At 33.7% G+C, this 70,388-nt stretch overlaps 9 protein-coding genes and 2 pseudogenes across 9 annotated transcripts; 5 read left to right on the top strand and 6 right to left on the bottom strand.

Moving 5' to 3' along the window:
• Window positions 1-773: 773 nt before the first annotated feature.
• On the bottom strand, window positions 774-2,491 carry LOC145581599 (uncharacterized). The gene is made up of 2 exons (XM_081638611.1): window positions 2,037-2,491; window positions 774-1,699 (listed from the first exon to the last, which is right to left on the bottom strand). Exons 1-2 carry the CDS (start codon window positions 2,218-2,220, stop codon window positions 963-965), a joined length of 921 nt encoding a protein of 306 aa, XP_081494737.1. The 5' UTR covers window positions 2,221-2,491; the 3' UTR covers window positions 774-962.
• Window positions 2,492-5,925: 3,434 nt separating this feature from the next.
• Window positions 5,926-6,392, bottom strand: LOC145581597 (glutaredoxin-C1-like). Its single transcript, XM_081638610.1, has one exon. The coding sequence runs from the start codon at window positions 6,390-6,392 to the stop codon at window positions 5,934-5,936; it is 459 nt and encodes a 152-aa protein (XP_081494736.1). The 3' UTR covers window positions 5,926-5,933.
• A 9,554-nt stretch (window positions 6,393-15,946) lies between these two features.
• Window positions 15,947-18,130, bottom strand: LOC145581596 (exocyst complex component EXO70C1 pseudogene; annotated as a pseudogene).
• A 1,428-nt stretch (window positions 18,131-19,558) lies between these two features.
• LOC145581595 (uncharacterized) lies at window positions 19,559-22,807 on the bottom strand. Its single transcript, XM_081638609.1, has 4 exons — window positions 22,617-22,807; window positions 20,494-20,961; window positions 20,127-20,333; window positions 19,559-20,041 (listed from the first exon to the last, which is right to left on the bottom strand). The coding sequence occupies exons 2-4, from the start codon at window positions 20,749-20,751 to the stop codon at window positions 19,733-19,735; spliced, it is 774 nt and encodes a 257-aa protein (XP_081494735.1). The 5' UTR covers window positions 20,752-20,961; window positions 22,617-22,807; the 3' UTR covers window positions 19,559-19,732.
• Window positions 22,808-24,904: 2,097 nt separating this feature from the next.
• On the bottom strand, window positions 24,905-27,581 carry LOC145581594 (exocyst complex component EXO70C1 pseudogene; annotated as a pseudogene).
• Window positions 27,582-41,849: 14,268 nt separating this feature from the next.
• Window positions 41,850-46,530, top strand: LOC145582690 (serine/threonine-protein kinase PBS1-like). The gene is made up of 5 exons (XM_081639684.1): window positions 41,850-42,296; window positions 42,901-43,109; window positions 43,769-43,958; window positions 44,685-45,076; window positions 45,415-46,530. The coding sequence occupies exons 1-5, from the start codon at window positions 42,173-42,175 to the stop codon at window positions 46,000-46,002; spliced, it is 1,503 nt and encodes a 500-aa protein (XP_081495810.1). The 5' UTR covers window positions 41,850-42,172; the 3' UTR covers window positions 46,003-46,530.
• A 706-nt stretch (window positions 46,531-47,236) lies between these two features.
• Window positions 47,237-49,730, bottom strand: LOC145583476 (bidirectional sugar transporter SWEET15-like). The gene is made up of 6 exons (XM_081640707.1): window positions 49,682-49,730; window positions 48,354-48,390; window positions 48,049-48,259; window positions 47,732-47,896; window positions 47,532-47,651; window positions 47,237-47,446 (listed from the first exon to the last, which is right to left on the bottom strand). Exons 1-6 carry the CDS (start codon window positions 49,728-49,730, stop codon window positions 47,237-47,239), a joined length of 792 nt encoding a protein of 263 aa, XP_081496833.1.
• A 5,439-nt stretch (window positions 49,731-55,169) lies between these two features.
• On the top strand, window positions 55,170-57,090 carry LOC145581593 (delta(3,5)-Delta(2,4)-dienoyl-CoA isomerase, peroxisomal-like). The gene is made up of 2 exons (XM_081638608.1): window positions 55,170-55,858; window positions 56,604-57,090. The coding sequence occupies exons 1-2, from the start codon at window positions 55,231-55,233 to the stop codon at window positions 56,792-56,794; spliced, it is 819 nt and encodes a 272-aa protein (XP_081494734.1). The 5' UTR covers window positions 55,170-55,230; the 3' UTR covers window positions 56,795-57,090.
• Window positions 57,091-62,668: 5,578 nt separating this feature from the next.
• On the top strand, window positions 62,669-66,349 carry LOC145581592 (glycerophosphodiester phosphodiesterase GDPD1, chloroplastic-like). The gene is made up of 9 exons (XM_081638607.1): window positions 62,669-62,854; window positions 62,949-63,160; window positions 63,624-63,632; window positions 64,500-64,550; window positions 64,663-64,743; window positions 64,840-65,040; window positions 65,150-65,248; window positions 65,341-65,537; window positions 65,637-66,349. Exons 1-9 carry the CDS (start codon window positions 62,749-62,751, stop codon window positions 65,881-65,883), a joined length of 1,203 nt encoding a protein of 400 aa, XP_081494733.1. The 5' UTR covers window positions 62,669-62,748; the 3' UTR covers window positions 65,884-66,349.
• Window positions 66,350-68,033: 1,684 nt separating this feature from the next.
• Window positions 68,034-69,155, top strand: LOC145583475 (cysteine-rich receptor-like protein kinase 10). Its single transcript, XM_081640706.1, has 4 exons — window positions 68,034-68,049; window positions 68,177-68,301; window positions 68,601-68,811; window positions 68,917-69,155. The coding sequence occupies exons 1-4, from the start codon at window positions 68,034-68,036 to the stop codon at window positions 69,153-69,155; spliced, it is 591 nt and encodes a 196-aa protein (XP_081496832.1).
• Window positions 69,156-69,264: 109 nt separating this feature from the next.
• On the top strand, window positions 69,265-70,045 carry LOC145581591 (cysteine-rich receptor-like protein kinase 44). The gene is made up of 2 exons (XM_081638606.1): window positions 69,265-69,406; window positions 69,668-70,045. The coding sequence occupies exons 1-2, from the start codon at window positions 69,266-69,268 to the stop codon at window positions 69,980-69,982; spliced, it is 456 nt and encodes a 151-aa protein (XP_081494732.1). The 5' UTR covers window position 69,265; the 3' UTR covers window positions 69,983-70,045.
• The last annotated feature ends 343 nt before the right edge of the window (window positions 70,046-70,388 follow it).

Genomic DNA, 70,388 nt, shown 5'->3' with positions numbered 1-70,388 from the left:
TGGTCATAACTTTGTTTGATCTTCATTTTATGCTTCTTTGCATTCTTCATGGCTGCTATTCTGATTCAATCTCTTATAATCTGGTGGCTGTAAAATGCTGTGTAATTAGGATCCGATGCCTGTTTGTCTTCTATATTCACACAATATGCTGTTATGTTTGTTTGCTGGAAATAAGTCTTTACTAAATATTTAAAATCTCTATGTTTGATTTCAATGCTAGGTATCAAAATGTGATGTGTACATTCACCGCAGAATACTATGCATGTTTGTGAAGCATAACCTGTGTAATTAATAGGCTGGAATTCTGAGAGTATCCAAAATAACAATGTTTCCATGGTTTGTTTACTTTTGAAACTGTTCTGTTCAAGAAATCTTCTCAATGTGTTCATTGTTGGCCCAGCTTTATTTGATATCCAATTTCTGCTTCTTTGCTTTCTTCACAGCTGCTATGATGATTCAATTGCCTGTAATCTGCAATTCTGGTGCTAGTGAAATTCTGTGTAATTGGGATTTGATGCCTGTATGTCTTCTACTCTTTAATTTTCACAATAAGCTGGTTTGTTTGTTTGCTGGAAATAAGCCTTTACTCATTTGTCTTTAGAATCTCTATGTTCGAATTTAATGCTAGGTATTGAAATGTGCAGTTTACATTTTTTTAAAGCAGAGATCATACTTGATGCTGATAATTTGTTGATGTTAGTTGTAGTTCAGTGCCATAATATATTGCTTTTCTTCTCCTTGGTATCACTTTGCTAAAAGGTTGTGAATCAATGAATGTATGAGGCTATGAGCTATATTGACTGTAGTAATTTGACACAAATACATTACAATATTTATATGTAATTCCTGCTGTACATCATAGACTCATATTTTGAGTCACAATCTGTGTAACAAGGAACAATATAAAGCAATAATTTTTTGATAGCTGGAAAACAAAAATCCTACTTCATGGATTCTGTTTTCTAAGGTTTTGGTGGAGTGAGTGGAGGAATTATCGGTGTCCAAGTTCTTGGATCGCGTATATCAAATACAGGTGGTGGTGGAGATGTAAGTGGGATGTGAGGTATCCATGTTCTTGGGTCTCCTAGACTGAAGGATGGTGGAGGTGGCGGTTGAAAGAGGGAAGGAACTGGAGGGAATGGAAAGGGTAAAGATGGAGCTGGACTTGAAAATGGAAAGGGTAAAGATGGCGGACTTGAAAATGGGAATGGAAAAGGTAAAGAGGGAGGCGAAAATGGGAAAGGAAAAGATTGCAAGTTTGCAGCTTGTGATTTAGAAGTTCTTTGATTTGGTAAACGGAAATCATGTGGAAGCAAGGCCTTGGATGAACTACCAGAATTTGATGATTCCTTTACTTTTTCTGGTTTCCTGCACAATTTATCATTCTTTTTTCTCGGTTTGTAACTCAGAGAAGTGAAGCTGTAAACACAAAGATTCTCTTTTCTGGATTTGACTGATACTTCAGTTGTTGTAGTTTTCAGGGCTGGAACATTGCAGGCTGAAGATGGGCTTCCCAGCAAACTCGCCTGACAGAATGACTGGATCGGAGGACCATCTACGCAATCTATTCCATCAACATAAGGTATTTCCAACTTGTATACTCCATGTATGTCTGTTGTTCTGTTAACTGAGAAGTTTATCATCTCCGCGGTTTTTGGCGATTTTGCATTGAATTTGCATTGTATGTGTACATCGGCACCTATCATATCAACAAGAACCTATTATAATTTGGTTTTATGCAATAGAATGTCAGTGAACTGGCTGCCCTGTGTTTGGTTGGAAGGAAAATTCTTTTTCCAGGAAAACTAAGTTTCCTAATCCTTATCTCAAAGGAATGTCTACATTTTCCTCCTCAATCTTCCTTCATATACTTTTAAATTTTTGCAACCAATACGAAATGAAATTTGAAGGCTAATTTCCTGTAAAATGTACTTTCCACTGAAACTAAAAATTCCTTTTTAAAAATCATTTCCTCCAAACCAAACACAGCTTTATTCAAGATTTTTTTCTTTAGTAAGTTAGCTGTAAGTAATTACCTGGGATGAAGTAGCTGTGTTTTGAAAAACCGTCGTTGAGGCAAGTATCGCAGTAAACAGCACCTACCACAGTGATGCGAGAGCTGATGGGCGCCGTCGTGGATTGAGCCATAAGAACGAGAATGTGGCTGAAGAAAATCACAAAGAATAGAGAGCTAGACATTATATCCATGGGATGAGACATGGGGAGAGGGGTAGTAATGTAGTATAGAAGGTTCTAATGAGAGAACATCCCAGCAGTTAGAAATACAGAAACATTAAGTAGTCCATGATTTGAAGAATCAGAGGCATAACTTTTTATAACTTGTAGATAATCCTTTATATTTTCTGCAGTAATATGCCCGTGAGTTTATGTTGGTGGGGTCGATTGTTATCATAATAGATGATGCTCTTTTTTTTATGTTCAATTTTATTCACTACAAACAAAGTCATGTGAAGAGGCAATTTGGAAGATTATATGGCTTGAAATTCATCATTTCTTTGGTAATTTTGTTAAAGGGAATCACGGGTGTTTGGAAGGGAATTGTAACCTTTGTTTGGTAGTTAGATTGATTGTTTTGGATTTGTCTTTTTGTTTTCTATATAAATACCACTAAGTATATCATGCGTGGTTATTGAATTTGAGCCATTGAATATGCTCATCTATCTACTGCTGTTAAATGTTAAGTGTAGTTCATTAACGCACTTGTTTGCTTGGCAAAATTAGTTGTGGGAATAATGTGCAATGTCATTGTGCTGGTCTGCTTACGGCGTAATTCCTACAAGTAGCGGTTTATAATTTTTTTGGTAAGGAAGAAATATGCAAGTAATTGCTACGAAACTGTCTACTGCTGTGCGGAGGTCCTGCATTATAAGGAACTTGTCGTCAGCAAGGTTGACAAATTTAGCCAGCATAGCAGCACATGGGTATTTGCTTTAGGAAGAATTGCTAGCTGATTAATCATTAGGAAGAAATGCTAGTGAATTGCTGAGATTTGTGAATAGTAGGTGCATATTACATGAAATGCATGCGACACATCTCTAGTGGAACTGTGTTATTGGTTTGTCTATGTTGGCTAGCTTACCGACGTAAATTTGATGATGTAAATACCTTTTGGCGATGCTGTTGGTAGGGACAAGGTCACAAACTCACGACGTCTCACGTTGTGTTTCTAATCGACAAGTGCACTTGTTGAAACTTAGCCTGCATTGGTGAACTGTGGTATCTGCACAAGATTGAATCTGTTGGAAGAGGCTAGACATGCAGCATGGCAGCTAAGTATGTAATGATGTATATGTTTTTCCGGTTTTCCCCTTCTTTGTCATTCTCTAGTATCTAATCTATCAAGAGAATTTCAGCACAATTGATGATTAGTTCATCATGTTCCCATTTTCTTGCTTTGGAAGGATATCTCATCTTAGAAAATTTCATGAAAAATTCAAACTTGTAAATTACAGTTCTCATAACTTGGGTTATGTTTGGTTTGAGGAATACATTTTAAAACCAAATTCTATTTTCTGTGAAAAGGATTTTCAATAAAAATTACTTTTTATAAACTTCATTTATTTTTATTTAGTGGATAGAAACATTAGAGAGTATAGGAAAAGGAATTTTAGGGGAGGAGATGGAGATTGAGGCATGGAACCAACTAACCAAGAAGGGGAGGTGGGTTGAGTAATAAGCTTTGTTCTCTTCCATTAAAGATCTACTCACTCGTTCATAGTTCGTTCCATCCGTCACTTTTTGTTTTTTACACTTTGACTTTTTACAATCAACTTTCTAAATGTTTTACTATAAAAATTCACTATTACAAAAGTTAAAACTATATCGAGTGAGAATGTAGGATTTTGTTAGATTTAACTTAAAATGCATTTTATATATATTAATTTTTATAGAGTTTTTATTCATGTATACTGAAAATATATGCAGTCGAAAATTAGCATTGGAGATTATGACTAGTGATTGTGAATTTGTGAGTATTTTATTATGTAATTATCATTATTTAAAAATAAAAATTTACGAAGTATTTTTTATTTGCAATCTCATGCAACAAAACTCTTGTAAATCAATTAAACACTTCATACATTTTCTTAATATTGCGACAATTGGACTTTTACTCTATTCACCCACTCTTTTTTTACTAGATGGTGATTTATACGTAAATATTGTGTGGTTTTGTTAACTTTACTTTGATTAATACTTTCTCCGTTTTTTTTAGTTGATACCGTTTGACTTTTACACTATTCACACAACACGCTTTGCCTCGCTTTTGTGGTTTATAGATAAGATAAAACATATTCATGTGGGATCTTGTTTGAATCGTTTCAATGTAAATTTTATTAATATTTACTTTTTATAATTTTACAATGTCGATAATTAGAGATATTAATCGTTAAAAACATGCGTTGACAAGCGTGATGATAGAAAGGTGTCAACTAAAAAAAACAGAGGAAGTAATATTTAACTTTTTAGAAAGATATTAATGGTTTATGTTATGGGTTGAGAATGTGGCTCTCTAAACACCAAAATAAATAAATGTTATTGGTTGAGGAAGCGTAAAACTCAACCTATTGCAATATTAGGGGACTGAGAAAGTATAATTTTATTTGCTAAACAATCAATATATACCTTTCTTGTACAAGAATAATATTTTTCTTTCCTCAAGTACGTAAAACCCTTGTGTGAAAAAAAATACTCCGTTAAACCCAAAAAATTCAATTACATCTTTTTCTAAACCTGTATCTAAAGCTTAGTCATTTGTTCTTTTTGTTACTCGTTTTTATTCCTGTGTTGTACTGGTAGTAAATAAATAGAATTGACTAGATAAATCATCATATCCAAAATCATTTGTTACTCGTTTTTATTCATGTGCTGGTAAATGAATAGGATTGACTCTTACAGGATGTACTCTCATCACATTTGTTCTAAGAAGTAACTAGTCAAACAACACACCTAAGCTAATTGTGTGTAGTGTGTACTCTTAGCATAGGGTTTTGGTGCCTTAGATTAAAAACTAGTGAGCATTCCGCGCGATGTTTTAGGTTGTTACACTTAATTATTACTGCTCAGTGCTCATAATCTTTTATCAAATGAAAATAAAAAATACATTGCAATGAATTAATTACAATTTCGCAAGGATTTAAGAGGTGAGAAAAGAAACCTTCAATAGCCTCTGCATTCGTGAACTGTGGTATTTGCACAGTTTTGAATCCTACTATAACCTAGCCCAGAACTATCTACCCCTTGTTAATTTGTGCCTGTGAGTCTGTGACAATTGAATAAATGATGAGAGAGTTGGGCCATGACCCATGGGCTAAGTTAAGGCTTGACATGACCCATGGCCCTTGTTGGTCTAGGATAATACAAACCCATTGTTCATGATGCCTTTTTTTTTTTTTTAGTATTTAATCAATTTTTTTCTTCATTTTATTATACAATATAAGGGAAAAAGAACTTGTGAAAGCTGCACAATAGAAAAAGAGCTTGGAACCAAAAAAATAAATAAAAATGATAAAAGTGCGTATTCATTTTGACAATGTAAATTGCATAAAATCTTTCATTTAACCTTTTACTACAAATTACAAAAACCATCATGAGTTCAATTACAACTATAATCATAATTATATTAACACACACAAGACACACCCGTGTCATGCTTTCAAAATTGTGTGCGATGCAATTTCCCACCACTAGCTAGTCAAGTCATTAGATTTAAGTCATATTACTACAATTATTCATACTGAAATTTATGAATAGGCCGAGATGATAACGAGTTTAATTAGTCTATCCTTAAATTACGAGTTCTCAACTAATATAAAGAACTTAGCTTGCTCGTGAACTATTTGAGTTTGGCTTATAAAAAACCAACCCACAATCTAGCTTAATCAATTATTATTGATCAATCGATCGAATATAGTTCATAGCCAAAGAGCACCGGCTTCCTTAAGGAGAGGAACAAGGGAGCCATTAATATGGGAAGCCATAACTCTATCCATAGCACCAACAAGTTTACCACCAATAAAAACAACAGGAACAGGTGGTGAATAATTAGTACCAAGCAATCTAATCAAAGCCTTCTCCATTTCTCTTCCTCTTGGATCTTCGTCGAGTTCATACACCGTTGGATTAACACCCATACCACAAAACAGCCGCTTGACCGCATGACACATACAACAAGTGCTCACACTGAATATTACCACCGCACTCTCGGATGCTAGCCTCGCCACTTTCTCGAGCGGGTCGGCCGCTTCTCGAATGTTCATCATGTTCATGTTCATGTTCATGTTCATGTTCATGGATGGTACTCCTATGTAGTATGAGTATCCCCATGATGATGACGATGATGATGAGGATGGTTCTTGTAAATGGTATTGCATTTTTAAAAACTTCTTTTTGAAGGTTTAAGTAGTAGTGAAAAGTAGAGGTATTTGGAATGAGATGATCAATTAGAATTTTATGTGAATAAGGTTTGAAAGTAAGAACTTTGGGATAATGTTTCAAAGGAGAGAAAGAGAGAATGTATACTGAGAGAAGAAGTGTGTGATGAGGTTATGTTTTTGGAATGAGAGCATGCATGCCCTTTATATAGGCGTGGGAACATATACAAGGTTGATGACGTATGTAATTGATTATAATAGTGGAGTAATAGTGTATTTTTTTGTCCATACTTCATATGATGATCATATTATCTACTCCGTATCATTTATATTTTGTATAACGTAAAGTAATGATTAGTAAATTTAAAAACAATTCAATTGTGTACATCAAATAGACAATTCTTACAAAGAACAAGAAATGATAGATTGTCCACGTGTTTAAATTTCTATCAAAAAAAAACTTTCAAATGATGTATAGACGGGATTCAATTTCAAGTTTTAAGCAAGATTTAAACCAATTATGCTAGTTCATCATCTATATAAATAAAGCAATAATAAAAGTATAAAAAAAATAATTGTTCAACGTATAATTAGGTGAGTGATTGACAAAATTCTTTTGTCAATACTCCGGTGACATTATTCAAATGTGCTTCATATATGATCAAGCTTATACTCGTATTTGGTTATTTTTCTCATTCACATTCATGCACGCAATTCTTTCAACCAAATATCATTGGCTCATTGTATAGCTCACGCTATGGCTCACCTTAACCCACTCGAGTACTCGACCAGAGTGTGACTAGTTTAGGGGGTTGTCCAAGTGTGGTGGAGGGTTTTGATTTTTGCTTAGGTATGACCGTGAGAGTAATTTTTAGTCATCTTTGCGACTTCATACAAAATTAAGGCAATAATGCAACAATTATTGCGAGAAGAGCACAATGCACGAGTAATGTTAATTATGGGGTATGAAATTCTTTTTGAAGCCAAGGAGAGGATAACGAAGGGCATGTTAGTAATTAAAGAGGTTGTCTGTTAGTTGTCGCAACGCATGCCAAAAAGAAATACAGTGTCTTAAATTGGTTGTGACTTATGATAGGTATCTTTGTAGGTTTTAGGGGAGAGAAAACATGTGTAAGTAAAAGAGTGATTTAACCAAATTAACGTAACATAATTAAACAAATATAGTTAAAACTTTAAAAGACAATAATAGCTTTAAACGTAAAGTAGGTTATGTCAGTTTTTATCATATGTAGAAGGCGGCTAATGCCTTTAGCCTTTGTCTTCTATACCCAATTAGAATCCTTATGACTTTCAAGCTTTAGTCACATCTACGGATTATGTTTCAAACTTCTAAAAGATTAATATACTACGAAGTACTCGTACATATAACTTGATTATACAATTCAAATATAATACGTACTCAAATTAGTAATATTTTATTTAATCATCATTAGCATTATAATATTAATATTTATGTCATTATATTATATGTGTTGCTACATTACTCTTGCGAGTCATGGAGTATTTGTTTGAATTTGTATTGATAAGTTTACTACCTTTACAAAAACATGCATAAATAAGATGTAGTGCACTGGTGGTGTCTAATTTGACTAGTTGGATGGTAAATAACTAAAGGTGTCACTACTTCAGCCCTATTCGTACTCACAAAGTATTGGAAATGTAACCTTAGCTTAAGAAACAAAATTTTCATAAGCATGTATGAAAAACTCCTTATATATATGACTAAGTACTCAATACATACAAGTACCATAACAATGTACTCCGTACGAAATAGTTGCTTTTGTTAAAACACGGCCATGGTATATTTTATTAATTAACTTTCCCTGACTCGTATGAGTACTTTGTTTAAATTTCTTAGCTCAAATAAAACCAATTTACCTATAAATTTGGAAAGAGCCTATTAGTCAAATGCTTATGCATACTGATAAACTTAAGTAATAATTAATTAGGCTTAATTTTGTTATTACTAAATACAAGAACTAGTTTACTACATAGTTATGTAGTAGTACGAACTAGGGCACTAGGCTACCTTTAACAGGAGCATGGTTTGACAAGGGTATGTAAGCTAAGGCATGGAAGAAGGGTTTGTGAGAAACGACTTTAACCGTGTATTCGTTTATATATGTAAGATCATCTCAACTTTTTTTACTCCGTAAAACGTAAACGGCTGTTTATGTCCTTGTTGTCGCATTTACTGAGGCAAACATCAGCTTTCTTATTTATCCGAATTATTTGTGTGGTGATTTTAATGAAATATTTGGTGGTCAATGGTTTCTTTTTGGCATATATGTCGGATATACAGTTTCTAACATCTTGCTCTTTTTTTCTTTTTTCTTTTTTTTTTTTTCTATTTTTGCAGTACCAAGTTGACTACTTTATTTTAAGTCTTATTGAGAGATTCTTTTATGCTCATTATCACCTGATTATTTACACTTACTAAAAGTATAATTGCAAGTTTCAAAGTTGTAATTGTACTGTAACACCATTTCCTTAGCTTCTTCCAAATTATCAAAACTAATACTTGTTAAAAAATAAAAAATGAAAAAACCTTCATACTTGTATATTATGTTATTGGTACTCTGTATCTTCCTAGCTACTAATCTAATTGTATGAGTTGATTATAATTTTTCCTAATTTTGTTTTAAAAAAAAATAGAGGAAGTATTTTTTAAGTGACGAAGGGCATGTTCTTATTTACTGAATTGAATTGTTTATGAGAGAAGGAAATTAGAAAATGAACTGATATCAAGCTGAAGAGAACAGGCCCGAATATGTGAATTCAATTCAGGAAATGGAAATTATATACTCCGTATTAATTTACATTGACACCATGCATCAAAATTATCTAGGTAATATAAAAGCAATAAAGTTTTCTTCTGGTCTAAGATCTCAATTTAAACAATAAATTTAGGAATTAATAACTTAGGATTAAAGGGTTAGTTTTAAGGCAAAAGCTAACGAACGCCCTCGGGCGTTGGATAAGACAACTACAAGTAGAATTATGAAATTAAGTTGAGCATTAATTACACTGATCGACGCGTGATTTTGTCATGCATTCCCAAATTAATACACTTTAAGGAGTATTTTAAATGCGTAACTAATGCCTCGGAGGCGTTCGTTAGCAATATCCTAATTTTAATGTACATTGACAACAAATACTTACATAGTCATACATATACATGGACCATATAAAACCTACAGATACAAAAGTCAAAGGACTTACAAAAACAACAAAGTAATTAAATTGTTAGTATCACTTTTTTTTTTTTTTATTTTTTTGACGGGTAGTATCACATTTAAGTAATTTGCAAACTATCCATTGTTGTAAACTTGTAATTATTCATCACATTAATTAAAATCATAATTCTAATACGGATCATATACAAATTGCTATGCCCGATTGCCGGCCAAAAATCCACAACCTCTATTGTGTAATGTTGGTTCTTGTATGAACAAGATACAAGAACAATAATGGAGGAAGCATACTCATCGATTCAAGTGTTTTAGAAGCTACTAATAAGATAAGGGGTTAACCTATGAAACCAAAAGAAATTAGGGGGTGTTGTATTTGTATACCTAAAGTGATGACAGTTGAGGGAAAAAAAAAAAAAAAAAAAAAAAACCAAAGGATAAAAAAGTGAAAAACAAAATCTGAAATGTGGCGTGCAAAAAATGGCAGTCAATTTTACCGGGTTATGGGCCTCTCGGGTGCGGAGGCCCATTGGATCATCCCAAATCCCAATACTATGAGACATTATGACAGCAGCAGGATCTGTATTGACATTAACAGACCAATCACCTTTTTTTGTGCAACAATTCTTGTTTTTTTTTTTAATTATTTTATTCAATTTTTTTTGGAGTTGCTTTGCTCAGCAAATCCAGGGCGCATGCACAGCCTTTTTACTTTTCAATCCATATTATGGACGTCATGCAATGCTGCTCACTAATCCCACTTTTTATTTCTAATACCAGTATTATGCATAATATACTGGCCTTGTTTGGCAATTGACTGTTGGCTGTTGGCTGCTGGCTGTTTAACTTGGCTTGTTTGACTGGCTGTTAGTATTGGCTGTTTGTAGTGGTTATTTGACTATTTATTGTATGTAAACATGTTTGGTAAAATCAGCTGTTAGATATTGGCTGTAACTATGGAAAAACAACCTTAAAGGGCATTATTATGCATTCTTATACATTTATTATCAGTATTATTAATTATTAATTATTAAATACTAATACAAAATATTAACTACTAATTTATAATTACTTATTATTAATTATAAACTACTAGTTATTAAGTACTAATTACTAATTATTAAGCACTTATTATTAATTACATATTACTAACAATTGTTAATTACTAGTTATTTATAATTAAGTACTAATAATTACTAATTACGGAGTACTAACTATTAATTTTTAAGTACTTCTAACTACTAATTTACTAATAATTAAACAATAATTATTAATTACTAATAATAGATTATTAATTACTAATTATAAATTATTAATTACTAATTTTTTATTACTAATTACTAATTATAAATTATTAATTAATAAGTATTGATTATGAATTACTAATTATAAATTATTAACTATTGATTATTGATTATTAATTACTAATTATAAATTATTAATTACTAATTATTAATTACTGATTACTTATTATTAATTACTATTTACTAATTATTAATTATTAATAATTAATTATTAATTAATGATTATTAATTATTAATTATAGATTAATAATTATTAATTATTAATTACTGATTATTAATTATCAATTATCAATTATTAATTATTAATTATTAATTATTAATTATTAATTATTAATTATTAATTATTAATTATTAATTATTAATTATTAATTATTAATTATTAATTATTAATTAAGGATAAAAAAGTAATTTGTTTAATGAAAAGCCAAAAGCCAAAACCAAAAAGCTAGTAACACTAGCTTTTTGTTTTTGGCGGAAAAGCCGGCTTTTTCACTTAGCTGAAAAGCCATTTGCCAAACAAGTATTTTGGCTGTTTGACCAAAAGAAAAAGCCAAAAGCCAACCAAAAAGCCAACTAAAAGCCAATTACCAAACAAGGCCACTGTGTATTTATGTTTGTAATCTTTCCCTAAATGTAATGTTTGCAACAAGTACTTTTTCATTTCACATTAGTTTGAATTTTTAATACAGGAATACAAATATTTTATTCATCTTACATTTGAACATTTGTCAATGTATTAGAAATTGCAAGAAGTTTGAAATTTGGCATATTGAAGGTTATTATGATCATCAATTTGTGTGTCTTTTTAAAAAAAAAAAAAAAAAAAAAAAAAAAAAAAAAATCCATAAGGGAAGTTGTAATTGAAAATTCTTCGTGCCCGCGTGTCCACACGCACAGTATTGTGTCGTGTTTTTTTCGTGTCCGCGTGTCCACACGCATAGTATCATGTCGTGTCGTGCTTTTCTCGTGTCCGTGTGTTGTGCCGTGCTTTTTTCATGCTGGGTCGGTCCGATCTAGTTTCATCTTTAGTCTTGATTGATAGAGTATATAAATCAATTGGTATTACATGCACCATGGTGCACCAGGCCCAAATTGTTGCCCAGCCCTAATATATTTGCTCCCAGCAGAAGCCAGTGCCCAATAGAAAGAAGCCCAACCATTTTGTTTTCATCATTGAATTTTGATATTCTCTTTATTATTTGAAAATCTAAATTAAAACTTTAAACAACCTTTTCGATTTAAATCTCTCCTTTTTTTTTTTGGATATTATTTTTTGTTTCCCTCATTAACAATTTTGATTCTCTCTCTCTCTCTCCTTTTTTTTTTTTTTTTTTTTTTTTTTTTTTTTTTTTTTTTTTTTTTTTTTTTACTGGAAGCTCCAAAATTTTCAACAAAAAATGGGAAAAACTTTACTTTCTATGAATTATCCTGGATTTTGTTAAAAAAAATGGAAATTTGCTTCTTTTTTTTCTTTTGAGCTTTTTGACCAATTTTGGTGGATTGTGCAATAAAATTAGCAAATCTGATGTTACTTGTTCCATATCCCTCATATTTTTGTTCATATATTTCCTGTTTGATGTTCATATAAGTTGTCTTTTATGTCCATATATATGTGATGTATGAAGCAATAATTTGTGTATTAATTTTATAAAGTATTTTGGTATGAATAATAATTTATTTGGATGTTGTGTATTTCCTCTTTTGTTGTTTAATATTTATTTATAGACGAACTACTGAACACCTTAAAGAAACTTTTGAATATCCCCCAAAAGCCCCCATAAATTTATGATAAGCTTCCAAAATTTTTTGATAAGCCACTAGAAAACACTGAACCAACCTAAAAAACCTCTTAATTCCCTAGAAAAATTTCTGAACCCCTTACAAACCACTGAACACCCTTCAAAAACATTTAACCACCTTAAAAAACCTCTGAACTCCAACCACAAACCACTGAACACCTTACCAAAACCTATGAACCCCCTACAAAAACTTTTGAACCCCAAACACAAACAACTGAACAACCTACAAAAATTTCTGAACCCCAACTAAAAACCACTGAACACCCTACAAAAACCACTAAATCCCCTACAAACATTTTTGAGCCCCAACCACGAACCACTGAATACCCTACAAAAACTTCTGAACCTCAACCACAAACCACTGAACACCCTATAAAAACTTCTGAACCCTAACTACAAACCACTGAACACCCTATAAAACCTCTAAACCCCCTATAAAAACTTCTGAATCTCAATCACAAACCACTGAAACACCCTACAAAGACCTCTGAACCCCGTATAAAAACTTCTGAACCCCAACCATAAGCCATTGAATACCCTACAAAAATCTTTGAACCCCCCTACAAAAACTTTTGAACGCCAACCACAAATCACTGAACATCCTTCAAAAACTTCTGCACGTGAAAACACTACTCAGAATGCTGCTCGGCCTTTAGACTTTCCTTATAAACAACTTCATATGTCATAACTGCAATAAACAAACACAATTCATAATAACTATTACTGGAGTTCAAAAATAAAACAACAAAGTTCAAATACAGGAAAAAAAATGTTCATAATTACGTTTACAATTATTTTCTAAAAAGCATATATACATACTCAGATATTTGTGTAAAACGGAAAGGTTCATTAATGTAACCTAAATGTTCATAAAAATAGAAACAATGTTCATAATATGATACTGCTAATAACAATTTTGATAATATATACAATGGAAAGTGAGTTACTCGAATTATATGAACAAAATGTTCAAAAACATGATATGAACAAATTATATTCATAAAATACAAACTAAAACATCAATTCAACAATTAAAAAATAAATGAAACTGAAAATCATCAAAAAAAAAAAAAAAAAAAAAAAAAGCAATTAAAATCAACAATTAAATTCAACACACACTTTCAGTAGCTTAATTAACATTAGATCTCAAATTGATCAATAATTAATAAATATCAACTAAAATATATGATTACCTTTCAAATTGATCACATAATTTCTGCAGTAAGTAATCATATGAACCGAATTAATTATAAAATATGCAAAATTAATAAAACATGTATAATATCAATATTAATTGATGCAAAAGCAATAAAAACAGAAAAATTAAACTTATTATTATAAAGTATGAAAAAAAAGAGGAGAGAAAAAAAATAATACATATAATTCAAAACATATTAACAATTAATCAACATAATAAAATCAAATTTAATTGCAAAATCAACATCAATTAATCAAAACATAATATAATCAATTTCAGTTGCAAAATCAATCACAAGAGAAGATTTAAATATAAGAAGAACGAAATATAACCTAATTTCAAAGCAAAAATAATAAAGAAAATCAATAATCTAACCTAAAATATCAAGTTCATCATTTAATTCAATAATCTCCATTGATGATGACCAAAACAGAGTGAAAAAAATCAAAAACACAGAGAAGAGGAGAGAGAAAAAGAGGAGAGAGAAATAAATGAAAGAGAAAAGGAGGAGAGAGAAATTAAGGAAATACTTTGATCAAAGAATAAGGAAAAAAGGAGAGTGGAAATATCTCCTGCAAGAAATAGTATAGTGACGTTAAAAAAGAAATTAAAAACAGATGAAACACCGTCGTTTTGGGAGTGGTGCATGTATCTTCTATGCACAATGGTGCATCTTATAAATTGCGTATATAAATCAATCATGGGCTTCAACCATCAGTTTAAGTTTTTAATTGAAATAGACCTTTAATATGATATTAGAACCAGCATGATACAAAGGTCACAGATTCGAATCTCTTCCACCCCTTCATATTCTACTCCATCTGTCCCAGTTTACTTGCAACATTTTGACTGAACACGCTTGTCGATGCACAAGATTAACCATCAATATCTTTTATTATATACATATATAAGCTATAAAAAGCTTATATTAAGAAACTATACATTAAAATAGATCCAACAACATCTTACATGATTACATTGAGTTTCATATAATAGCTAAAAAAGATGGTCAAAGTGAGATGTGTAAATAGTACAAAAAGTCAAAACGTTGCAAGTAATTTGGGACGGATGGAGTATCATTGATCACGAAATCCTAGTGAGCACAACTGCCAATCACAAGGATTAGCAATTGGGTACGTATTTGTGCTGACTTTATGACCAAGTATGGTACCACACTTATGGGCTTAGAACTTTTTCTTTCGTATTCTTTTTGACAAAATTGGCTAAAAGCCTACAACCTGCATACTAGAGCAAATTGCCATAAAACATAAGCCCAATACATCTTTTTTTTTTTTCTTCTGAGAACCAATATACGTAGTATCATTTATTTAGTGAAGTACAAAACCACTACTCTTTTAACTAAATTGTATCTCTAAAATCAAAATGTATTTTATATGATTAGGTATGGGTTCGATTTCTATTAGTTGCGGTTCTTGTGGGTGAAACTGTGGAATACTGGAAATTCCCTTATCCCAAATTCCCCGAAGAATGGGTCGTTCTCCTTGCCCGCCAAAAAAATAAAATAAAATAAAATAAAATTATTTTACATAGTTTTTAATATTTGGTTGAGTGTAGTCAACAACAAAAGAGTAAAGTAAATGAAATAAAGCATAATATAAGAGATTAAGAGAATATAAATAAACTAATGTAATTAAAAAGATTAGTAATCTAAAATTCACAGTATTCCATGTTTAGCACTAAATTAAGCAAGCTTTGTACAACACCTACTTATTCACTATGCCAATGACATGGCATCTTTCATATCAAATTGCAGTTTATTGCACAATTAGAGAGTTTTAGACTAGATTATCTCACACTAATATAATCAGTTAATCAAAGACATGAAAAGTTACTTTAAAATACTATATTGTGAGTTGAAACGTTCTAATTTCAAACCAAATTATTACCAAGATTGCAATCATAATGCTATAAGATATTGTTAAAGTTGCATACTTCGTATATAATATGAAACAAGAAATCTCTATACATATAGTAGGATACTCAAAAAGCTTTATTTGAAGCCTGTCTTGAGCAAAATTGCATTTCATAGTACACCAAAATGAATGTTTACAAACTTAGTAATGACAAAAAACTTAGTTTGAAAAACAATAATACAAGAAAACAAACCATTTCTCTCCTTAATCTCCCTCCTTATCAAGATGAGGTGCTAGTTTTTCCTTCTAGCCATGGACAAGTTTTGGTTCCCATCAAACAACTCTTCGATAGTACTCTCGATATCTTCCGGTTGATACTTGATATACTTCTCGCGCTGCCTTCCGTGGGTAAAATGTTGTCCGAACCTTGCTAAGAACGACCTATAAGCTGGAATCATTACAGCCGAGATGGACACTCGAAGCTCTGATTGAAGTTGCTCATCACTCACCACCCAAGCACTTTGTGTCTTGTGAATATCATCAAACATTTGGTTAAATGCCTTGAACCTCTCTTTTAGTACCGGCTTTTGAACCTTATTATTAACCTGCAATCCTTCTTGATTTAAGCATTGTAGTACTCTACTCCATGTCTCCCTTTGATAACTCTTATGATATCCTCTTAACTCAGATGATCTTTTCCTACAAAAATTATTCCCAACCAAATCGTGGATTTCGGCTGATTCCTTGATCTTTTGCAGAATGTATCTCCCGTTGTTCATCAAGAAGATGTATCTTAATGAAGGATCTTTGTATAGCTTAGACTTTGCCTCTAAGTTTGCATCTAAAAGGCTCATGATTGTCAATAGCTCGGCAGCAAATGGTGTTTGTTTCGGGCCTTGGTTCTTGTTGTTGTGGTTATCCTCCTCATCCTGATGCTCTCTTCTTGGCTCTAGGGCTTCCAAATTCAGTCCGGTGATGTGGTGAAGAGAAAAGACTTGCTCGAGGCTGTCTTTGAAATCACAAGCATACCACAAGTAGTTCATTGTGTATCGAGTCAGCGGGTGGACAGCCCCTCCAGAAACCGGGTTCCTTGCAACGTCATTTTTTATGGAGTTCTCTAAATCACAGAAGATGCAAACAACAGCTTCTCCTAAACGCCGTCTTACAGAAGATAACTCAGACCTTAGCTCATTAGCGCACTCCTTAGAGCACATTTTATCAAGGGCGGTAATAAGGTCAGTTAGAGTATCATAAATGTCAATCACCTTAAACAACCTCTCAGCCGAACGCTTTGTCAAGGAAATTGCCTCAGCAAAGTTAAGGAAGAGGATGACTGCAGACCGAGCAAGGTTAGAGAACATGGCATCACTGATCGAGGGGTGCTCATTCGAGAAGACAGAATCGCAGAGTTTCTTCTCACCGGGCAAGAGTACATTTGCCACATACTTGACAATTTTGATCCAATTGCCTATGTGCCCCTCAAGAGACTCCCATTGCATCTTTTGCACTTCATCAATGCTTAGTTTTTCGAACCCTTCTCGTTGCGTAGCTTCCTTGAAGGCATTTCTTCGAAGAACACTATATACTTGGCAACATTCGGTTTCATACCCTGCAGAGATCATCAACGAACCAATCTTCCTCATGTTAGATATACTTTCCTCGCCAATCATTGGATAGTTGTCCTCCTCAGATCCTTCCTCATTAGAATCCATAGCTTCTAGCTTGGCAGAAGAACGTCTAGAAGGGTTTGCGGAATCTTCTAGAATGATTCGAAGCTCCTCCTCCATGAATGTCATTGCTCTTTGGACAACGAGTGAAGTGAGGCTAATGCACGGGCTTAATTTTTTTACATTCTCATCAGATGAGGATTTGCTTAACATATTGGACAATTTCGACAACCTACTTACCGAATTGATCAATACATTGTCTTGTTCAACATCCTCCCCGAACTTCAACGTAGATTCTGATGAATCATACCTTTCAATCTCCACCTGAACCATCTTGGCAAAGGTCACAACTGTCCGAGAAATCTCAGGGAGATTCGAGTTGTCCTCCATCGAGGAGAGCTTCTCGATGATGCCATTGATTTCCTCATTGAGTTCTTCCAAAGTAGGTTGATGATGAACTTCCTCTACCACACCGCCATTTTCTATCTCCTTCACATCAGAAACCGCCTGGATCAACACAGCATCATTGGAAGAACGGGTTCTTTGAGGAGGACGAGGAAGGCGACGATCTACATGAACGCTAAAACTCGAGGATTTGCTAAGACGTGTAGATTTTTCTTTCTTTGAAGAACCACGCCGATCATTAAAGCTACTAGACTTGGATGCAAAAGAATTCTTCTCCATTCTTTCCCCCCTCGAGTTTTTATTTTTATTTTTATTTGTTTTCGGGGGAGATTAGAAAAAACAAAATGGCCTTACAATTTTGTCATAAGCAAAACAGAAAGACAAGAGAGGAGAGAGAAAGAAAGATGAGGATATGGTGGGAAAGAGTGAGAAAGAGAAGCGAAAACAATGGAGAAAATAATGGTCTGAAATTAGAGATGCCTGAAAATTTGATTGAAAAATCTGGAAAATTATACTTTCTTCTAAAAAAATTTTTTTTTTTTTTTTTTAATTTTGGATGGCCGTTAATTTTGGGAGGGAATGGCAGTTGATGGTTGACCCTATATCGTGAGAGAGTTTGTGGGAACCACGACTTTTTGGGGGCCCACAACCGTCTACTCTTTTATTGTCAACTTGAGCACATCTGTACATGATAAATATAATACCATATGCTAAAATAAATATGCTTTGTTGCATATAATTTAAGTGCCTAAATTTAAAAGAAAAAAGTTTAAATTCAGAGCAATATTCTAAAAAATTCAGAGAGTTGATTAGTGAGAATTATAAGGGTGATTTGACTAATCATAGTATATTATCAGAATATAAATATGGATAATGCTAGACACCTTCAAAGCTAAAAAAAAAAAAAAAAAAAGACAAGTGAAAAGTACGTAGTAGTATAAGGGTTGCTTATCTGAGGTTTTTTTGAGTTAATTCAGCTGGTCATACTCGATCGATAACATACATTATTATAGACTTTTAGTTTAATTAGGTTACATAGCTCGACGAATTGTGCAAGAGACAATTTTGGCCGACTAATTGAACAATAAACAAATAAATAGAATGTTTTATTACCAACTTTAAACTATTAAAACATTAAGAAAAATATTAGCCTTACTTAAAAAACTAACATGTAAGCAACTTAAGACGAGACATGAGATGGAGTTCAGGACTCTGCGCCTCTGAGGTTCTCCTAATTCTGAGACCATAACTATTCTAGACAGACGGCATAGTGCTACAGTTTGAGCCTGTTAGTTAAACAAACCCTTAAACCAAATATGCTTATAGCAACTTCTCATTCTTTGTGAGGCCTAAAGATGGCAGTGGGCCAACAGGCCAGCATGAGGCACGCAGGCTAAACCAAGGCCGCATTTTGCAAAGACTGGCACAACACAGGCCACAGGGGCAATGGACTGGCATGATCAATCTACGACTAATAAAGGGAAATGCTCACAGTCAATGGAATGGTTGTTATGGCACTTTCACCATAAGCTGTAATGCCCAGAGGCCGCCATACACTAGCACAGACTACAGTCATAGTGTCATCTTTACTTGAGGGTTGAAACCTATCATGAGAATTTTCACCTAGGCTGATTGGTAAAAAAAAATTTACTAACAGAACTAAGAGTTAATATATAGAAGAACAACTGAAAAAGAGAAGCAGAATTCTTGAAAAAGAGATGCTTCTTGTACAATAAACATGACTAGGGAATGTGTAGATGCTAAGCTCTCAAGGTTACAACAGACAGTGAAGACAGGCCTAAAGAAGATCTAGAAAAGCAAGTCAGTGTTAAAATTCATTAATATGGTAACACCAACTTAAATTTCATCAAGTTTAATAAGTTAAAGTTTCTTCAGCAAGTCAATGTTACCAGAATTTAGCAGATCTTGCACAGATGCCAAATCTGGATACACAGGTGCTCCGGATTTTCTCCAATTCTCGGCATCTGGAGTCTTAAATCTATCTAGTAATAATGCGTGCATGCCCAAGCTCTTTGCTGGAAGATAATCCTTACGCATGCTATCTCCAATATGTAGAGTTTCTTCAGGAGCAACATTTCCTGCCCTCTCTAATGCAATCTCATAAATCCTTGGGTTTGGCTTCTCTACACCTTCAATACCAGAGAATACTCCAAAATCCCATTCAGATTCCTGAAATTCAGAATTTAAAAGTGTTTTCAAGGTCATTGAACTCACGATACAGAGGATAGACTAAAAGCCAAGACACAATCTTTACCTGATTTATACCCAAGGCAGGAAGAATTACATCTTGATAACGGTATTCTGCATTGCTCACTAGCCCAACCGGCATACCTTGTGCACGGACCCATCTTAGGAAAGGAATGGAATCATGGAAAAGAACATAAGGGGCAGATGAGCCAAATGACGCATATATGCGTCTGAATATCTTCTCAAATGTCTCTTCATCATAGTCATATCCAGCCTATCACCAAGAAAACACTATACATAAGGGGGCAGCAAAAGATTCTATGACATCTACTGAGGAAATATCCAAAGATGACCCCAATAAGCATTTCCGTTTTTTTTCAAATGCAAACAATCAAACAATTTATGGGATCAATAGCCAAAGCAAAAACATTTACCCTTATGAAGGAGTCTCGGACACATGTCTTCCACCAAACAATATTGGGCATCTTTGCAGCATGGCCAAAGCAAGGATAGTTCTTGGCCATATCAGTATATGCAAGTTTAAAGCCTTCATGCATGCGTTTGTAGTCAGGACATGGTAATCCTACAGCTTTAGCAGCCATACAATAGTAATCTCCAAGCTCCCCTTTGTAAGCTAAGAGAGTACCGGTAACATCAACAGTTATACAACGCAACTTTGACAAAATTGTCATCTCTGCAGTCCAAACAAGTGGCCAATGTCCAACTATTGCACACTATAGCAAAGAAAACTTCAAGATCCAATTATAGTACACTTGCCACACTACAGGACTTCAAGGTTTGTGAGAAAATTTTAACTTTCGAAGATGACTGCAGCTGAAACCTCCAGGCAAGATTTATAAACTCCTACAGTCAGCCATTAAAATCAATAATCTGAAAATTTTCTGCAACAGTAAACAACAAAGTAGGTCAGAATAGGCCTCTAGTGGGGAATCAAGGAGAAATTTTGGCAAACTTAACAGAAGGAGAAAAAACAACAATATTTGATCAACTAGTCTTGGAACATATAAGTGCAGTGGTAGATTAAACAACCACAAACAATGAGTGCTGGCGGCCTGAGTAGATGCAATATCTAATGCCTTGGACATAATCTCCATCTTTCCAAGTGATCCAATGTAGTTCAATATAATCCACGAAAGTGCACGCTTCTTCTAACTATTGGAGACTTGATGCTTCTCAGAGTTCTCAGACTCTTTGCAAGTATCAGACTTGTCAGAAGTTTTTCACATGGATACAGGAAGCTTTATGTGTTTTTCTAATGTAGTTTAGGGATCACACTTAAGTGTTATCATCTGTTTAAGGCATCAGATGTGTATCAAACATAAGTTTGGCTTAGAAAAATTAGAGTGTGTCAGAGTATCAGGGAGGGCAATATAATCACTTACCTAAGACTCCCAGAGAAGTTAATGATCTTTAAAAATTCTTCTTCGAATCCCCTAAATTTCTACTTTAATCTATAAGTTTCTAATTCTTAACCAAGTATGTTGAAGTCACTGCTGAAATGGTGCTGAGGTTATACAAGACACAATGACCATCATGGAATAGGAATTAAATCCATTACTTGATTCAGCTATGCGAATGACTGAATGACTTAGCATTTTACAAAATACAGACTTACACAAAGTGGGAACATCTGATAGAATCATAGAAGAATAGCATTTGCAACACTTTGTCTTTCTTTACTGCTCTAAGCAGCAGTAAAATTAAAAGCTTTCTTTCATTTATCTCTACTCAATACCAAGATTTTATCAGACAATTAAATGAAAGTTGTTCCATTAGCATTTTAAATGCTTCAAAGTTCAAACAATTAACATATGATCCACAAATTTTTTGACATCCACCCAAATACATTTACAGCACTTTGCCATAAAACAGCCTCAAACAATTGTTCTATATTTTTAATGTAATTAAGGGTGTGAACCCAGGTTGAGCCCAACTCGAGTTTTACCATGTTTAAATTCAAGCTCAGCCGGGTTCTGGCCTCATCCGATCCCTAACACTTGCTCAATAGCTTGTATTTCAATGATTATATAATGTACAGAACCAGCTTAAATGAATTTCATAATGCTCAGAAGTTGGAATTTATCAAAAAAGTGATCAACTTGATAAAAACAAATAATTTTTTGATTCCTACTTAATGTATCAACTTATGACAACACAAAACTATGGCTCAAGGAAAGACCTAGTTTACAGACATCCGACAACTGTTCACAGAATCAACTGATGTTTTTAACAACAAATTATATGTCATTTTAATCAAATAAACAACAAGTTAATTAGTGACTAACTATGATTCTATATTACAAGAATCAACTGGCATCAAACTTCAAAATATTAAATAAAATCAAATTAGAGTTGTTGAAGTAATAATCACAGAAATCAACAAATTTTTAACATGCAATCTCTTGTAAAAAGAATAACAATAATCCAAATTAATCAACAATTTAAAATGAATCAACCAAAGAGGCAAAATTAATCAACGAAGAAGAAACACAAATTACAAACGAAATTGAGAGTAAAAAGGAAGATGAAGACATACCCAGATGCAGAAATCAGACAAAGAATCTAAGATAACTTGGGTGAGTCCGAAATTTGTAGCGAATTGGTCAAGCATTTGGGAATAATTTATTTAAATTAAAAAGAAACAAGGAAAATAGAAGTCTCAACTGGAGAGTAAGAGAGAGAGTGCCGCTGAATTGTTAATTACGAAGCTAACTTTTTATTCAAGCACACAGATTAATGTTGGCGGTGGTAATTACATAAATGGATGTAAAGTTATCGTTGGTTTAAGCCTAATCTAGGGGCCTTAAAACGTGAGGTTGGTCTCTAATCTTAAAATGTACTCCGTAACTCAAGTTTTCACAAGAAAAATGATCATTTGACATGATTAACACGTGTCTCTTTCTAAACGCTCATTAAAATACAGAGTCAGTACTTCCTCCGTTTGAGAATAATTAGTATAGCAGTTTTTTCACTATATACCCCGAATTTTTTTTTTATTCACCATATACTCCCGATTTTTTTTAAATTCATCATATACCCCTCGAGTTTTCATAAAAAATACACCATATACCCTTAATGGCTAATAATTACTAACTTCGTCGGTCATTTGGGTTAATTATGACTCAAAACCATCCTAAATTGCATTCCCCTATCCCCAAAATCACCCACATTCCTTATTCCCATCCCAAGTTTCCTTTTCTCATCCTCAAAATCAATCTTACGGATATGGTTATGAAGATTTAGAGTTGTTTCGAGGGTTGGAAAAAGGAGATGAGTGGTTTCAGGGATGGAGGGAGAGATCTAAGGTTGTTTCGATCCATAATTAATTAGCTAGATTCCACTCATCTTGTTATATAGTGAATTTTTGTTACAACTCAGGGGTATACGGTGAATTTGTAAAATTTCAAGGATATAGGGTGAATAAACAAAAAACTATGAGGTATATGGTGAAAAAATCATTAGTATAGACACTTATTTTGACTAAACATAGATGTTGATATACATATTTGATCATTAATAATATATTTTCATATATGACATTTTTTTATATGCACCATATGAAAGAGTAGTAAAACAAATAGTAAAAAAATATACTAGCTCCGTTCTTGAAAGTTCGAGTCATTTACTATTCAAGTGGTCAAAATAAAATAACTTCGACCACATTTTATGATTTATACAATCAAAATAAATTAACAAGTTTGATCTTATTAGATTCCCTTTAAGATACATTTTTCAATTATTAACTTTCTAAATTTTTTATTTATACATAGCCGAAATTATTAATGGTCAAAGTTGTTCATTGGAGGCCGTGTAAATGCAAAGTGAGTCGAACTTTCAGGAACGGAGGGAGTATGTATAATCTATAAATAATGTAAACTCGGGGCCTGTTCAATTCAGCTTAACTTCAGTTCAGTTCAGTTCAGCTCCAAACAGTTCAGTTCAGTTCAGCTCCTAATTTTCTTCTCTCATAAAATATTCATTTCAACTCAATTCAGTTCAGTAAATGTGAACAGGCCCTCAATGTATCATTTATTTTAAAGTTGTGGATGACGACATGATATTGCTAATGTGGATTTGGAAGACAAAGTGACACAAGAAAAATAGCAAATACATATGATTCGCAAACTAAATCTTTCCAATATATATTGTGCCTGTCGTCCCTTGATTTTTGCCTCATTACTATTTTACGGTTTTCAAGAAAAATGGTTGGCCGTTAAATTAATATCGTAAACTATGTGTTAGGAAGATTATATTAGAATTTAGAATAGTATCAGCATAAGTATAAGACTTACTGTTAAAATTAAACTAGATCATACCTATTCAGAAAAAACAAACTAGAATCATAAGACCACATCAGATTTGATCTTCATGTCCTCTTGTTAGTTTTATTGCCAAACAGAAATATGTTTAATGTTGTACTGCATAACATAATTATGAAAATCGAAAAGATATTTGATATGTACACATTACGAAATTCAAATAAGGTTCCACTTAATTATTTTTCAAAATATTAATGTATAAATATAGTTACATTTCAGGAGATAGGATAGTAAGATAAATCAAACCAAACCAAGTCAACAAACATTAGAAAATTTTCAAATCATAACTTTTTTTTTAATTTTTTTTTTTTTTATTTGAAAGAAAAATCATAACTTAATTAGTTTTAATTTGATAGTTTATTCTTAATTTTTTTTTTTTGCAATGTACACATTGAAAATTAGATATTTAAAAATAGACAAACTTAACATCAATTTTTATTACAAAGAAAAAATATTTCCATTGAGCCAATGATCTCACATTCCAACTTATGAGAACTAAATAAAGCTTTAATGCTCCATAATTAAGGCCTAATCAAATAAACAACCTGAAAAATTAACCATTAAAAATGCTTAAAACTTCCTATGCTTAGCCACATGGTTGTCAGAAAGATAATACAGTATTAAGCTCTGATATCATCTTTCAGCTAGACAAGGAAGATACTAAACAATAACATGTATTTTCTGTTGGTACATGATTTATTATATTCCATGAAGAATTATCAATCCTAAGCAATTAATATTCTGAATCAAATCCTGTTAATTTAACTAAAAGGAAATTAAAAAAAAAAAAAATTAAAATTACAATACTATTCAACACAAATTACAAAAGCAAAAAAATTACAGAAGATTAAAATACACTAATGAGTATGTAATGTAACACAAATAAAACACACCCAAATTCTTTTTCCTACATTGTAATATAATTCATATATATGAATAAATATGATCTGGTCCTATATTTTTCTCCTAGCAATGGAGCTAGGATTTCCATCAAACAACTCCTCAATGATTGTCTCAATGTCATCTGGTTGAAACTTGATGTACTTCTCAACCTGTCTTCCAGGGGTAAAAATCTGTCCAAACCTCGCCACGAAGGACCGGTAAGCCGGAATCATAACAGCAGAAATCGATACTCGAAGCTCCGACTGAAGCTGCTCGTCGCTTACCACCCATGTACTCTGAGTCCTGTGAATCTCATCAAATAACTGATTAAAGTTTTTGAACCTTTCTTTTAATATAGGCTTGTGTATTTTACCGTTGACTTGTAACCCTTCTTGGTTAAGACATTGTAGCACTCGGCTCCAAGTCTCTCTTTGGTAGCTCTTATGGTAGTGCCTAACATCTGAGGACCGTCTCCTACACCAGTTATCCCCTACCACTTGGTGAATCTCGGCCGATCCTTTGACCTTTTGAAGCATGTATCTACCATTGTTCATTAGGAAAATGTACCTTAAGGATAGGTCTTTGTATAATTTGGATTTCGACTCGAGGTATGAGTCTAGTAAATCCATGATGGTTATGAGTTGCGAGGCGAATGGTGAATGTTTCTCTTCTTGTTGATGTGGATGCTGATGTTGTTGTTGTTCAACTACCTTGCGTTGTTGTTCGGATGAGGATGAGTGATCAATGGCAGAGAATTCCTCTGTTTGCTCTGTTCTTAAGTGTTGTTGGAAGACTTGTTCTAATGTATCTTTGTACTCGCAAGCGTATTTAAGGTAATTCATGGTGTACCTTGTTAAGGGATGGACGGCTCCACTAGCCACCGGAGTCTTTGTGTTGTCACCTTTGATCGAGTTTTCAAATTGACAAAAGATGGACACCGCAGCCTCCCCTAGCCTACACTTTGCAAACCACAACTCCGACTTCAACTCCTTGACGGACTCCTCCGAGGAATACATGGGTGTTTTAGTTTCGACCCAAGGGACCGTGTCACGTAGAGTCTCATACATGTCAAGAAATTTGAACAATTTCTCCGTGGCACGTTTGGTCAATGCGACAGCCTCGGCAAAGTTAACAAGGATGTAGAGGATAGCGTAGGAGAGGTCGCTGTAAAGGAATTGGCTAGTGCGTACACGATCAGGAAAAACTGACTCGTAAAATGTTTGCTCCCCTAAGAGGAGGATAGAGGTGCAATGCTTAAAGACGCGAATCCATGTTGAAATCTCCCCTTCAAGAGGCTCCCAATTCATCTTTTGTACATCATCTGTGCTAATCTTGTCCAAACCTTGCTTCTTCAATTCTTCTTCAAAGGCATGTCTCCTCGCAATGAGGAAGACATTGCAGCATTCCGTCTCATAGCCGGCAATGATCATTGCATTGGCTATGAGACGGATGCTTGATACAGAGTCGGAAGAAAAGTAAGGGAAGGTACTAGTCGTTTCCTTCCCTTCCTGTTGTTCTTCCGACTCTGGATCACCACCCTCCTGCAGCTCGCAGGAGTCTGCCCCTTCACCCGATCCCTCATCTTGGTGATGATCGTGTGGATAGGCAGACGAAGCAAATGACTGCAGCCTCCCTTTGAGGTTCTTCAACGAAGAATCCGTGTGCTTAGAATTCGAAGAATCTGCAGCATTGTTCGAATTCTGGCACACGGGTTCTTCCAGAATCAGACGCAGCTCCTCCTCTAAGAACACCATTACACGGTGCAGGACGGAGCTGGTCTGATTCAACAACGGCATCATGTAACTCGATCTCAACCCATGAATCGCCTCCATTAGTCCTGACAATCTGTTAACAGCTGCTACAAAAGAAGCATCCCCCTCAACATCGCGGCCAAAAACAGTCGAATCCTGCGCAGTGGACTCGTATTCCTCGATCTTGGCTTCAACCTTCTTAACAAACATAGCCACGGCCTTAGAGATTTCAGGGGGATCATCATTATCATCATTCGAAGACGAGGACAGGGAAAGAATGAACTGATCAATGTCTTCAGAAAGCTGATCAAGGGTAAATTCCTTTTCCTCCTCCTCTGCCACCGCCTCGTGTGGCTGATCATTCTCTAGTTCTTCATCACCTTCATGAATTGTTACAGGTTGACGTGATTTATGATCGTTATTTAAATCTGAACCGACTCGTGCCGCGAAACTGTAGGATTTGCCAATGTCTTTCTCATCTTTGCTCTTGTTATCATCCTGAAATCTTGAATCAAAACTCAAGCATTTCACAGGATGATTATTTGCCATTTTTTTGTTTGTTTCTTTTTTATTTTTTATTTTTTTTTTAATGGAGAGTTAAATGAATTTTGAGGTGTTTTAGTGGAATAATGATTAGAAGAGGAAATGGAATAAGGAAGGAAACATAGAAAGAAGGATCATAGCGGGAATGGAGGAAACAGAACAAATTTTGATTCGTTAATGTTTTTTTTTTTTTTAGATTTTTGTTTTGTATTAAAATTTTATTTAATAAATAAAATAATAAAATAAGATATGTTTAATTAAATAATATGAGGTGTAAGGATTATGTTTAGTTTAGAGATGAAAATGGGTAAGAAGTGGTGGATGGAAAATAAAGGAAATAGTTTATTTTTAGAAGAAAGAGAGAAAAATGGAAGGGAGAGGTGTTAGGAAGGTGGCAGTTGACAGTTGATGCATCGTTGGGAATGGGAGGGAAGGTAATGAACATTTCATTCTTCTTGCATTTTGTGCTCTTCACGACCTCCTTTCTTCCCCCGCTTCTATCGCTGTGTTGATGACATTTTTTATTTCTTTTATGTAAGTATGGTGTAATATGATACGAATTATCGGATTACCATATACCAAGACGAATTAAATAAGATTTTATAAAAATGCGTTAAGATCAATCAATCAATCAATCAAAGCCTTAATCCCAAAAGTGGGGTCGGCTAACATGAACCAAATTTGATTATTCCGTGTAGTCATCAACATAAATCTTTCTCCTCCATCCCTTACGATCCAAAACTTCATCCTCACGTAAATCCATGCACTTCATATCCTTCCTCACTCCTTCCAACCAAGTCATCTTTGGTCTCCCTTTTCCTCGTTTAATCCCTCCATGGTCCCACTCTTCCACTCTTCGCACCGGTGCACCCTCGGGTCTCCGTCTTACATGTCCAAACCAACGCAGACGATTTTCCCTTAATTTATCTACAATGCCCGCCACACCTACTTTCTTGCGAATAACCTCATTTCTGATTCTATCTCTTAAAGTGTTTCCACACATCCACCTTAACATGCGCATTTCCGTAACCTCCATCTTTTTAATATGCTCTTTCTTAGAAGCCCAACATTCTGTACCATAGAGCAACACTGGTCTTATGGCAGTCCTGTAGAATTTTCCCTTCAACTTTAAGGGAATGCTGCGGTCGCATAACACTCCCGTGGCCGCTCTCCATTTAAGCCACCCTGACTTAATCCTGTGGGTCACGTCTTGATCAATGTCACCATTCTTCTGGATGATCGACCCTAGGTACTTAAAACATTCACTCATGGTCAAATCCTTTCCATCCAAACTCACCACTTCATTGCTTGTCCCCCTCTGAGTGCCAAAACGACATACCAAATATTCAGTCTTACTCCGACTTAGCTTAAACCCTCTAGATTCCAACCTTTGCCTCCATTGCTCCAACTTGACATTAACCCCATCCTTAGTCTCATCCACCAAAACGATATCATCTGCGAACAGCATACACCATGGAACCTCATCTTGAATTGGTCTAGTTAATTCATCTAGAACCGTTGCAAAAAGAAAAGGGCTTAATGCAGACCCTTGATGCAATCCGATTGTAATAGGGAAATCTTTTGTCAACCCTCCGCATGTCCTCACATTTGTTGACACATCCCGATACATATCCTTAACTAGGTCTACATACCTTCGTGGGATACCTTTCTTCAACATTGCCCACCAAAGTATCTCTCTTGGCACCTTGTCATATGCCTTCTCTAAATCAATAAAGACCATATGAAGATCTTTCTTCTTTACCCTATAAAACTCCATCATTTGTCTTATCAAATGGATTGCCTCCATAGTAGATCTCCCAGGCATAAAACCAAATTGGTTATCTGAAATGCTTGTGCATGCCCTCAACCTTTGTTCAATCACCCTTTCCCACAACTTCATGGTATGGCTCATAAGCTTAATTCCTCGATAGTTAGAACAATCTTGAGCGTCTCCTTTGTTTTTATAAACCGGGACCAAGGTGCTCTTCCTCCAATCTTGTGGGATCCTTGTAGCCGTCCATATCTTGTTGAAAAGGTTTGTTAACCAATCAATACCAATCTTACCCAAACACCTCCACACCTCTATCGGTACCCCATCAGGGCCAACCGCCTTCTTAGGTTTCATCTTCCTCAGTGCAATCTCCACCTCTACTCTCCTAATCCTTCGCACATACTCCATGTTGATTTCTTCATCACTCATAGAGGTATCTCCTATCACAACTCCATTACTTCCATTAAATAATTCATCGAAGTACCCCTTCCACCTGTCCTTGATGCCCTCCTCTTGCACTAGGACCATTTGGTTCTTATCTTTGACACACTTCACCATGCCAATATCCTTCCTTGCCTCTTGTCTTCTCTTTGCCATCTTATAAATGATCCTTTCTCCCTCCTTGGAATCAAGCTTTTCATAAACCTCCTGATATGCCTTTTCTTTTGCTTGGCGAACAGCTGCCTTTGCCTTACTCTTAGCCTCCTTATACGCTGCAAAGGTTTCATCACTCCTACATTTTCCTAAGGCTTGATAGCATTCCCTTTTTTGCTTAATTACTGCTTTCACCTCTTCATTCCACCACGAAGTATCTCTCTGTACCGAAGTTCTTCCCCTTACTTCCCCTAAGACCTCTTTGGCCACTCTTAGGAAACAGTTCTTCATTCGTAACCAAGTCATGTCCGGATCCACCTCTCCATCCCAATCCGCTTCTTCAATTACCTTTTCTGTAAAAACCTTAGCTTTTGCATCCCTTAGGGTCCACCATCTTATCCTTGGTTCTTCTTGTCTAACTTTTTTCTTCGCCTTCTCTTTCAGACGAATAGTCATTACCAATAGCCGGTGTTGGGTGACCACACTCTCCCCTGGGATAACCTTACAGTTTATGCAACTTTGTCTATCTATGCTCCTTGTGAGCAGGAAGTCTATTTGAGTTGCATTTGCTCCATTCCGAAAAGTTATCAAGTGTGAATCCCTCTTCTTAAACCAAGTATTAGCCAAAATTAAATCATATGATTGGGCAAAATCCATAATAGCTTCACCACCGGCGTCCCTCTGCCCATACCCAAAGCCTCCATGGACACTCTCATAGCCATCTCGGCTCGCCCCAACGTGCCCATTTAGATCCCCTCCAATATATAACTTCTCTGAGTGGTGGACACCCTGCACCACCTCGTCTAGGTCCTCCCAAAATTGTCGTTTCTCTTCTGCATCTAAACCCACTTGGGGAGCATAAGCACTGATAACATTCACAATCTCCTTGCCACATAGCAACTTCAGCCTTATCAACCTATCGTTCTTCCGATAGACCTCGATCACCTCTTTTGCCAACCTCTCATCGAGAACCACACCAACTCCGTTCCTAGCTCCACCATTCCTTGTTCTGTGGCTCGTTTCTTGCCCAACATACCATACCTTATACCCCAAAACCAAGCCTCGAGCTCCTTCTCCTGTCCATCTTGTCTCTTGGAGGCACATGATGTTCACGCGTCGTCTTTTCATTACTTCTACCAATTCTGCTGATTTTCCCGTAAGAGACCCCACATTCCAAGAACCAATCCGCAAACTAAATTCTTTTCTCCCACGCTCCCTCCTGATCCCAACTCCAAGCCCTTGATTATTTGACACCACAATTGGGCAATATGGCGCGTCGCTTCTGGGCGACGACCTAGCAACCCTTACATACTTATCACTGCACCCGGGTCTGGGAAGTGCAGCGCGTCGCTCAGTAGGGAACGCCCCAATGGCACGCCCTTGCTCATTTGACACCACACTCGGGCAATGTGGCGCGTCGCTTCTGGGCGACGACCTAGCAACCCTTGCATACTTATCACTACACCCGGGTCTAGGAAGTGCAGCGCGTCGCTGAGTAGGGAACGCCCCCACGAAAATATCTGTTTGGCTCATGTCATGGGATGTGACGAAGTTTTATACTGGCTGTCACTGGCCTACCGTAACCCTCCTCCTTTATCCAGGCTTGGGACTGGCAGCGGGAAACCCACTGGCGGAGTTTATAAAAATGCGTTAAGAGTATAATATTATTTTCTCTATTTATATTTAAAAATTGTTTTTTTTTTTTTCTGTACAATAATTAACATAGTCAAACTGGGTACATGTAAATACATTACGATAACCTTAAATACTAGTATATTGTATATATAATTAATTAAATTGTAGTAAAAAATATTAAAAAGTTGATATTGTGATATTTTATATTAATGTCTATTAAACGATAAATTTTTTGATAATTTTTGTTTTTATTCCATTATTAAAAACACGGTCAAGATTACTAGATTAGTATATAAAAATGTCAAAAATGTTGATCATACTGGGACGAGGGGACAAAGTACTATGAGTACTTTAACAATTTAGCTTGTATTTCCGGTTATTATAATTCAAGACATTTTTTCGCATTATATTCCTTTGACCATCATTTGTGATTTTTAAGTAAGGAAAAATTTAAGAACTTCTCATATACTTCCAAAATATTAGGATACTGAGAAAGTGATACCAATTACGAAGTATAGAGCATAAGAGTTTAATTTGTTTAATCGGATCAATTTAGGAGTTTGTTATTCTCTTCCCCGATTCCCCCCACTTCTAAAGGGTCTAGTTAGTCACTCTGGGTTGGATGTATATATAAGAGGTTCGAACCCTTTTCCTTACCAACCACAAAACAATTAGAAAGTTGTTACTCGTATTATCTTATTATAAGACTCAATATAAATTGAAGGTTTACCTGTGGTGCAAAACCGCAAAAGGCAGTAAGGCACTCCACAAGTCCACATTGCTACTCCAATGTTTATTGGGCCTATGGGCGTTGTGATGTTTGACATCCAAATGTTGTGAGGTTGATTCTCTAGTTGAAAGCCCAAGAAAATGAAATACGTAGTATAGAATATACTACGTACAAATAGTCAAATATACTCCATGAACCTATGAATTTTTTTATACTTGAATTTGAATGTATTTGAAGGGATAAAAATGTTTTCTTAAAAGCTTTTGCATGTTTACCCTAAGCTCCTGTGCTTCTTTTAATTTCCGGGGTAAGTCTCTTCTCATAAATGAATCGATATCTTCATATATTATGTGAAAGGTATATACTCAATCGCGAAAAGAGAATTTCATTTAACAAGAACTCATAGGAAATTAATTTTATGATTCAATTTGGCACAAATTAGATCTAGAAGAAGTTAGTGGTATCCATAACATTAAGATCGACTTTGTTCCCTTCACGTTATGTCCACTTATTTCAAGAAAAAATTGTTTTAAAAAGTTCAAATAACACAAATTAGACCTAGAAGAAGTTGGTAGTATCCATTACAATTCGACCTTATTTCAAGGAATTTCTTTTTTTTTTTTTTGATACCTTTAAATGAGGTTTATAAAATATGATAAATTTGAATAAAATTAGGGTTCTAATAATAATTAAGAAGGTGATTATGATTTATATGGTTTAGGATTTATCATCAACTGTACGATCAAAACATCATCATAAATTGCGAGTTGAAGGTCTCTATATACTGTAATTAAAGATCCAAATCAAAAATCCCTACTCACCTCAAATCTTGAAGCGATCAATTAGTGGTTCTTACACCCAGGTGTACCATGCGCATGGTACACCTACCTAGATTAAAGCGGAATGCACATCGTATATAGTTATAAAGAACATCATGAATTTATAAAAGAACATATCACTGAAATATAAAGAACAAAATAATTTCTGATAAATGGTATTTAAAAAAGGTAAAAGATAATTACTAATTGAGTTTTACCAAAAATTTAATGTCAAATCATTTCAAAATATTTAGATATCAATAATTTCTCTATCCAAAATTATTTTCACCCAAATATAATTCAAAATTTCATTTTTAAATTTCAAATATTCAAAACTCAAAATTCAAAACTTAAGAACATATTATTCAAGTATAAAGAACATACTTAATTTATATACCTTAAAGAACATTGTTTGTAATATAAAGAACATATAGTTAGGACTCAAAAAACATATTGATTAGACTCCAAAACATATTTGATTTTATTTTAAAAAAATAATAAAAAAACATATAGTTAGGACTCAAAAAACATATTGATTAGACTCCAAAACATATTTGATTCCATTTTTAAAAAAAAAATGATAAAAGAACATTCATCAAATATGAAGAACATCATTTTCTACCTTTGAAAATATTACCAAAACAGAAAAATAGATTTTTTTTTTAAAAAAAAAAAAATTGAAAAATACTTCTCTTCAACAATGAATTCGTCAAGTGCACCTTTTAATTAAAAGATTCATGGGAATGATAAAATCAACTCCGTAATAACATTAAATCACTTCGAAATCCAAAATTTATCATGACTTCTCTCTCTATAAAAACTTCATTTCTCTATCTTAACAAAAAAATGAAATTCTATATACCAAAAGTAATATAGAATGTAAATAATAAATCAATTTCATAAATCAAGGAATATAAATAACAAATCAATCCCTTAAATCAAGGAGAGAATCGTTTTTTTTTTTTTCACTCGTGTACTTTGTATTTGCACACGATGTTCTTTCCGCGTTTATATAACTCTTGTATTCTAAGTGGGTGTACCATGAGCATGGTACACCCAGATGTATGATGAAAATTTCATGAAGTGCTAGAGTATGAACTATGTCAAATATGCAAAATAATTATGATTTTGATTAAGAAAATTCAATAATCATGGTTGCCGAATCGAAAATCACTGCTTGCGTCAACACATTTATGTAGTTTCTTTATATTGGTAACACTATTGATGAGTACATTTAATACTCAATAAGTAAAAACTATTTTTAAAAAATATTGATAATATTTTGAACATACGCATCAAAATTATTCTAACAAAATCACATGAACATGCTTTTCATTGAGTATAAATCATCACATATAGTTAAATTGTTAAAAGAATAGTGTAAAAGTTGAATTGTTACAAATATTGATAAACAAAAAAAATAAGGCTTTCTAACTCGTCTTCTTACTAACACTAATAAGGCTAACTATATGTGATGATTAGTTTATTTATTATCTAAATTTGTACTGTGTCTAGATCCTCCCATGGACCTATGGACACTCTTTAATTTGCAAGTGTAGCACCTTGATTGCTTTTGAAGAAAGTGGTGCATATTCATATTCATATTCATATTCGAAGTCCAACATATAATGTCAACTTTTGCCCTCTTACGCACATATTCTCATTCCTTTTTTTTTTTTTTTGAAGATACATATTCTCATTCCTAAATAACAGAAAATCCGCATTTTCTTAGTCGATCCTTTTCATTTTTGTACGTACCATAACTACAAATCAATGTTGGCCCTTCTTTAACCTTTAAGTCCATCTTCAAAAAAAAAAAAAAAAAAACCTTTAAGTCTAACTGTACAACAAATGTTCTATGATCCTTCTGCCTTCAAATATTATTGACTATCTGACATGCTTATTACATTAATGTCTTATCACTGACATTGTAACATTTACTAGTTGATAAAATAATAAAAAAGAAAGAAAAAAAAAACCAACAACAATGACAATTACAAAGCCTTAGTCCCAAAATGATTTGGGATCGGCTAACATGAATCGTCATAAGGAACCGTGCCATATAAAAAAATGACATCACAAGATAATCATTTGAAAAAAGTTTGAAAAAAGGTGAGTAAAGTGAGAAAAAAGAAGAGCATCTAAAAAAAATTAAGGGAGTTTTAAAACAAAAGCAAAATAAGTTTTAAAACGTTAGAGTAATCAAAACATTAAAGTGTGAGAAAACTTAAGCAAATGAAATCAATACAGTGATAAAACATTAGTGAAATAAATAGTAAAATCAAATACTAAAATAAATTTAGAAAGTATATATATAATCACGATATGTCGTTGACGTGAATTTTCTCCCTCCATACCGCCTTATTCAACACCATTTTTTCTTTCATCCCTAGCCCAAAGCACTCATATCACTCTCAACCACCCTCTTCCCAGTTTCCTTAGGTCTTCCCCTACCTCTCGTGATCCCTACACTTTGCAATTCTTCAAGCCTCCTTACCGGAGCATCACTTGGTCTCCTTTTTACATGGCCAAATTATCTTAAGTGATTCTCCAATTCTTAATTATCTCATTACTCAACCAATATCCTTTCTTGTATGGCCACACGGCCCACACATCCATCTCAAACATGCACATCTCTACCACATTCATCTTATGTATGTGGCAATGCTTTACGGCCCAACATTTTATACCATATAACAAAGCAGACCTTATTTAATTGTGGTAAAATTGGTACTCATCATACAAATGTAAATCCTAATTAATTAGTTTACCTGCATGACCATTAACTTTAATTTGTGGTAAGACTGATACCCATACAAATATAACCCTAATCAATTTACTTACATGACCATTAACTTAATTAACTTTAAATCATTGGTATGTGATACGTCACTTCAATCGTTCGTTAACTCTTGTCATATATAAATTGAGTATATGTTTTTCTTCTTCCTACAATCCTTGCATACATGGGTACAATATAAATTTTTTTTTTTTGGGTGAAACAATATAATATATATCCCACATTACACTTCGTATTGAAGACTACATTCAACGCTAACATTAGATAATTTTGTAGAATTTTATGTACAAGACTTTAATTAAGGTGGTCTCCCTAATATGATTTTCTTAATTACAAAAGTGTATGGCTTTTAGGTAATATCCGTGAAACAAGCAGCGTATCGTACTATCATGTGGGAAGTCAACCACCGCGTAATTATGTTTCTGTTAATCAAATATCGTCTCGTTCCCATTAAGAAGCTTGGAATTGAGATTAGTGCAAAATAACCTATCGTATTGTTTGCTCCAAACATTTATTAAATTATATGGTCATTGGTTGATTGACCCATAGTGGGGAATATGAATAATAATAATAAACCCATCTTCAGAATGAAAATTCTAAGGTGAAAGGTGGATACTTGTATACTCCATCACTCCGATCCCTCTATCTATTCCTGAACTTGCAACAGTTTTACCGTCACATGTGTCAAACTGCTTATGTAAAAGCAAAAATCCAACAACGTATTATATAATAATATTTTATTTTTATATATTAGTAAAAAAATTATAATCATTGTTAATATTTCATATATAAATAGTGTCAAAATCAAATTGTTGTGAGTATTCAGGAACGAATGAAGTGTATATATTACAACAATAAAGTAGTAAGAGTCTGTTCTGATTGACTGAACTTAGCTGAACAGAACTGAACTTATTAGAGATGAACTGAACTGAACTTATTAGAGCTAAACTGAACTGAATATTTTATGAGAGAAGGAAATTAAGAACTGAACTTATTAGATCTGAACTGAAAATAATCTGAAGAGAACAGACCCTTAAATAGTACTCCGTACTTTGGTAGTAAGTTTTGTGTGTGTGGACCACATTTGTTTAAAAGAGTAACTCTTATGTAATAATATAAATAATTCAAAATATTCATAAACCCAATTTATTACGGGTAACCCTAAATAATAAAATAAAAAAAGTAACCTTACTTATTCATACGAGTAATCTCTCTCTCTCTATTTTTTTTTTTTTTACTTTTTTGGGTTTTGTTTTTATACTATTAGAAAAATACTTGTCCTTATTTTATAATGTTAACCCTATTTTCCCATTGACCATTGCGCTAAGGCGCTAAACCCTCATGCATTCATGTAACCGCATTTGATTATCATTGTAATCCTTATTACCACTCAATTAATTGCTTATAAGTAAAGTGGCCACATGTAATAATGATTATTTGTGATTAAATAATACTTTGTATTTAGCTAACTCGTAACGGAGTATAATAATAATACAGAGTATAAAAAGGGATTTCTCTGTTAATAAAAAATAAAGCTATTTATTATTAAGAAAATGTCTAAAAGAGAAATAAAAAAATTAAAAAAGAGCGGGGAAACAAAGTATAAAGATTAATTAAGGGCCTGTTCACATTTACTGAACTGAGCTGAACTGAATTGAACTGATGGGAGTTAAACTGAACTGAACTGATTGGAGCTGAACTAAACTGAACTGATTGGAGCTGAACTAAACCGAACTGAGTTGAAATAAATAGTTTATGAGAGAAGGAAATTAGAAACTGAACTGAACTGATTGGAGCTGGACTGAATTAAACTGAACTGAAATTAAGCTGAAGTGAACATGCCCTAATTCTAATATTTTGAGGGTAAAATTAGGACCGTAGGCCCTCGAAATTTGAGAATATACAATTAATTTTTTTTTAAATGCAAAAACTTACGTAGTAATTTATTTTATTATTAGGGATTGATGGACATCGTGCCGTGCCGGGCCACCGTGGGTCGTGCCTGGGGGTGGCTCGTTCCGGGCCGTGCTGTGCCACGCCACCTTTTGGCATACCCCAGCCCACGGCACGGCCCATCCCACGTGCCTGACGGGCCGTGCTGTGTCGGGCAGCGAGCCGCTCCGATTTTTTTTATCATTATAAATAAAAAAATCGATATATATTTGTTTTGAATAACTTTAAAAATGAGTATATTTAAATAATTTTATTAATTTATGTTTATGTTTTTGTATTATTATATTACTACGTATTATTTATCAAAAAACAACAATGCATATAATTAAAAAATTTACGAGTGCGATAAGCCGATAACACAAAAATTGATTAAATAACTTATTTTATTATATGCCGCGTGTCGTGCTGGGCCATATCTGGCCGTGCCACGTGCCGTGCTGGTGGACGTGTCGGCGAGCCGTGTCAAGGGTCGAGTTATCGTGCCGCCTGCCATGCTCATACCGTGCCCGTGCCTGTTTTAAAAAATTTTGTTCACGACATGGCCCATGGCCCACAAGTGGGCCACCGTGCCACTAGCGGGCTTGTGCCAGTTTTGTGCCAGCACGGCCCATGCCCACCTCTATTAGGGAACGTAATTTATTTTATTATTAGGGAACGAAATTATTATTCAAGTGCCATGTGCATTGGCACAAATTGAGCATGCTTAATACCTTATTTAAAATGCCCAAAATACCCATAACATGATATCCTAACCCTTACAACAGACAAGGGGAATCCCCAAAATACCCTTGAGAATCTCAAAGATTGATTTTGCATAGTTACATCCCACCTCCATGGATGGGAGGAGAGTGAGGACGTACAAACATGTCAATATGATGTCATAGGGGAAGAATAAAAAAAAAAAAAAAAAAAAAATTCATTTAATTATCAAAAACAGTTTTGGTGAAATTATGTAAAAACTTATCCTTTTATCTACTACATGTACCCTTTACTTTAGCATGTGAATTCATCAAATGATCCATAAGAGTGGGTGGTTTCTTCCATTCTCCAAAATATGTATATCAACTTTTATGGGTCAATAATGAATTATGAATATGATGATAAATGAAATTCAATGATTGGATATACATTTATTTGCAACTAAGGGCCTGTTCTCATTAGATTAATTTTAGTTCAATTCAGCTCTAATAAGTTCAGTTCAGTTCATGTTTAATGATATTGCTAATGATATAAAGCCAAATTTCATACTTTTAAGCTTATATTACAACAACGACAATAATAATAATAATAATAATAATAATAATAATAATAATAATAATAATAATAATAATAATAATAATGACTATTATACGGTTATACCATATTTCACTTAATGACTATTATACCATATTTCATTATTTGACGAGTTAGGAGTAAAAATAGGATCAAGTTAGTCTTTAAATAAGACCGGCCTAACTCTTTGTTTTTTTTTTTTGTTTTTTTTTTATTATTTTTTTTTTTCATTTTGAGAATTTTTTAAAAAGTGTTTTGTGTTCTTTTGTCATTTTAATATTTTATTTTTTTAATTATATAGTACTCCCTCCGTCCCTTAATATAAAACCTCATTTTCTTTTTGGGTAAACCAAAATATAATGGCTCTTTCTATTTAAAGTTTGTATTTTTTGACATTATTACCCTCTTTTTATGAATTGTCATCTTTTTTCCTTTACTTTTTTGTACTTTTAACATCAATTCCCAACACTTTCTCTCTCTATCTTTTCAATTATTCCCAACTACTTTTTCTCTCTCTATCTCTCTCTAACTCCACATGCACATATGTACTTTAAATCATTAGTTTTACAAAATTTACAACTTTCTTAATTCCCGCGCAAAAACCAAAAGAGGCTTTGTATTAAAGGACAGAGGGAGTATATGTTTTTAAAATGTTTTGGGTTCGATGTTTTTAATATATTTTTCATAAATATTTTAATTATATAGTATATTTTTCTTAAATATTTTAATATGTATATTTGTATATACACATATATATAATAATAAATAATCAAAGATTATTAATCCGTAGTTAAAAATCACTAATTAATAAGTTCAGTTCAGTTCAGCTCTAATAAGTTTAATTCAGTTCAGTTCAGTTCATTTCATTCAATGAGAACAAACCCTAACTCTTTATGAGTTTTTAAAACTTTTTCATGATAGGAGAATACCAAACAAAGAAGGCAAAATATGGACTATAGAATGATTATTATTGGATGAGCTAATTAAGAAGAATTCAACAATTCACATTGTATATATACGAAGTATATATTTGGGTTTATAAATTTTTGGGGTTTTGAGGTTGATTCAATTAACTTGCACTCTAGAAGTCTAGAATGTGATGGTAACTAAATTAGTTATATATGTGTCATTGGATAATAGAATATAAAATTAAATTTTTAAAAAGGTATTTATATATATATATATATATATATATATATATATATATATATATATATATATATATATATATATATATATATATAAAGTTGTTATTTAAATAGCACAATTTGTTAAAAAGTAAATAAGGTCAATATCTCCTATGTAAAATGTTGCAATTAGCTATCATACCTCTCATATATGTTACTAATATGTTGTTAATTAAATTGTGTCACCACGACCACCAAAATTGAATACGCCGTATAAATTATGCGGTCAATATGTCACTAAGTTAGTTTCCATCACTATACCCAATATTAGGTCAATGTTTTAATATTTTCACCAAGGTATATTATATGATTTTTTTTTCCATTAGATTTTAAGCTCAATTTTCAGCCTATATGTAGTAACGAATAACGTTATTTGGTTTACATAAATACATTTATTGATTCTACTAGAATATCAGGATGAATTTTTTATGCCTGCTAACTTACCAAATTCATTAAAAAATTATAAATTAGCCAATAGAAACATGGTCTCTCATTTACAACACGCCCTAAGTTTTTTTTAAGTCAAAATAAACTAGCTTGACGCGAGCCCCATCACTACATTTGTTAGGGTATTATAATTAACACTTGCACTTGATATATTTAACATTTGTATTTGATATCTTTAAAAGTATGTTAATTTAATATCCGAATATTAATGAGTAACATCTTACATTACAATTTTTTTTTTTTTTTTTTTTTTTTTTTTTTTTTTTTTGAAAACACATTACAAATTTAATATGGTGCAATAAAGCAATTTTATCAACTATCACTTTCAAATCATACATATTTTATAAAAATGAGTTTACTATTTCTCCTAATTTGATACAAAGTTATAAAAAATTATGTTAAAATAGGCGTACATAGTAACACCATGCATAAGTAGGTCTAGGGAAGCATCAACTATTTAGTTGCTTGTTTCTACTGACAATTGTCGTTAATTTTGTCAAATCTTGATTAATCTATGTGTATATAATTATATTGGTGATGATGAGACAAAGTTGCCAAGGAGGAATGAGAGAGAAATATTTAATAGTGGATGGAAAAGGCTTAGTAAACATTTACATTTCGTTACGTTAGTTTAAACACTCATACTATAATTGATGTTGCCTTATGCACATAACATTAAAATTGGTGTTGTAGTTGTTATCTTTTAGTCGGTGTAAATTCATACTTAGTTAGTGTATTGCATAATCTCTCTTTTGTTACAATACAATAACCCGTACAATACATAAATTAGACAATCCTATAAAGTCTAACTTAGATAGAAAGTTAAAGAAGTTACCAACTATATATACAAGTGCCTACAAAAATATTCCAACTAGATTTCAGAGAATGAATCCCAGATAGTTGTTTATTTTATTTTAGTCAAAGTGATTAATCAAATTGTGGGAGTAAAAAATGTGCTAAATAAGATAGGAAAGAATGAATTTTTGGGTTGATTCATCTCTTCATCTCACTTTTTACATAAACCACCCTTTCTTTCATTCTCTCTCTTTCTTTCCTTCGCCCCCCTTATTTTACACTCCCCTATTTTCTTTTCTTTTCTTTTCTTTCTCAAAGTTTTCTTCAGTTGAAGCAACTCACCCACACGCCTTTCTCTCTCTTCTTTTGCTCTTCAAATCTTCTTATTTTCTCTCTCATAAAGTATATGTTATATGCTATATAGTCAAAGATTTATGATGATTTCTAGTGATTGTGATTATTATTGATTGAAAGAAGAGATTTTGAGAACTGGGTTTTGGGTAATTACTGTTCTGTTTGAATCAAGAAATCAAAGAGAGGTTATTTATTTTGTAAAAATAAATTAAGAGTTTTGTGTGTATAGTTTGACTGGGAAATGGGGTGTTTTTCTTGTTTTGAATCAAAGGAAGAAGAAAGATTGAATCCAACTTCTGGTGAGAAAGATGATCGCAAAGATGCTTCTCCTTCTTCTAATTCCAATATCTCCAAATTATCATCTGGTGAGTTCTATAATCTTATTTGATTTTTATTGTATTAATTTGTTAATTGTTGTGATCTAAAATTATTAATTTTTTTTTAATCGGATTTTAATTATGATTGAGATTGGTAACTTTTGGCTTTTTGATTGATTATTTATGATATGATTGTAGTAGTATTAAGCTGAATTTTACTTTCTGTGAAATAAAAAAGAATAAGATTTCAAAAGAATTGGTACCTTTTTAGTGGATTTGGAATTTTATATACTGAATCAATGTTCTTGGACCGTGCGGATTGTTGAAAGTGTATAAAGTTTTTTGGGATTGTTTCACTTAATAAGTATCATGACTTAATTTGGTAAAATTCCTTCTTTTTACTATTTTCAGTAAGTTCTATTAGGTAGGAAAATGCCTAATTATAGATGTCCCTTGATGAATTTTGAGTATCTGATCAATTAATTCTCGTTGCAATTGAATGGTAGACTATCTATCGCGGTGGAAAGATCGAATCTTTGTTTGATAGGTTGGTGTATTTCTCGATTTTGCATCTCTAGAAAAGAGTTTGCAATCTGGTGTTTTTCTTGATAACAAATGACTTGTATTAGCCAATTATAATGTGAATCTGCAGGAGCTGATCGGCTGAAAGCAAGAAACAATGTCGGGCCAAGGCGAGAATCATCCGTTCCCAATGATGGACCTATGGCCAATATTAGTAGTAGTGCCCATACATTCACTTTCCGCGAGCTTGCAGTTGCCACCAAGAATTTTAGGGATGAATGCTTTCTTGGGGAAGGAGGTTTCGGGCGTGTTTATAAAGGGCAGCTGGAGACTGGTCAGGTAACAATTCTTGACAATCATTTAATATGATTTTGCAATTACTGCTGTGATCCACCATTTCTAAGATGTGGATCATACAAACTTAGAGCCCATTTTTGTAACGATAAATCTCTCTATATGGCGACTTCTAACTTTCTAAGAGCAAGAAGCTTATGAAGTTGTTCTACTTTCAAGGTAAATTTGATATGTAAGACTTAAAAGTACTGACATCAAAGTCTAATTCTATCAAACAATGTCTGAGTCGCTCATTATGTACTGCTTCCTTGGTTATTGGTGCTCATTACATTATTTCTCATATGTTCTATAGGATTGAGTTTGGGGTTGATGAAGCAGGAGAAAAGGGAATAAGATGATTCATATCTGATAATTAATCTATTATTATGCTATATTCTATTGCATTGCTACAAGACCGGATATGTCTTGATTTCTCATATGTTCTGCATTGATGGGGTTTTTGGACCGTGATTCTGATTCTATGGTTGTGGAACTACCATTTAAAACTAATATATTTTTAACTATATTGCTATCTTTTCTTGATATGTTTTTGTATGGAATCCAAGGGCTTATATTTCAAAAAATAATGACATTTTAACTGTTAATTTAACTTACCTTAGCTGCATGTTGTTCCTTATTTAGAGTCAGTTTTGTTTTGCTTGCAGGTTGTTGCCGTTAAGCAATTGGACAGAAATGGTCTCCAAGGAAACAGAGAGTTTCTTGTAGAGGTTCTTATGCTCAGTCTTTTACATAATGACAATTTAGTGAATTTGATAGGATATTGTGCTGACGGTGACCAGAGATTACTTGTATATGAATACATGGCGCTGGGATCTCTAGAAGATCATCTCTTTGGTAACAATTTCTAATCTTACTGGTTTGTCATCCTTTCTTCTTGCTCAAATTGGTTCTTGGATTGTGTTCATCACTTCACTTTCTATGATCAGTTTGTTTGTTGATGTAACCAAGGAATTTGAATAGAATGCCATGCTTGAAAAAAAAAATGTAATGTTTAGACGATGAAGGCTTCAACCAACAGATGAATATAATCTGAAAATCTTAATTATATTGAATCACTTGCTATGTGAAACTAGCTGCCCAAGGTCTAAGGCTTACTAGTGAACAAACTCGTCATGTTGATGTGCCATGGTGGACAATACCTGTAGCCAGATTGCAATACCTGATGATTTTGAACCTCTTGCAGTGCATAAAGTATATGTCATGTTTCAGTTCTTTGTTGCTACTTTATATATGCAAACTATTATCAGTGGAGTAGGTTTCTAGATATTGTTCACTCAAGAATATGTAACGTGGCATAGATTCAGTAATTATGTGTCAATATCGCTGAGGAGCTCTTCTACGATGCAAGACAGTTTATTGCTTTACTGTATTAACTATATTCAATTTTATGATAATGCTGAATCAGTGGTATGCAAAGTTATCTTAACTACAGTTAAGGTTATGTCTGTAGAACCTATGAGCTGTGTGCACATCGCCATGAAAACTCCACTTTTTTCCATCTGACATTACTGGTAGAAATTTTTTAGAATTTTAATCAACAATTTAACCTTGTCCTTGTAGATCTTCCACCTGATAAAGAACCGCTTGACTGGAATACCAGGATGAAAATCGCTGCTGGAGCAGCAAAAGGTTTGGAGTACCTCCATGATAAAGCAAACCCTCCCGTTATTTACAGAGATTTCAAGTCATCTAACATATTGTTAGATGATGGATTCCATCCAAAGCTCTCTGATTTTGGGCTGGCTAAACTAGGACCTACTGGTGACAAGTCACATGTTTCTACTAGGGTGATGGGCACTTATGGTTATTGTGCCCCTGAATATGCTATGACAGGACAACTGACTGTGAAGTCGGATGTTTACAGTTTTGGAGTAGTCTTCTTAGAACTGATAACTGGTCGCCGAGCCATTGATAGTGATCGTCCTCATGGGGAGCAGAACCTTGTAGCATGGGTAAGATGATGGTCCTGTAAAGTTCCCACTGAAGTTGCTATTTAGCTCTTATTAGTTGATTTTCGGTTGTAGGAGTAATTTGTCTTAAACCACCTCTCAATTACACCAATGTTTATACAACAGTGATATGCTTCACTTGTTGCTAATAACCAGCCATTTTTTTTATTTTTGGGAAATTGGCTGCTAGGTGCTTTGCTCTTAAACAACATGAGTAGTTTAATGAAAAGTTGAAAAATTAGAGGTGGTTTGTGGCAAATTCTTCCCTTTTGCAGTTTATCATTTTAGATTTTTAGCTCTTTTATTGTCGACGAGCTACTGATCATTGTTTATTTGTGCAGGCACGCCCTTTGTTCAATGACCGCAGAAAGTTCTTGAAATTGGCAGACCCTCAGTTACAAAGTAGATTTCCGACAAGAGGACTTTACCAAGCTCTGGCTGTTGCATCCATGTGCATACAAGAAAATGCAGCTGCTCGACCCCTTATTGGAGATGTTGTGACAGCACTCTCTTATCTGGCTAACCAAGCATATGATCCAACTATGAAAGATAGGAGCAGAGATGAGAATGGTGGAAGAATTGCAAGGAGTGAAGATGGTGCTAGTTCAGGGAGAAAATGGGACTTAGAAGGCTCAGAGAAAGATGACTCCCCAAGAGAAACAGTCAGAATGTTGAATAAGGATTCAGATAGAGAACGTGCTGTTGCTGAGGCCAAAATGTGGGGTGAAAATTGGCGGGAAAAGAGACGACAAACTTTGGATTTGGAAGGTGGGTCTGAAAAGGATGACTCCCCAAAAGAGACCGCTAGGATGTTGAATCGGGATTCAGACAGAGAGAGAGCTGTTGCTGAGGCCAAGATGTGGGGAGAGAATTGGCGGGAGAAAAGAAGGCAAAGTGCTCAAGGCACAAATGACAACATGGAAGGGTGATTCACCCTTCAGCTTGTACAGTGTCAGAAAAGCAGAGATGCTTCGGGCAGGCTAACTAGATACCGGTTTATGCCCTCGTGTTTTCATCTTTTTTTTGCCTTAACAACTTACAAAAATGTGTTGAGGCTTTGTATGGAGGATCAGAAATGCCCACCATGTATGGTTGATGTTAGTTTCTTTCCCCCCCTTTTTTTTTCCTTTTCTTTTTTCCTTTTTCTTGACAAGATTGGCAGATATGAGGAGAAATCAGATGACGACGGGGGGTATATTGCATAGAAGAATCAGAGTGTATATCTTCGGTAAGAAAGAAAAAAAGGCACCTTTGGCTCCTTTTAAAACATGTCTGTATGCAGTCATTTTGCTGAGCTTGTTTCTTTCCGCAATTGCGGATGGCAGGTTCTTTCTTGGTTCTGCATTTTTAGGAAATACTCAATGGATTTGGTACTTATACCATTGTTGAGTGTTATAAACTTATAATACAGCAGCTTGAAGCACTCTATATCATATTCATCCATGTTTCTTATGTCTAATATATGAACTTTTCATCCCCTTGTTTCTGATGCTCAAGAATTTGCTTATTTTTCATATAAACCTAACATGCCAGTTAGAAAAGAATCAACAGTACTGTGCAAAAAGGAAGGGTTTTTTTTCTTCATTGGGGTTAAGAGATGTATGCAACTTTATAAGGAGGTTGTTTCTTATTGACCTTTTTGATATCAAGGGAAACTTAAGAGAAACAAGCACCTTAATAGATCATAGATACAATTAGTGTTTCATCCTACCACGACTCGACTGTTACCTTGCAGAGACATACTTCTTCAACCTTGACCAAAATTTCTACTGTTACCTTACAGAGACATTCTTCTTCAACCTTAACCAAAATTTTACGGTATTGTTCCTGTTTTTACTAAATCAAGCAAATCTTATGATCCCTACCTGTTTCCCAACTATCTTACTTTTTTCAGAAGTATTTATTTTTCTCATACTACCGTTCTGGTGTAGTAATAACTTCTCATATAATTCATTTAAGTAAATGGCTCTAAACAGAAGAATAATGTGAGTTAATTAGGTGGTTGCATTCAATAACAAAAATGGTTGGGAAAAGAAGCAACTAAATGTAGGATGCATATGATCTTACTCCATATGATCCTAATTATCCTAATAAATACATGGCCAAAACTCTTGAGCATATTACTTTAACGCGGTATATACTATGAGTTTGAACCTTCAGATATCACACTGCAGGATCAGCAGTTGATAGTTCAGTTTGGGGCTCATTGCTTCTGTCTTGCTGATCAGTAGTTGCCGCGTTTCCATTAACCAAGTTTGTTGGATTACTTGAAATCCTCTGATCTACTGATTCCCGGGGGATGCAACAGTTTTTGCAGATTGCATATAATACCATCTGGAGTACCCCCAAGGCGAATCCAAAAATATTTGGAATCTGATTTTGATGATAAGAACAATATGAGTGTGCTGAGTAGTGTTGAAAGGGGTTATTCGAAACATGGTGTTTATAAATGACTTACAGATACGTATAAATCTTGTCGTAATAACCCATATGCAAACCATATGATCGCACACAGCGTCAGGCAGAGGGATAAGAAGAATGGCATGTACTCAACACTCTTTGTTCGAATTACTTTCACCTGAAAGACACAGGTGTGTGACAAGATTAAAAGAGTACGCGTTTTGGTATAAAATGATGAATATTATGAGGATTTCTTACCATGATTGTCAAGGGTGCTGCAAAAACACCAATGGAGACAATAGCGCAAATGATACCAAGCACTTTTACACGGTCTGTACCTTCTCCTAGTTTCAGTTGAATGATGAGAACTATCATAGAAAAAATCACCAAATTGAGTGAAAGAACTAGTGTGCCTGTAAAAATCTGCAACAGAGTATAAAGATTAATTTGAATCAATCCGACATTCAAAGTTAACAATCCTTCCATCTATAACTAATTGTCAAGTTGATAGCGTGATTTAAACTAGTAACGTGACAACAAGTAAAATCAGGCAGAGGGATAAGTTTGACACGTACCCTGGCTCTTCTAGAAGCATAAGCATAGTAAAAGGCGATGTACAATGTCTCAATTATGCAACCAACAGAATTTATGCTAATGAGGAAATATTCCTTCTTCTTGAGCAGGGCATAGTATAACCAAAGCATAGCACTAAAAAGTGCTGCTACATAAGGCACAGATTGGAACCCCTCTGTTGATTTTTTCTTATATATTTTGTAATATGTAGGCCTGCAACATTAGTTAATTACCATAACATAAGTTTTATACCGCGACTAATAACTTAACAGTAACAACGACATGAATTATATGTTAGAGAACTTACAATGGAGCTAGGTATACTAATCCTGAAATCATGTTGCCTGAAACATAGAATTAAGGGGGACTTTAAAGGATGTTTAATTTGATTAGCACTGCTTTAAATTTCATGTAGGACGTGAAATTTAAGGACCTAAACTATATTATGCTTGTACATAAGATTATTTGTTTGTTAAGAAGGCAGATTATTATGGTAATATTCACAAGAAACTTTAGATAACATTCATTTAGTAGCTAGCAACTTGCTAGGTATATAATAAAAAAATTAAAAAAAATAAATAAAAAATAAAAAAAATGAAAAGCTATTTTCATATCAAAAATACAAGAAATAAACTAAGAATAAAAATATATAAGGAATTTATTTGTTTTAAACCTAGACATGCATCAATCATGTACAACCTATGTAGTAACCACCTTGAGGATGAATGAGGAAAAAATGATCATAAGAGTAAAAGGATATTGTTAGTTGATTGTTAATACATCGATATATATAATAATCATAATTAATAATGAGGGGAAAATTAAGCAATATAAATTAATTAAGAAATACAATGATTTATTAAAAAATACTCTGTATTATGACTTACAATAGAGATAGAATAGAAGTATCTTTAATAAAATTGTTAAGGATTAACATTTTAGGGTAAATTGAGATATAGCTAAAAGTGGCTTGCTACGTATAGCATTGTCTTAATTAATTTGCATGGTTATAAATATATATATATATATATATATATATATATATATATATATATATATATATATATATATATATATATATATATATATATATATATATATATATATATATATATATTGGTGAGTTTCACTATCATATGCTACGTACTTTTGGCATCTATTATTATTTCAACTTTTAGATATTAAAAGTGTGTAGTAAAGCCAATAGAAAGGTGAAATACTCCATAAATAAAACAACGAGCTTGAAGATTCTAGAAATGAAGGTACCAAAAATAATTTATTTGGCAAGTCATAAAAATTATGTTGAGCATAAGAGTATATCTTTTTGAACTATTGAAACACATGGAATGGTGAATTAACTTATGGAAAAGTATATCACGAGTTTTAATTTATAACGAAAACTTAAGTACACAAATAGAGATATTTTTGAAAGTAGATCATTTTGTTAACGTACTCATGATACTTTAATAGTTGTAGAAAAATACCTTGATGGAAAGAAGTGTTCTAGATACATATTTGGAGATTGAATATTAGATCATGCATGAGTTAGTAATTTGACATAAGAAATTAAAAAAAAAATGCGAAAATAATAATAAATCGATAAGATGAAGAAAACTTGATTGCATTTATAATCACCTAGAATGCCGACGATTGTGAGTGATAAAGTACTGGTGTGCAACGCCATAGTAAGTTGATGATCACCTTAATTATTTGTGTAATTGATTAAGAAAATGATGGTTTAAAAGCTGTAATTACAGCTTCTTAAGGAGAAAACTCTTTATAGTTTTCATAGACAAACAACTATGGTTTATGGAAAATGAGAGCTCAAGATTATTAAGTTGCTAAATAGAAAAGGAGATGAGGTAAGAGAAGTGTGTTATGTGTGTGTTGAAGTTAATTGCAATTTAAATTCATCTTAGTTGCATGACAGGTACAGATCGACTAGGTAGGTAATAAATGTGGACTAATATCATTCACATACGTACTTTTGTAGTACTACGTATACTTACATTAACATTGATATGTTCATACACATATATCGGATGTATGCATGCTTTAAAAAAAAAAAACTACAGTATCAAAGTATATTCGAAATTTAAGGAGGTTTAAAGATGGTATGAGGTCACCTTGTAGAAATTGGAATGCATTTTAGATTTATAGCTAGATATTAACTCATTTGACTGACTTGTCACATATATCATACACTATTAATTCTTATTACATTGTAAGTCTGTATTTACTACCGTGTTGAAATTAATTTGGAAACGAAGTGGAATAAAGGGGGTACAATACCGTGATTAACTTCTAAAAATACGTCTAAGCCCTAAAGTCCACAAAACTACCATACATGATCTAGTCTCCACTTCTTCCGTTTATGCACATATACATATCTAGCTGTGCTTATGACTAAGATCATACAGAGTAAATGGTAAAGAAGTTTTTGAGAAGGTTTGTTTTTGGTAAACTGCAAAAGTTCCATTTGAGTGAGGTATACTTTTTTACATGATCTCTTTATAGTCTCAACATTCTTTTTGAGCACAACCTAAAATTCTTCTAAGTCGCCTTCAAGTTGTCATCATCATCTATTTTCTAACTTTTCTTTTGCGAATTAAGAGCCGATTCTTAGATTTCTTGTCTAAATAATTACTTCAATTCTCATGTTATTTTTGGTAATTATTTGCATATGAATTATAGTTATATGATACATGATTAAAGACTTTACCATATGTAAACATTTCTTACCAAGCTAAGCTTAGTCTAGTGGCAAAGTTTACATGCAATGTAAGATCAAACCCTAATAATGACACTGTGGGGTGGGGATTTCCTTACCCTTCCCCCCACTCCCAAAGTGTCTAACCCGTTAAATCAGGTTAGGAGGACATGTGAGAGATTCTGGCTCAATAGGGTCTTTTTTAATCACCACCAAATAAATAAATAAATAAATAAATAAAAAAGTAAAACATTTCTCACATAATTAATGAGGTTACGTTGTTATATAGCTACCATATCATCACATTAATTGTGAAATTGTCCTCGGCACTTCATTGATATCAATCATATTATCTTTCTCAAATGATCGTAAGAGAGAGTTGTGGGATTATCAAATTCCATTTTCTTCGTAATATAAATTTATGATCCTAATTAAGAAAGAGTTGCCAAATTCCATTCGTATATAGAAAAATTCTAAATGACTACTCCATAAATTTATCAATGACTGATAACAAACATAATAACAACCCAAAATGGCCCACACCTTTGGTATTAAAATTGAGATAAGGCCAAAGCAAAAATAAAGAGAAATAAAGATCCATCATCTATGCATGATGCATCAGATTTTGAAGAGTAACCCGTGTTTTCTTCACCTCAATTTCCGCTATTGATAAATAATTTTATCGATTTAGTTGATAAATAATTTTATAGATATTGATTCGATGAATTGCAATTTGTTACACCCTCTCAAATCTTGTTCAATTATGCCCATTAGATTTTATTTATTTATTTTTTTTTTTAAATTGACCATTAGATTTTACTCAATTAAACTTTTTATCCCAAAAACCAATACAACCCGCTTGAAACTACTTCCACCACCCCAAAACTACTCTCCAACCCAAAACCACCCTATCTTACCCCATATTCCACCGTAGCCCAAAACTACATCCACCAACTCGAAAAATTCCCGAAAATAGTCTCACCACCTTGAAAATCAACCCCGCTTAGGCGCTTACTCAACAACCACCCAAAAGTTCAACTTTAAAAAAAAAAAAAGAAAAAAAAAACCTCATCAAACGTCACGTGACCGACACATGGGTGGGTCAATGCCGAAAAATTAGATCAACGAATGAAATCCGGCCAATGATAGTATTTTACAACATTTTATCTTTTATTAGATAGTTTCTTACAACACTTTTTTTTTTTTGGTAATGCTATATGCAGCCCTAAGGGCTACATATAAGCATTTAATATACTTCTTTTTTTAGTATTAAGTTGGGAATTTATCGACAATTCACGAGTAAATCGGTGTAATAAATGTTTATTTATTGTCTTTTCTTTCCATTTTTAGCTTTTTATATGCAGCTCTTATATCGTTTTCCTTTTTTTTATTAGGTAGTCTCTCACAAATTCTGGGTTTTATTAGGTATTTTCTGACAAAAATCGTTTCAAAATAATATTCTCTCCTTAACTCCCTCTTTTTTTTTTTTTTTTTTTTTTGGGGTTAAACTGTCCTTAACTCCTAGCAAGGCATTAGTCGACTTGAAAATATCCAAAGATATTTTGCGTTTACATATATATCCTTCTTATTATTGTATTTGTGATGTGCTAGTTTGCTATATCTATGAGCAAATAACACATGTTTTGTGTGCACATAAAACTTAATTGTGTAATTAATCACAATTCACAACATCTACTAAATTGCACTGCCTACATAATTTAAAACTTATTACATCCGTTTATCATATACTTTTTATTAAAGATAAGGAGAAGGACCTTACAACCATCAGCAAGTAAGTCCAGCTTTGTAAGCTAGACTTATCTGCAAATGAGGGGATAGGATAGGAAAAACTTCAAATACAAAGAGCCTCTATTGAAATTTAATATTATAACCTTTAAGTTATGAAGTTAAAAGTTTACATCATCTATAAAATACAACCATGAGACATGTTGTTTGAGCAATTAGCTAGATTTCTGACTCTTAAGTACTTCGTATTAGATGTGATCAACAATGGCCCGTCCTGCTAGTCTAGTCCAATCCGGCTTGAAATAGGGCGGATTTGGACAAGTTAAAAAGCTATTCTTTATTTAAAAGCCCGAATCCGGTCTGAAAAACCCGTTTTGGCCCGACAAGCCCACCACTTTTGGGCGGGCTTGGGCATGACATTTGATATTAAGACCCAGTCCGAATTTATGATCACCTCTACTCCGTACTACGTATGAGGCTAGAGATCAAATCTTACCTCTCTTGGGGAATTCCCCCTCCCCTCAATCAAATCTCATAAGTCATAAAATCATACTCCGTAATTCTTTCCTTACCAGGTATCACCATCAGCAATTTTACATGAGAATATTGTTTCAGGGCCTGTTCACATTTAATGAAGTGAGTTGAACTGAACTGAACTGAACTGAATATTTTATGAGAAAAGGAAATTAGGAGTTGAACTGAACTGAATTGAACTGATTAAAGCTGAACTGAACTGAACTGAAATTAAACTGAAGTGAACAGACCCTTAATCACTAATTTTGCCATTTAATTTACATTCCAACTGAAATAAGATTTTCTAAAAATTTAAATTACTAAGAAAAAAAAATACAAGTAATATCTCAAAATTACAACTAACATGAAACGAATGTCCGAGTAAGTACAAAAATGTCATAATGCTCCGTAATACTTCCTCCGTTTTATTTTAAATGCAATACATCTTCTCGGCATGTAATTTAAAGAGAGATTAAGCAATGTAAACGGACAAATTAATCAAATTAAATAAGACACATAGTACCTAACCCATCTCTAAATCATAGTGTTCAAATTATTTTGTAAAATTCGTTTGTCTACTTATACTCTAATCAATTCCTAAAAAAACGTGTTAAAAAGATGTGATGCATTTTAAAAGAAAACCGAAGAAGTATACACTGGAGCAGTGCCCCAGTTAATAAGGCATATTGACATACACATGTTAATATGATGGCATTTTTGCAAATATCAACACTTGTTTCATTATTTTAATATTTTTTACTTTTCTGGTGATGTGGCCACTTAACTGGGGCGTTAGCTAAGGGTTAACGTCTGTTTTCCCTTTTTCCTCCTACTTCCCTTCTTCCTCATCCTTCCTTTTCAACATAACAATGGCAGAATTTTTACCAAGATCTCAGACAACAACCCAACACCACAACATACACGAACCCCGACCCACCATTACGGCGGCCGTTCCCGGCGGCTCCGCCGCCAAATTCTATGAAAACCCTGAGGAAAAAGTGAGAAATAAAGGGCATTGTTAACCCTAAAGGGTAGGTATTTTACGTTTTCTTGCGAGCTTTCCCTCCTCCATTGAAATTGCTACATACTACCTTAAGAAATTGAAAATTGATGATTCTCGATTAACAGTAGATTGTGAAATTGAATTTAATATCTAAGTGAATTTCGATCAAAAATTCGCGGCCAATCTTCAACCTTGCAATTGAATTGCAGAGCTGCAAATTGGAGAATCACTTGACAAATTCCGAGAAATGCAAGTGCTGCGAATTGCTCGAATTACTTGGCGAATTGGAGTTCTGCAGTACGGGATTTGAGGAACGGAGTTATAAATTGGGGGGTTAACGATCGTCAGACTGTTAACGATGGTGGTCAACAAAATTACGAAACAACCCTTACTTTACTAAGCGAAATGACGTCTATTGCCCCCATATTAACATGTCTCGTTAATATGCCTTAACGAGTATTTTCTCGTATACACTGTAGTCATCAATATCAATCAATCAATCAATCAATATATATATTAAAACTCATGGCAAGACATGATGTTTTGCCATGTGTCAACAATTTTGCCATTTGGCATATGATGTGTCGTCGCCAAATCATACCATAGCATTAATTATTGAAAAACTCTATGCATTAACTTTCGTGTATTAATATTAAATTTAATTGATAAACTCTTCATATGCATGGCATGACAATTTCCCTTGAATTGGACTATAACTCCTTAATAATTACATAATAATAAAGTTTGTAAGAAATTAAACATTACTCCATTTTTATTTTGTGCATTAACTCATAAAATTGTAATCATAGAGTAAAAGATTTTTGTGCATTATGGAGTCGTATATATTTTGACATCAAATTTATAAAGATTTGATTTATAATATTTTTATGATTATTTTAATGTAAAAAAATTATTCTTATAATCAAACCAACTCATACAAGCAACAAACTACTTAAGCTATCATATTAAATAAAAAAATAAAAAAAACCACCACTTAATCTCTCAATGACAAACAAGCCAAAATATATATAGATCGATTAAAGTAATAAATTTATAATGACCCGGGGCATCGCCCGGGCCAATAACTAGTTTTTGTATTATACGGCTATTACCACGTTTATCAAGGCGGGCCTTTCTTCAGTGACCAAAGTTTGCCTAACCTTGTACTCCCTTTTCTCACTCCCAGCTTCGTGTTCGCTTGAATCATCAACAATGGCGGAATACAAAACCCTAAAAATCAACCCAATCAAACCAAATTCCTCCGTCTTCTACCTTTACCTCAATCGTCCATCCCATCGAAACGCCCTATCAAGAGACTTCTTCGACGAATTCCCAAAAGCCCTAAAATCTCTCGATCAAAACCCTAACGTCAGCGCAATCATCCTCGCCGGCGCCGGCGAACACTTCTGCTCCGGCATCGACATCAACACCCTCACCTCCATCACCCAATCGGCGGATCGCGCTCGCACCAACGAGCGTTTCAGGAGAGAGATTAAGTACCTGCAAGCGGCGGTTACCGCTTTGGAAGAATGCCGGAAACCGGTGATTGCCGGTATTCATGGAGCTTGTATTGGAGGTGGAATTGATATTATTACAGCCTGTGATATTAGGTATTGTACTGAGGATGCTTTCTTCTCTGTTAAGGAGGTTGATTTGGCGATTACTGCTGATTTAGGAACTCTTCAGAGGTTACCTGGGATTGTTGGATTTGGAAATGCAATGGAATTGGCTTTGACAGCGAGGCGGTTTTCGGGTTCTGAGGCTAAAGAAATGGGTCTGGTTACTCGGGTTTTCGGTTCTAAAAATGATTTGGATGGTTTTGTGGCGCGCATTGCTGAGGGTATGTTGATTTTTGGCTTGTTTTTCTTAGTTCTTGCTTTAAGTATTAAATTTGCTGGTAGTGAAGAGGAAGGTGGCATATTTACCCATTATTTTATAGCTATATATTGGAATGGATTGTTTGAATGACTGACTTTAATGTAAGATTTTGTGAACATTGCTTTTAATTTTTATTATTAAGGTTATGTTTAGCAAGAATCTTGAGTAATAAGCCTGTACCAAATTAACAATCACTACATGGGACTAAGGCACTAAGCAATGCAGGATTACTGGTTTAAGCACTGCACTACATGGCACTCATTAGTCCACTTTTTGTGGGTTTTGATGCTTATTATGTGAAATTCCCTTTTAATTCTCTAATTGCTTGGAGGTGTTGTTTGAATGGCTTGTTGTGCTTTCAGATATTGTTTTGAGAGTTGAGAGTATAGGTATTCTTGTTTTCGTGTTAAAAGAATTGGGAAAGTGTAACCGTTCTTGTTTACGGCTCATTTTCAGTAGTTGTATGTTATTACTAGGCTTATCTTAAGAATGTTGAATGGTAAAAGGCTTTTAGTAAGAGAATCAAGGAAATGTTAGTGATCTTGTGTACGGAGTATGAATTTTGTTGTCGATGGTAGAAACTAGGAAGTAGCAAGGTCGGTTGATATAGTTCAATTAAATGCACTCTAGTCATCTAGTTGCCAAAGGATTTGTTTCCAATAAAATGCTTTGTGTGCAGTTCTAATATCATATTCTATGTTTCGCAGAAATTGCAGCAAGATCTCCTCTAGCTATCACTGGTTCTAAGGCAGTGTTACTAAAAAGTAAGGACTTCAGTTTAGACCAAGGGTTGGACTATGTAGCTACGTGGAATGCTGCAATGCTTCTATCTGATGACCTAAAAGAGGCAACCTCTGCCTTTTTCCAGAAAAGAAAGCCAGTTTTCTCAAAGCTTTGATCAGCTTCAGGGATTCAGGTCATGTTGTTCTTCTTGGTATAAGACTCAAAGTTGAATAAGCTTATTAAGCTCTAGCAGTCAGGTATACTATACTTTTATCACCAGCTTGGAGGTTTTAACCTTACCTACTTGGTCTATAATGAGTCTTATGGTTGTACAGCCTTGTACTTGTACGAGTTGTACCAAATTGTCTTTCTGGTTCCTTGTATAGATCTTTTACATCTCATTTGTTGTAACAATCTCCTTATTGTTTGTGAGACGCATTCTAAAATAAAATCCTTGCAGAATTTACATTATTTTGGGTTTTTGCTATGTATATTCTTATATGCAGGTTTCATAGTTGATTGTTATTATATTAGACTTGTAGGCTGCGCACGTTGAGTCCTTTTTCTTAATCAGCTTAAACATTGATATAGAATATATGATATGTGTATTCTTCAAAAAGAATATATGATATGGGTGAATATCCTTGGGCCTTCCCTGTACTTGGTAAGTTGTTGGTCCATAGGGATTCAGAACGCATTGATTAAACATAACCTGCTTAGTTCTAGGAATTGCTACGCATTTAGCAAAGAGTGGCCCAAGTATTTATGGGCCATGATCCAGGGCCACATGAAATCAGTCTTAGGTTTTCTTCCTTTTTTTTTTCTTTTATCCCCACCCCCACGCTGCCCCTTCTTTTCAAAGGTAGATTGGTCTTTAACTCTTTGGTGCTGATCAGCAAACTGAATGGTTTCCTAAAGATAATGAGAGCATAAGAAAGGGAGGATGTGTGACTCAAAGATTTGTAACAACAGTACTACCTGTATGACATGGGTAGGAGTTTTCCATATATAGAACCTTACCTCTATAAGGCTTTTATTACAGAAATCTCTTTTGATTTTTTTTCTTTATATAATATGCATTGCCTGTGTCCTGCTTTCACGAGAAGTATACAATTAGGAATAGAAGGTGGTTGCTGTGAGATTCATGGCATGCTACTGCATTTTCTTCTAAATTAATTTAATCATTATTTTTAAAAAGAAATAACTTATAGTGGATGCTGGAATCATTGAAAGCAAGAAAAGGCTTCAAATAACCTTAGGCAATTTGTTGTAAGTTATATTATTTTTCTTCCCCTTCGGTTAATTTTTTATTTTTTGTTTCTTTTTTTGGTGAGAGGTGAGTAATTGTGTATTCTTATTGATGTCTGAAATGAAGCCTGGTTGGGAAAGCTGAGGAGTTGTTATTGTCCAGCACCCGCTGCAATGAATTTGAAAGAGTTCTGTCAAATTTGAACTTGCCTGATGCATCACGGTTCCAAGTTCTGATGATCACAAAGGTTTTTCAGTAAGCACTACCATGAATGTCTGTTTACTGTTTAGAGATCCATAATCCTATCTATTGTTTTCCTTCTCTTTGCTTTGCTCTTGCATCTGCTTCTGAAAAATAGGTTTTATTTTATGCTTGAGGACTCCTGAAGCAGACTAGATCTGGTTGTATAGATAACTAATTCTAGTATTCCTATGGTTCCAGCATTGGCTGTACTTGATTGGGGGGGTGTGTCTGTTTTTTTTTTTTTTTTTTTTTTTTTGGTCATTACTTGATAACGCGTTCATTAATCAAAATTCAGTTGCATGATTCATGGTATGACTGAGAATACCTTAGAAATTGAAAATTATATTTTTCTTATGCCATCTGTGGACATGTCAGTCATACGCTCATATGTGGAATAATTGCATTACTCGTATTTAACTGTGGTGGAGTTGGGCAAGAGGTGAAACCGTGAAACATTACCGATACTTTGGTTAGAGTTTAGACAGTAGTTTGGCTTCACTGTTTTTGTGATGTCTGAAGCATTCTAGGAATTTCTTCTGATTTCAAGTTAGCCTGTTTGTCCAATGCTAATTACCCATTCCTGTACTATGATGAACACCCTTTTAAATTGATATTCCAATATTTGAAGGTCATCAACTATGAAGGCTCATTTTTCAGAAAATGCTGTCTAAATTTGATTTGTTCGTACGATTACTTCACAATGAGTGCGATTTGTACCATTGCTGAGGTTTATTCATTGGCACATTGACCAGAGAGACCCACCACATTAACATCAACAAGTAAAAATTGGAGAAAGTGCTTGTGTTCTTTTCCTTTTCCTTTCTAACTGTGTTGCTATTTTTTTTACCTGTTCATTGATTTCACGTACAATTGGGGAATCTCTTCTTTATCTGCATTTGTTGCTTTGAAGTATTTCTTTTGATCCTTTTCATTGCTAGTGGTAGCCACTTCATTCCTATCGTAAAAGTCTGTTGTTTGATGTCATCTCTGAAAGCGAGTTGTGAATTTTTTTATTTTTTTTTTTCGTGTACTTTTGTATGAGCTTAATATCTTCTTCATCTTTTGCTTCAAGTGCTTGGTTCATTACCTGTTTTTTTGGTGGCCACATCAGGCTTGAAATTTCAGGATTTCGTGTCACCATTGAAAATGAAATTTAATTTTTGTTGTTACATGCATTATGTTTAACACTAAATGAGTCATCTAAAGTAAAAGCAACCTAAGTAGGAGATTTGGCAAGACAAAAAGAATATTATGTGTTGGAACTTATGTGGAAGCAGGTATGTATTGGCTATAGCATGCTGCTGCTTGCGTTTTGAAAGGTAGTTTTCACTTTTCTATATTGGTTGCTTGCTTGCTTGCTTTAGTTTTAACAGGGAAAAAACCATTAGGTCAGAAACATTTTTTGGACAACTGATTTCAAAATCAGAAAACCTTAATGTTTCCGTGTCCTAATATGACATCTAATAGATGATGGATGGAAAAAAATTTGGAGTGCTCCGCTTCAGAAATCAGTTTGAAGGGTATAGAATTATAGATTGAGGCGTTCATGGTGAATGAAAATAGGTAAAGGCACTCCAACTTCAGGTTATGTTTAGAAAAACTTACCGATGAAGTTAGCTAACAATTTCTGATAATTGGTTTTTACTTGTAGCAAGAAGTAATTGTGTTACAATTTGTTCAAAGTTCAAACCCATTGTTGAATGTTGATAGTCTAGCAGAATTGCTTTTCAAAGGTATAAAATATGAATTTTGTGCCCATTTTTGTAACTAATGGTGTCATATTATGATGTAATTGATCAACAATATTTGCGCAAAATGGCAAAATTAGAAGTATTAAATTACAAAAGTGCGGTATGTTTCATGAGCTTCGAGTTTGTAGCTGACCACAATCAGTTAGACTCTAGAAATATCATTAAATTATAGGCACCACTTGTTATGGAGAAGCAATCATGTACTACTCGTAGTATTTAATATACATACATGGCAATTTTCTAGAATTTACGTGTTGGGTTTTTTGAATTTTGGATGGTTCTAAACCATGTTCCAAAATAATCTAGAATAGGGCGACACGTTAATGTCACCTTAGGGTAAACTTAGGTCACCAGTTTCAATTGTTGCTCTTTTATTGTTTGGATCATTGACAAAAATTACGTGTACATCATGAACGAGAAATTTTGGGAGGAATTAAGAAATCATTTATTTTCATCATGAAGCCTTAATTACATGAGCAGGTATTTACAATTAATGTAATAAATCAAGAAACTTTCTAGGAGAAAGTTTGTTATAAGCGTAACAAACTCATAACTAACATGCTACATTAGGACCAAAATGTAATCTCAACCATAAGGGTTATTCAAGTTTTTTTTTTTTTTGAAGAACAAGGGTTATTTAAGTTTAAATTACAAGTAAAATAAATTTTGAATCAATTTAAATAAGGTTTTTTTTTTTATTTTTTTTTTATTTTAATAACAGAGCCACAAGGACGAGGGTGAGAATCGATCCCAAGATCTCCTGGAATCGAGAGGGAAGCTCTAATCACTTGAGCTATCCCTCACTCTCATCAATTTTAATAAGTTCTGATAAGTAAAAATCAAGTTAATAGAATTTGTATTGAAATAAATTTGAGAAAAATTTGTTTAGAACTACCCTAAAGATACTCCCTCTGTGTTTTTTAAAGTGTCTAGTTTGACCGGCACATAGTTTTAGGCAATTTAATTGACTTAAATAAAATTAGAGGTAAATGGGGTAATTGGAGTATTAAAAAATTGTAAAAAACAGATAGTGAGGTTAATATTTTATTGAAAAGTAATGAATGTGAAAGGAAAGATATAATAAAAAAAAGTAGTAGTGGGTTTGAGTGGGGACCATGAGAGGAGAGAGATATAGTATTTTAATGTAGCTTTTTGCCAAAAAAAGAAGTATAACATTTATTAAAACACGGCCGGATTTGGTAAGTGTAACACTTATTAAAACACGAAGGGAGTAGGGTCATTTGTGAACAACAACCCATTTTTTTTTATTTGTTTAGAACTACCCAGAAGTTACAAAACATTTGGATAGCACTATCCATTAATGTTTTCGTCCAATTAAGACGTTATTGGGCCCACTTTTTCACTTTTCCTATTTAATTAACTCCCCTAATTACCTTCTCTCTCCTCCCTAATTAACTTCCCCTCCATTCTCACTCAAAAAATCCAAGAGAACATACTCAATCAATTGAACACAAATTCTCAATTATTCAAGTAATGTTTCACACTTTCCTTTTAATTCATTGTTTATCGTATTTGTTTACAAGTTTAATTGAACGCAATTAACATAATTAAGATGTAAATTAGTGATTTGGATTAGGGTTTATGGGTTCAAATAAATTTGGGGATTTTGATTTCTAGGGTTTAGAGATTCAATTGAGTTCTAGATTTCGGTTATTTTAACTTTGAGATTGAATTCAATTGCATTTTAATTACTAATTGGCCATTGTAATTGGTAGGATGTCTAAATTTGGGGTTTTGATTTATAGGGTTTAGAGGAAGTTAAGTAAGGAGGAGAGAGAAGGTAATTAAGGGAGTTAATTAAGTGGGAAAAGTGAAAAAGTGGGCTCGAAAAACGTTAATGGGTAGTGCTATCCAAACTTTTCTTAATTTTTGGGTAGTTCTTAACAAATAAAAAAAAAAAAACGGGTAGTTGTTCACAAATAATCCTATCTTTAGGATAATTCTAGACAAAATTTCCTAAATTTGATGGCACTCTATTTGAATGAATTTGAAGTAATTGTATATATTAAAGTATTTACAGTCAAAGTTCCTTGTAAGTAGACATATACATAATCGAAAAGGTGCAGCGAATCGATGATCCATCTAAGATCTAACCATTTGTATATACAACCATTAAGGAATTGATATTAAAAAATTTAGAGAGATTCTATCTTGAGTTATTAGCTGACAGAGTTGTGGGAAATGTGGATCCCGTTTGTCATGGAATATTTTGCGGTTCGATGGCAGGATTCAGCGGGGTTTAGGCCAGGGAAGGTCAACGATATCCTCTTTATGTATTTATTTAATTAAATTTGATTAAGATAAAGGATTTTACCGAGTCGAAAAGTCTCAAGGGTCACCCTACATTGTCACTAATGGCCTAATGGGAAAGTTGTTCCTCTATATTGGATTGTTTTCGTTTCAACATATGCAATGTATCACCATATTATAAACTTGTTACACGAAGTACAAGCATTATAGGAATCGGAAGAAAAGCTCTAATCATTTGAACTATTCCTCACTCTCTATAGTTGTGATTCGTATTAGTATAAGAGGATTTTTTTATGACTAACATGTCACATGTGTCAATTGATGTTATTATCGTCCAAGACTCCAGGTTATAGACTTGTAGTCATATAATATTTAGACAAGAAATACAATATACATTACCAGGATTAAATAAATAAAAAAAAAAAGGAAAAAAAGAGAGAATAATAACGGAATATTCGTTAATTAAATTTTCTACAAGTATATATAAGCTGTAAACTCCTCTTTAGATATAAAAAGAGTAGCCTAAAATATCGTTATTCTGCTTTAGACAATATAAAACAGTCGTGAAATATTAATCTCCCAAAATCTTCATCTTTCTCCATCTTCACATTTCCAATGGCTCTGAAAGCAATTCATGTCGCTAACTTACCAAATTTCGATCACACCAATTATAATATCCCAGAAAATGCCACCATTTTTTCTCCCACTTCTTTTTCTTCCGGTATTTTTCCTAATTTTTTTGATTGATTCTTTAATTAAAATCTTTTCACATAATAATATGAATGCTTGTAATTATAATTAATTTATTGCTGCAGTTCATACAGAATGTTTGGTGGAAGAAGAAAAAGAAGGGAAGAAGAAGAAATCATATAAATTTGGGAAATTTGTGGTAATGGGACACAGAGGAAGTGGTATGAATATTCTGCAATCTTCAGATCCTAAAATGAAAACTTTTAAAGAGAATTCTATTCTCTCTTTTAATCATGCTGCTCAATTTAATCTCGACTTCATTGAGTTTGATGTTCAGGTAATTTTTTTCTATTTTTCCCAACTTTTTTTTAAAATTTAATTTCATGTTCTTGGTGTTTTTTCTTTGCTTATGATATATCAAAAATATAATATTCGGGTAAACAGGTCGGGTTTTAGTCAGGCAAGTGTAGGTTGGGTCAACTCGAATCGGGTCAATACGAGTATTAATTTGGAAATGTATGACATAAGTACGCGTTATCGTTGTTATTAATGTTTGATTATATGCTTATAGAGTATTGTAATTATTGTTTGGGTGGGTGGAAAATGGGATTACGGGAAAGTGGTGGATTTGACGAATGGCAAAACTTGGGGAAAGAGTCACAGGATGTTCGCCGCGATTTCTAGCTGTTTACCCAGATGCATGGAAAATCTTACACGTGTCTCTTGGTTTTAATTTTATTTTTTTCCTGTCTGTTTAAAATTATAATGGCCTGGACTATTGTATGGGCTTATCTTAAAAGATTACAAAAGTGTTTTCTTGGGTCATATATGGGCCTTATAATTTTTCATTTTCTTTAATGATCTAAAGATTTACATTTCTTACTAGTTAGACCAAACTTGCACTTTTGCAATAAAAAATGCATACTTAGCCTTATATAGCATATAGAGAAGGAAATCGAGCGGCGGATTTATGTTTTTTAATCTTATAAAAAAAGTGACAGAGATAACATACCCCTATACACATTGACATACAAAGTCTTGTTAGGGAACCACGTAAATATACTACGTAGATCGTTTTTGTTGTTGTTTGTTTGTTCTTTCAGTCCTACTTTGTACCTTCGTTATAAACTTGTAGCGGATAATTATGGATAAAGACTACAGAATTTTGTAATTGTGCAGTAAAGATTGTGGTAATTGGAACACTTAAATAGTTACTTCATCTCATGAATTAGGATAACCATTTTGATATTTGAGTAAGAAATAGGGCCTGTTCACATTTACTTAATTTCAGTTCAGTTCAGTTCAGTTCAGTTCCAATCAGTTCAGTTCAGTTCCAATCAGTTCAGTTCAGTTCAGTTCAGCTCTTAATTTCCCTCTCACATAAAATATTCATTTCAGCTCAATTCAGTTCAGTTCAGTTCAGTTCCAATCAGTTCAGTTCAGTTCAGCTCCAATCAGTTCAGTTCAGTTCAGCTCCAATCAGTTCAGTAAATATGAACAGGCCCATAGTTTAAATCTCCGATTAAATATGTCGTTTTAGCTACAAAATAAGGTACTGATTTGGTTTAATTCTGTGTGGTTTGCAAATTTCTTTCTTTTCTTATTAGTATTGGGTGCATGAGAGATGATCCTCATTAGGATCTGTAAACCAAAAACCTATGTTTGTAGGTCACCAGGATGACTGCCCTGTCATTTTCCATGACATACATATCCTTACCCAAGACGAGGTTAGTCCACGATTATATTTTTCCAGCCGGTTGTTTTATCTTCGCATATGATGTTTATTAACCACTTGAACTAATGATTGCTGATCCATCAATCGATGTCGAATGACCTTAGGGAGTCATTATAGAGAAAAGAGTGACAGATATTACCTTGGAAGAATTTCTGAGTTATGGACCTCAAAAGGAGCCAGGAAAGGTATACCTCTTTGCCCTGAAAAACTTGAATAATTTTACCAAGCAAGTGCATTTTTGGAAACATAAGCATTTTGTTTATGTAAATTGTCTATTTTAGGTTGGAAAGCCTATGCTTAGAAAAGCAAAAGATGGGAGTATATTGGAGTGGAAAGTTGAGAATGACGCTCCTTTATGCACATTGCAAGAGGCTTTTGAAAATGTTGATAAATCCTTGGGTTTTAATATTGAGTTGAAACTCGATGATAGCAAAATTTATGATGAAGTGGAGCTCAAACGCATCCTTCAATCAATTTTAAAGGTATTTAAAAAAATAATATGATGAAAATTCATATAACTCAGTTTTATTCTCTTGCATAGGCTCGGTGTTGTTTTAATTGTTCTGATTTGCTTAATTTGTGATACTGCAGATTGTTGATAATCATGCTGATCAAGGGAGGCCCATACTTTTTTCGAGCTTTCAACCTGATGCTGTGCAGTTGATGAGGAAACTGCAGGATAATCACCCTGTAATCTCACTATATTCTTTATGTTCTCTAAAATTCTAAAAATCCTGCATGTTATATAATTTTTTTGACGATATTATGTTTGATTGATTCAGGTTTTCTTTCTTACCAATGGAGGATGTGAAATATATGCTGATCCTAGAAGGAATTCTCTAGAGGAAGCCATCAAGCTTTGTCTTGAAGCTGGCTTACAAGGGATCGTCTCTCAAGTAAGGGCGATTTTTAGACATCCTGCAATGGTTGCTAGGATCAAAGAATCCAAGCTCTCCCTTATTTCTTATGGCCAATTAAAGTAAGCCTAAATTTGATACGTTTTTCAGTATTTTGCATCGGTTAATTTGTAATCTGAATCATACTAATTGAAATTAATTCTTTGTTTTTACATGATCAGTAACGTGCCAGAGGCAGTATACATGCAGCATCTAATGGGTGTTGAAGGTGTGATCGTCGACTATGTTCAAGAGATAAAAGAAGCAGTATCAGATTTTAGCGAGACATCTACTGAGGAGACTGATGAAGAGAATTCCTTCATTAACGGTAAAGATATGGAAGAAAAGAGAGCGAGGTCACCTGTAAAGTTCTCAGATCGTGAGCTCTCTTTTCTTCTGAAGCTCATACCGGAATTGGTACAAACTTGAATGCTCGTAATACATTTAATTTTCTGTCGTAATTTCTGTTCAAATGTACTTCATCATACCATGGTTGGTTGGTTTATATTGTGTAACCTTCTCAGAAGAATTCAAGTCTCCCAATCAGTCATCTTAGATCTATATACAAAGTGTGGAGTATATATCATGATTGATTTAGGGTATAATATGATTTCATTCGCGTCTTTGGACACTGTATGTCTGTATCTTTATTAGCCTTGACTGATTTGGGGTAAGGCTTTGCACAGTTAAAGTCTTACACATAGCTAATTGCAGAATTTTGATTAATTGGTTGTTGTTGACCTTGTTGTGTACCCATTCTAGTAATAAGTATGTCAATGTTTGTACTAACTACTGTATTAAGGAGCAATTAGAAAATCGCTAATGATGTTCAACTGCTAGTGGTACATGATCACTTCCATTCTTTGAAATAAAAAAGAATAATAATGATGATAATCACTTTGGTTACTTGAACTTTGCCTAACATTACTTTAGAGCCATGTCCCCATGTATATTTAATAACTCAAAAGGATTATGAATCAGCCGCCGCAGAGATGGAGATAGAGATGGAGGTGGGAATAGGATCAACATTCGTCTTACCCGCCCCATTGACATCCTTAATAAAAGATAAAAGGTGATTGTCTTAAATAAATTTAAAAAGAGTAAAGGTCAAACATGAAGAAATTATAGAGATAATGTGCACTTTTGCAAACTCATAGTAAAAAAACACTAACCAATTTTAAATTAGTCTTAATCGGGAGGAAGTGGGGAGGAAATTATTATATTTGATTCCCAACTGTGTTGCTGAAATTTCAAAGTAATGCAATTTCATATTGTAATTCCCAGGCTACAAAATCACTTTGTGTCAAACTAAATTTTATGCATTCTTAAGTTGTTGCAAAAGGCTTTCTCATGATGCTGAATGTTATCCTGCTGCATCCTGGCTTCATTAGGGAAATCTTGCCTTTGATATTCTGCCTTTTGAACATCCGCTTCTTTAGTATCACTGCTGATGTTACCCTGTTAGCTGATAGATGTGACAGTAAAGGCGACTCTGGTAAGGTAATTGTTGATAGAGGATATGCCGAAAATGTCAATAAGTTATTGTCTGATCTGTCCTTGAAAGCCTCAGATGTCAAATTTTATAATTCCACGGTTGGAGATACGCCTAACCAAGTTCATGGCCTGTTTCAATGCCGGGAGGACCTGAGCCTACAAGTTTGCAGTGAATGCATTGATGTTGCAGCTAAGTATATGAATGAAAAGTGTCCTCTTTTTGAATCCGCTATTTTGTGGTACATGGAATGCTCTGTATGGATTTGCAACAGTTCCATATCTTTAGAGGACGTAACAAAACATACTTTGTTTTGGGGATCATCAGTGGAGGTTGCGAATCCAAGTCAGGTTAATGCAGTACTGACGAAAACATTTGATTCCATGATCAAGGTTGCGGCTAATGATTCATCTTTTGCTCATATTGCTATGAAGGAAGCAACCTTTCCATCATCGTCTGCTAGGCTTTACTGTCTTACACAGTGTGCGCGTATTCTAGATGGATCTGACTGTGCTTTCTGCCTCAAACAAGCTCTTAATATCTCTGCAAATCAATTCAATAGATCAGCTCAAGCAATCTTTCTTCCAGGCTGTCGATTGATGTATAACACAAGTTTATTCTATAACGCGAGTTACCTGTCGTCACCTTCCCCAAGCTCAATCTCACTACCTTCAATAAAAAATAAATCCAGAGGTTTATTATACACTCTTTACATTTTGAATTTGATTATATACTAGTTTAGTATGCTAAAATCATCTTATACATTGTTATATCTTTGGTTCCAGGGAGGCCATTGGTTGCCTTTTATATTGGTGGAATAGCAGCAAGCTCTGCAATCGGAGCAATACTATTTCTTTCTGCTACTTGGTTTTGTTTGCGAAGGAGGAAGATGAAAATGAGATTTCAGGACATGCTTAAAGAAACATCCAATATTAGAACGTTTTATGGTAACATTTCAGTCGATTAAAACTTTATTTTTGTTCTGATAGGTTAGTTTAATCAAGAAATTTTACTTTAAATTTGTAGGTTATCTTCTCCAATTTTTATTTCCTATGTAGTTGTTATTGTTGTTACTAGATATTTGGCAATGGTATTTCTTGCTTGTTAGCTATAGTTGTCTACAGCAGTTCCTAGAGGCTGATACTTTGGACCTTATAAGTAGTTTTTCACAAGTATTCCACAGGTATTGCTTTACTTCAGAAGTCAGTTTTCTTATAATTGTGTTTGCAGATGATATGGAAGACATTAGGAACATAGAATCGTTGCAATATGAGTTCAGCACAATAAAAACTGCAACTGACAACTTCTCCAAGGATAGCAAACTTGGAATGGGTGGATTTGGCGAAGTCTATAAGGTAACCATGAACTGTAACAATCTTATCAGTCTCAGTGATCCAAGCCAAATAGATGTGAATGCAACTACAAACTTGTTAATTCAAAACTTTAGAACAAAATTGTTAGCACATTTACAGTTTCATAAAAGAACTAAAAACAGAAAGTTCACTAAAAACAAAAATTCACAACAATGATGAATGAGCCCAAAAGCTTTGTAAATGGCCTTGGAACACTCAGCAAACAGTTGTTGTAATGGTTGATTTGATAGTATATTGTAAAATAATTCTTAATGGATGTTGTTTACTTGTATCTCTATCAGGGAAGGCTCGAAAATGGGAAAGAAATAGCTGTGAAGAGACTCTCAGAATTTTCGGAACAGGGCACCTTAGAGTTCAAGAATGAAGTTCTTTTAGTTGCTAAGCTTCAACATCGAAACCTGGTTAAATTACTGGGATTCTGCTTATCAGAAAAGGAAAAGATACTGATCTATGAGTTCCTACCTAATTTGAGTCTTGATCGCTTCTTATATGGTACATCATAAGCATTTTATTTGTTATCCCATTTAAATAGCTCTAATATTATGAATGTTATTATCCCTCTATAGTGCATGTATTTGACAAATTCGTCTCACACAGACTCATTGAAGCGTGCATCATTGGATTGGAAAACAAGGTTTAAAATTATCATCGGAATAGCAAGGGGGCTATTATATCTTCATGAAGACTCGCGACTGAAAATAATACATCGGGATCTAAAATCCAGTAACGTACTACTTGACAAGGAAATGGATGCAAAAATTTCTGACTTTGGCCTTGCTAAGCTTTTCAGAGTGGATCAAACCCAAGGGGACACCAAGAGAATTATAGGAACATAGTAAGTACTAGCACCAATTAAGTACTTTTGTGTAGCAGCTATTATATCCTCTTGAACCATGTCTATACATACATTTTATTAATGTGTTAGTTATGCTGATGCAGTGGATATATGGCTCCAGAATATGCAATAGCAGGTCAATTCTCTGTAAAATCTGATGTTTATAGTTTCGGGGTCATAGTCTTGGAGGTGGTCACTGGCCAGAGGAATAATATGTTCCGTCAACAACATGAAGAGGGTTTACAACACCGAGTAAGTTTCATATATATTAAATCATTTAACATCTTTCTTTTAGGGATTAAGATACTAGCAGTGGTTGTTTAGTACAAAACAGAAAAAGTTGCTTGCATGCTTAGTACCACACAATTAGTTTCTGCATCTTTCAAGAGATGATAGTATTACTAGGAAATTGCAAATTAAATAATGGGAAACGTAAATTTTTATATCCAAACACCAAGTAATGAAATAATATTTTGGAACTTAAGTCATAAACATGCCAAAATCATTACACAGGCGTGGAGGCTTTGGAACGAGAAGGCTGTGCTAGAGCTGGTAGACCCTTCATTAGAGAACTACTTTTCGGTTGAAGAAGTGAAAATGTGCATTCACATAGGTCTACTCTGCATACAAGAAGATGCAACCAAAAGGCCTGGAATGACCTCGGTTGTTGCTGCATTGAACGGGCAGTCTGTTACTCTTCCTTTGCCTAGCACTCCCCACTTTCTCGCAGCTAATGTTGACACTGATGAAGACCAACCACTCTTTGATAATCATATTACTAATGAATATACAGGAACCAGGAATATCACAGAATTCTGTCCCAGATAATAAAACAAAAGCAGTATTTATCAATTCTTATCACCTTGCAAATATTATATCCATTAATGTGGAGCTAGCAAGACACAAATTGTTAAGGATGATACCTTGTTTCCTATGATTAATGAATATTGATCTCTTGTTCATTTACTCCTGTTATATATAGTTTTCACCTCTTTTACTTGGAACAGGATTGCCAATGAAATGTCCACCAATTTCTTATTTTGTTTTCAAATAATTTCACGTTTGATTATTTTAATTAATGATTTAAATTTGTGTAAAGGGTTTAATGTTCTCATTTGAATAAACCAGTTAAGCGTGTCAGTTTCGGGTTGAATAGAAGTATCTAACCCAAATTAAAGAGATAAGGTCCAGCAAATTACAAACAAATTGCAATATAGTAGACTTGTTCACTTAA

This window comes from Chenopodium album, chromosome 15 (genome assembly GCF_948465745.1).
Source record: "Chenopodium album chromosome 15, dcCheAlbu1.1, whole genome shotgun sequence".
Classification (NCBI taxonomy): domain Eukaryota; kingdom Viridiplantae; phylum Streptophyta; class Magnoliopsida; order Caryophyllales; family Amaranthaceae; genus Chenopodium; species Chenopodium album.
The sequence above is the reverse complement of the archived record's forward strand: the minus strand, read 5'-3'. Positions and strand labels throughout refer to the sequence as shown.

What these genes read in the sequence shown, in the direction of transcription:
- LOC145581599 (XM_081638611.1), bottom strand. Translation starts at nt 2,220, where the DNA reads ATGTCTCATCCCATGGATATAATGTCTAGCTCTCTATTCTTTGTGATT. An exon ending in ACACAGCTACTTCATCCCAG is followed by an intron (nt 1,700 to 2,036) that starts GTAATTACTTAC and finishes TTGATATGATAG; the next exon opens with GTGCCGATGTACACATACAA.
- LOC145581597 (XM_081638610.1), bottom strand. Translation starts at nt 6,392, where the DNA reads ATGCAATACCATTTACAAGAACCATCCTCATCATCATCGTCATCATCA.
- LOC145581595 (XM_081638609.1), bottom strand. Translation starts at nt 20,751, where the DNA reads ATGACAATTTTGTCAAAGTTGCGTTGTATAACTGTTGATGTTACCGGT. An exon ending in TCCGAGACTCCTTCATAAGG is followed by an intron (nt 20,334 to 20,493) that starts GTAAATGTTTTT and finishes TCTTGGTGATAG; the next exon opens with GCTGGATATGACTATGATGA. An exon ending in CTGCCTTGGGTATAAATCAG is followed by an intron (nt 20,042 to 20,126) that starts GTAAAGATTGTG and finishes TCTGAATTTCAG; the next exon opens with GAATCTGAATGGGATTTTGG.
- LOC145582690 (XM_081639684.1), top strand. Translation starts at nt 42,173, where the DNA reads ATGGGGTGTTTTTCTTGTTTTGAATCAAAGGAAGAAGAAAGATTGAAT. An exon ending in GGCAGCTGGAGACTGGTCAG is followed by an intron (nt 43,110 to 43,768) that starts GTAACAATTCTT and finishes TTTTGCTTGCAG; the next exon opens with GTTGTTGCCGTTAAGCAATT. An exon ending in AGCAGAACCTTGTAGCATGG is followed by an intron (nt 45,077 to 45,414) that starts GTAAGATGATGG and finishes TTATTTGTGCAG; the next exon opens with GCACGCCCTTTGTTCAATGA.
- LOC145583476 (XM_081640707.1), bottom strand. Translation starts at nt 49,730, where the DNA reads ATGGCGTTGCACACCAGTACTTTATCACTCACAATCGTCGGCATTCTA. An exon ending in ATGCTTCTAGAAGAGCCAGG is followed by an intron (nt 47,897 to 48,048) that starts GTACGTGTCAAA and finishes ACTCTGTTGCAG; the next exon opens with ATTTTTACAGGCACACTAGT. An exon ending in GACAAGATTTATACGTATCT is followed by an intron (nt 47,447 to 47,531) that starts GTAAGTCATTTA and finishes CATCAAAATCAG; the next exon opens with ATTCCAAATATTTTTGGATT.
- LOC145581593 (XM_081638608.1), top strand. Translation starts at nt 55,231, where the DNA reads ATGGCGGAATACAAAACCCTAAAAATCAACCCAATCAAACCAAATTCC. An exon ending in TGTGGCGCGCATTGCTGAGG is followed by an intron (nt 55,859 to 56,603) that starts GTATGTTGATTT and finishes TATGTTTCGCAG; the next exon opens with AAATTGCAGCAAGATCTCCT.
- LOC145581592 (XM_081638607.1), top strand. Translation starts at nt 62,749, where the DNA reads ATGGCTCTGAAAGCAATTCATGTCGCTAACTTACCAAATTTCGATCAC. An exon ending in TCCCACTTCTTTTTCTTCCG is followed by an intron (nt 62,855 to 62,948) that starts GTATTTTTCCTA and finishes TTATTGCTGCAG; the next exon opens with TTCATACAGAATGTTTGGTG. An exon ending in CTCAAAAGGAGCCAGGAAAG is followed by an intron (nt 64,744 to 64,839) that starts GTATACCTCTTT and finishes TGTCTATTTTAG; the next exon opens with GTTGGAAAGCCTATGCTTAG.
- LOC145583475 (XM_081640706.1), top strand. An exon ending in GATTTGGCGAAGTCTATAAG is followed by an intron (nt 68,302 to 68,600) that starts GTAACCATGAAC and finishes TATCTCTATCAG; the next exon opens with GGAAGGCTCGAAAATGGGAA. An exon ending in TCTTGATCGCTTCTTATATG is followed by an intron (nt 68,812 to 68,916) that starts GTACATCATAAG and finishes CGTCTCACACAG; the next exon opens with ACTCATTGAAGCGTGCATCA.
- LOC145581591 (XM_081638606.1), top strand. Translation starts at nt 69,266, where the DNA reads ATGGCTCCAGAATATGCAATAGCAGGTCAATTCTCTGTAAAATCTGAT. An exon ending in AAGAGGGTTTACAACACCGA is followed by an intron (nt 69,407 to 69,667) that starts GTAAGTTTCATA and finishes ATCATTACACAG; the next exon opens with GCGTGGAGGCTTTGGAACGA.